The 72,089-nt window shown below is 39.9% G+C and overlaps 1 long non-coding RNA gene across 1 annotated transcript; it reads left to right on the top strand.

Moving 5' to 3' along the window:
* Positions 1–11,819: 11,819 nt before the first annotated feature.
* LOC123329295 lies at positions 11,820–52,277 on the top strand. Its single transcript, XR_006544712.2, has 2 exons — positions 11,820–12,130; positions 51,584–52,277. It is a non-coding gene; the product is annotated as an uncharacterized LOC123329295 (long non-coding RNA).
* Positions 52,278–72,089: the final 19,812 nt, after the last annotated feature.

Raw genomic sequence — 72,089 nt, 5'->3', positions numbered from 1 at the left:
CCACCTCCCTACCCATCCCATCCCTCAGGGTCGTTCCAGTGCACCAGCCCTGAGCACCCTGTCTCATGCATCAAACCTGGACTGGCGATATGTTTCACTTATGGTAATATACATGTTTCAATGTTATTCTCTCAAATCATCCTACCCTCACCTTCTCCCACAGAGTCCCATAGTCTGTTTTTAACATGTGTGTCTCTTTTGCTGCCTCGCATATAGGGTCATCATTACCATCTTTCTAAATTCCATATATATGCGTTAATATACTGTATCATGGAGAAGGCAATGGCACCCCACTCCAGTACTCTTGCCTGGAAAATCCCATGGATGGAGGACCCTGGTGGGCCACAGTCCATGGGGTTGCTAAGAGTTGGACACGACTGAGCGACTTCACTTTCTTTCACTTTCATGCATTGGAGAAGGAAATGGCAACCCACTCCAGTGTTCTTGCCTGGAGAATCCCAGGGACGGAGGAGCCTGGTGGGCTGCCGTCTATGGGGTCGCACAGAGTCGGACACGACTGAAGCAACTTAGCAGCAACAGCAGCAGCATACTGTATCATGTTTTCCTTTCTGACTTACTTCGCTCTGTATAATGGGCTCCAGTTTCATCAATCTCATTAGAACCGATTCAAATGCATTCTTTTTAATAGTTGAATAATATTCCATTGTGTATGTGTACCATAGCTTTCTTATTCATTCATCTGCCAGTGGGCATCTAGGTTGCTTCCATGTCCTGGCTATTGGAAACAGTGCTGTGATGAACATTGGGGTACATGTGTTTCTTTCAATTCTGATTTCCTCATTGTGTATGCCCAGCAGTGGGATTGCTGGGTCATATGGCAGCACTATTTCCAGTTTTTCAAGGAATCTCCACACTATTCTCCATAGTGGCTGTACTTGTTTGCATTAACATGTTGTCTAACATAAATTTCCTTCCAAGGAGCAAGCGTCTTTTAATTTCATGGCTGCAGTCACTATCTGCAGTAATTTTGGAGCTCCCCAAAATAAAAAAATCTGTCACTGTTTCCACTGTTTCCCTACCTATTTGCCATGAAATGATGGGACCAGATGCCATAATCTTAGTTTTCTGAATGTTGAGCTTTAAGCCAACTTTTCACTCTCCTCTTTCACTTTCATCAGGAGGCTCTTTAGTTCCTCTTCTCTTTCTGCCATAAGGGTTGGTGTCATCTCCATATCTGAGGTTATTGATATGTCTCCCTCAATCTTGATTCCAGCTTGTGCTTCTTCCAGCCCAGCGTTTCTCATGATGTACTCTGCATATAAGTTAAATAATCAGGGTGACAATATACAGCCTTGACGTACTTCTTTCCCGATTTGGAACCATTCTGTTGCTCCATGTCCAGTGCTAACTGTTGCTACTTGACCTGCATACAGATTTCTCAAGAGGTGGGTCAAATGCTTTAGTATTCCCATCTCTAAGAATTTTCCACAGTTTGTTGTGATCCACACAGTCAAAGGCTTTGGCATAGTCAATAAAGGAGAAATAGATGTTTTTCTGGAACTCTCTCACTTTTTTGATGATCCAGCAGATGTTGGCAATTTGATCTCTGGTTCCTCTGCCTTTTCTAAATCCAGCTTGAACATCTGGAAGTTCACAGTTCACGTACTGTTGAAGCCTGGCTTGGAGAATTTTGAGCATTACTTTGCTAGCGTGTGAGATGAGTGCAATTGTGTGGTAATTTGAACATTCTTTGGCGTTGCCTTTCTTTGGGATTGGAATGAAAACTGACCTTTTCCAGTCCTGTGGCCACTGCTGAGTTTTCCAAAATTTGCTGGCATATTGAGTGCAGCACTTTCACAACATCATCTTTTAGGATTTGAAACAGCTCAACTGGAATTCCATCACCTCCACTAGCTTTGTTCATAGTGATGCTTTCTAAGGCCCACTTGACTTCACATTACAGGATGTCTGGCTCTAGGTGAGTGATCAAACCATCATGATTATCTGGATCATGAAGATATCTTATGTATAGTTCTGTATATTCTTGCCTCTTCTTAATATCTTCTGCTTCTGTTAGGTCCATACTGTTTCTGTCCTTTATGGTACCCATGTTTGCATGAAAATTTCCCTGTGTATCTCTAATTTTCTTGAAGAGCTCTCTAGACTTTCCCATTCTCTTGTTTTCCTCTATTTCTTTCCACTGATCACTGAGGAAGACTTTCTTATCTCTCCTTGCTATTCTTTGAAACTCTGCATTCAAATGGGTGTATCTTTTCTTCTTTTCGTTTTGCTTTTCTTCTATTCAAAACTATTTTTAAGGCCTCCTTAGACAACCATTTTGCCTTTTTGTATTTATTTTTCTTGGGGATGGTCCTTATCCCTGCCTTCTGTCTCAAACCTCCATCCAAAGTTCTTCAGGCACTCTGTCTATCAGATCTAATCCCTTGAATCTATTTCTCACTTCCAGTGTATATAATCATAAGGGTTTTATTAAAGTCATACCTGAATGGTCTAGTGGTTTTCCCTATTTTCTTCAATGTAAGTCTGCATTTGGCAATAAGGAGTTCATCATCTGAACCATAGTCAGCTCCTGGTCTTGTTTTAATCTGATAGTTGAGCCCAAAATGCTTTCTGATACAAAACAGCACATGGCTTCACGTCTTTCATAGGACATATTTTTTTAGTTGTGCAATTTCTGCTAAACCTGCAGGTATACTCTTGTTGTTGAGATCATTTGAGAAGTGTTGCCTAATCTTCATATTCTCTAAGGCGTCCATGTGAACATGAGGACCACCCTAAGCAATATGAGATATCTGGCTACATTCTGATAACTCTATTTTCCACTGTAACTAATTCCAAGTTACTTGCCAACAACTTCAGACATCAGCTGAACACTTGCTGGAGGGGAAAGCAGTTTAGGGGGTGGAGATATATTTTAAAGTATATTGAAGAAGATTAGTTTTTGTAATTGGGAAATAAGAGGCATTGCTCTGGGGGTGGGGGGGGGGGTATGTCTGTCCTGCAGAACTGGTTCTGTTTTAAGGGGCAAGGTTTTAAATGACTTTCCTTTCTGTATCCATTCAATTCAAAGATTTCTGGGTAAATCTATGGAAGGAAATTCAAGCAGGAAAGAGGGTGGAGGTGGAAAAGAAAGTTCATGCTTCAGTCACCGTCTATGGATAAGGAGGAATTTGAATATTAATATACAACCTTGAGAATTAAATTCCCTGTCCAGCAACCTTAAGAGCTGGCAGCTGGCAGGAGGCTGATAAGGAATGCTGGGTGGAGGGGTAGGTCCTGGGAGGAACGCGTTCCCAGGGAAGGCTCTCATCCCTGGCTGGCATCAGAAAGAATTACAAAGCATGATTCAGAATCTAATTTTTTCAGCTGATGATTGGCTCCCACAGGCTCTGGCCTCACAATGTGTTCTATTAAGTAATGGGAATTGGGCTGTGCCCTTTTTCTCTGTTTCACGCCTCCCACCCCATTTTTCTTACAGGGCTTCTCATGTCTCCATCATGAACTTAGGTGTGCTTGTTCCCATATGCATTCCAAAAGGCATTTTAAAGTGTCTCTGCAATGCACGGATGTTAACACACACAGAAGGATGCCAACACGACAGTGTTTTTTTGTTTTTTGTTTTAATTTAATTTCAATTTTTGACTCTTGGGCTGCATTGGGAATAATACTGTGGCTGTGCCAGGATGAGCAAAAGTCAGATGGGAATGGGGCCAGTTTAGATGAAACACTCCCCCCCACCCCAATCCTAACCCTGCTTTAGTGACTTTACGTGAGAGAGGCTTTTATCACGGGCAAAGAGAAAACTTCCATGCAGAAATACCAAATACACATACTGTGTTAGAAATCATTTGGTTTATGTTAACTTCACAGAACAGGAAATGAATGGAAATTGACTCTGGAACTCGCTTTTTTTGCATCCAGATGCTAGGTACCTGTCAAAACATCTGTTTATCCTTTACAATATGATTTACATCATCAATGATTAACCTAAATTTAAAGGTAGTAATTTGCACATCTATTAATACAAAAAGGTGGCATTATACGTTCAGAGGACCTGCAATATGAGTTTTATTGCTCTCTTACATAATCTAACAGGAATTAGTTTCTCAAAGAGTTGTGTAACAGGACCATTTCCCCCTCCATTTTAAGATTTGAAAATTTTGTTATTCTTCCTGGTTTTCAGAACATACAAAAATATAATTAGTGAGTGAGGGTGAAGTGTTCATTGGATAGAAAATGTTAAACTCAATAAACATTTCTAGAATATTTTTTTCTTAAAATTAAATCACAAGGCCCATTCTTTCTCATTGAAATTATTACTATAAACCAAGATTGATAAATCCCCTCACAAAAAGTTCAACAATCTTAGTTCTCTACTGTCCTTTCTTATCTTCAACTTATGCCTGTTTCAGATTGAAAAAGCCAGCCATTTATTAAAGAAAAGATCCTGGTTAAAGACACTAGAAGACCAGGACTCTATTTTTGTTCTGGCATAAACGAACCATAATGATTTGACTAAGTCACTTTCTGGACCAATTTTCTTATTTGCAAGAGGGAAATGGCTAGTTCAGAAGGCAAACACTCTTGGCTGGCAGGCAGCTTCCAGATGGGTTTCCCATGGCAAGCACAGCTTTCTTTTTTTAAAAAAAAATTGTATTTGAATTTCTTTGGATAGATAGACATCACCGCAGTTCACTATTCCCCACAGTAGTCAGCACTCCTTATTACCGTGTCTGTATGTATGTGTATACCTGTATATCCATTAGCTTTTGTCATGTAACAAAAACCCCCAAATCTGAGAGCTTAAAAGTATAAGTATTTGCTGAGCTCAGTAGTCTAGCATCAGTCATTTAGTGGGCTCATTTGGGCAGTTAGTTCTGTTGGTGTTGCTTGGGCTCACTTACTCATCTGTAGTCAACTGCCATTTAGCAAGGTGACTCTGTCTCTGACTGGCTGTCACCTAGGGCAGTAAATATTTCTGAGACAACTCATCATCCAGCAAACTAACTTGAGCTTTTTCCCATGGCAGCCTCTGAGTTTCAAGGCCACAAAAACGGAAGCTACAAGGGCTATTGTGGCCTAAACTTGGAACTCTCACAACATCACTTCTATTGTATTCTCATATCTAAAGCAAGTCACAGACCAACTCGGATCCAAAAAGTGGAGAAATAGGCTTCATCTCCCCAAGGAAGGGGCTGCAAAGTCATTTTGGTCATTTTTGCAATCAAGGCAACCTTCCCGTCAACATTTAAACTTGCAAAATATGGGCTACATAGCCCTGAATTCATTCCCAGACTAAAAACAAAGCAAATAATAACCCAAGCAAACAAACTACCTCTCTAGCAGGAGCATACTCAATGCTCAACAAGATACTCAAATAAAAATTACTTTAGAGCAGTATTGGAAAGTACCTTACCCGTTGAACCACAAGTCTCCAGCTGGTTGGGGATTTCTGCCCTTGGTGACCAGACGTTTATGCCACAAGCTGCTGGCAGCTTCTGAACTTGGGTTATGTGCTCGTCATAATAGGGAGTAGCAGTTCAATGGTGGTCAGCCTCAGGGATGGGAATTCTGACTGGAACAAGGAAAGCCTCCAACTGTGTCCCTGCATGTCCCTATAGCAAAACAATCTGAATCACTTTAGGGGATTGGAACTCAATTTCCAGACACCCTGCTTTGACTTTTTCCCAGAATACACTTAGTTTGAAATGATGATTTAGGGAAATTTCCTTTAGAGTGGAGAGATGACTTGACTATATTTTAAGCACAGTGTGGAATGAAGGGAAAGGCAGGCCATTTCTGAAATGAAAAGATAGTAAACGTCATAAAGCACATACTTGACCTGCCTCAGGCTCATTTGTAAGCTCTATGTGTGAAAGTAAAGTTATAAATGTATAAAGTATATAAAGTTATAAATATCATATAAAGATATTATGATATATATTCATTAATTGCCCATGTCAGTTCAGTTCAGTTCAGTTGCTCAGTCATATCCGACTCCTTGCGACCCCATGAATTGCAGCACACCAGGCCTCCCTGCCCATCACCAACTCCCAGAGTTCACCCAAACCCATGTCCATCAAGTCGGTGATGCCATCCAGCAATCTCATCCCATGTACTAAGCTTAAAATATTGTCCTGGATACTGCAATGACAGAAAATACATATAATAAAAAGTTATTTTTCTTGAAAGGCCAGAAGTCAGTCTGTGATAGGAGCTTTCCAAACTCTGAGTCCTTATAAAATAATTTCTCTTGACATGACTCAGAACTTAAGTTCTGTCCTGTCGCAGTATTTTAACTGAACCTAGTAAACAGAGAAGTGTTTTATTTCATCACTTATTTTGGATCTAAGAGGGAAGATCAACAGATATATCTTAGCTTACTGTTTTCTTTTTTGGGAGGTGACAAAAATCATGGGGAAAAACACCTCATCCATAATATTTAATTAAGAATGCTATTAACTGGAAGATGGGGATTGACATATATACACTACTATGTATAAAGATAGGTAAATGATGAGAGCCTATTGTATAGCACAGGAAACTCTATTCGATCGTCTGTGGTGACCTAAATGGGAAGTTCAATGTTGTAAAGAACAATATTGCTTAGGATCCTGGAATGTAAGGTCCATGAATCAAGGTAAATTCAGTTCAATTCAGTTCCATCGCTCACTTGTGTCCGACTCTTTGCGACCCCATGAACTGCAGCACACCAGGCCTCCCTGTCCATCACCAACTCCCAGAGTTCACTCAGACTCAGGTCCATTGAGTCGGTGATGCCATCCAACCATCTCATCCTCTGTCATCCCCTTCCCCTCCTGCCCCCAATCCCTCCCAGAATCAGAGTCTTTTCCAATGAGTCAACTCTTCGCATGAGGTGGCCAAAGTACTGGAGTTTCAGCTTTAGCATCATTCCTTCCAAAGAAATCCCAGGACTGATCTCCTTCAGAATGGACTGGTTGGATCTCCTTGCAGTCCAAGGGACTCTCAACTCTCCAACACCACAGTTCAAAAGCATCAATTTTTCAGCACTCAGCTTTCTTCACAGTCCAACTCTCACATCCATACATGACTACTGGAAAAACCATCTTGACTAGACGGACCTTTGTTGGCAAAGTAATGTCTCTGCTTTTCAATATGCTATCTAGGTTGGTCATAACTTTCCTTCCAAGGAGTAAGCATCTTTTAATTTCATGGCTGCAATCACCATCTGCAATGATTTTGGAGCCCAGAAAAATAAAGTCTGACACTGTTTCCGCTGTTCCCCCATCTGTTTTCCATGAAGTAATGGGACCAGATGCCATGATCTTCGTTTTCTGAATGTTGAGCTTTAAGCCAACTTTTTCACTCTCCTCTTTCACTTTCATCAAGAGGCTTTTGAGTTCCTCTTCACTTTCTGCCATAAGGGTGGTGTCATCTGCATATCTGAGGTTATTGATATTTCTCCCAGAAATCTTGATTCCAGCTTGTGCTTCTTCCAACCCAGCGTTTCTCATGATGTACTCTGCATATAAGTTAAATAAGCAGGGTGACAATATACAGCCTTGATGTACTTCTTTTCCTATTTGGAACCAGTCTGTTGTTCCATGTCCAGTTCTAACTATTGTTTCCTGACCTGCATACAGGTTTCTCAAGAGGCAGGTCAGGTGGTCTGGTATTCCCATCTCTTTCAGAATTTTCGACAGTTTGTTGTGATCCACACAGTTAAAGGCTTTGGCATAGTCAGTAAAGCAGAAATAGATGTTTTTCTGGAGCTCAAGTGGTCAAACAGGAGATGGCAAGAGTGAACATTGACATTTTAGGAATCAGCGAACTAAAATGGACTGGAATGAGTGAATCTAACTCAGATGACCATTATATTTACTACTGTGGGCAAGAACTCTCAGAAGAAGAGGAGTAGCCCTCATAGTTAACAAGAGTATAAAATGCAGTACTTGGGTACAGTCTCAAAAACAACAAAATGATCTCTGTTCATTTCCAAGGCAAACATTCAATATCACATAATCCAAGTCTATGCCCAATTACTAATGATGAAGAAGCTGAAGTTGAAAGATTCTATGAAGACCTACAAGACCTTCTAGAACTAACACTAAAAAGAAGATGTCCTTTTCATCATAAGGGACTAAAATGAAAAAGTAGGAAATCAAGAGATACCTGGAGTAAAAGGAAAGTTTGGCCTTGGCGTACAGAATGAAGTAGGGCAAAGGCTAATAGAGTTTAGCCAAGGGAATGCACTGGTCATAGAAAACACCCACTTCCAACAGCACAAGAGACAATTCTACAGGTGGACATCACTGGATGGTCAATACTGAAATCAGATTGATTATATTATTTGCATTCAAAGATGGAGAAGCTCTATATAGTCAGCACAAAAACAACACTGGGAGCTCACAGTGGCTCAGACCATGAACTCATTTCAAAATTCAGACTTAAATTGAAGAAAGTAGGGAAAACCACTAGGCCATTAAGGTATGACCTAATCAAATCTCTTATGATTGTTCAGTGAAAGTGACAAATAGATTCAAGGGATTAGATCTGACATATAGAATGGCTGAAGAACTATGGACAGAGGTTCATGATACTGTACAGGAGGCCATGATCAAAACTATCCCCAAGAAAAAGAAATGCAAAAAGGCAAAATGGTTGTCTGAGGAGGCCTTACAAATAGCTGTGAAAATAAGAGAAGCAAAAGGCAATGGAGAAAAAGAAAGATATACTATCTGAATGCAGAGTTCTAAAGAATACCAAGGAGAGATAAGAAAGTCTTCCTAAGTGATCAATACAAAGAAATAGAGGAAAGCAATAGAATGGGAAAGACTAGAGATCTCCTCAAGAAAACGAGAGATACCAAAGGAACATTTCATGCAAAGATGGACACAATGAAGGACAGAAATGGTATGGCCTAGCAGAAGCAGAAGATATTAAGAAGTGACAAGAATACACAGAGAACTATACAAAAGAGACCTTAATGACCCAGATAATCACGATGGTGTGGTCGTTCACCTAGAGTCAGACATCCTGGAATGAGAAGTCAAGTGGGCCTTAGGAAGCATCACTACGAACAAAGCTAGTGGGGGGTGATGGAATTCCAGTTGAGCTATTTCAAATCCTAAAAGATGATGTTGTGAAAGTGCTGCACTCAATATGCCAGCAAATTTGGAAAACTCAGCAGTGTCCACAGAAATGGGAAAGGTCAGTTTTCATTCCAACCCCAAAGAAAGGTAATGCTGAAGAATGTTAAAACTATCGCACCCTATTGCACTCATCTCGCATGCTACCAAAGTGATGTTCAAAATTCTCCAAGTGAGGCTTCAACAGTACGTGAATTGAGAACTTCCAGATGTTCAAGCTGGATTTAGAAAAGGCAAGAGAACCAGAGAACAAATTACTAACATCGACTGGATCTTAGAGAAAGCAGGAGAATTCCAGAAAAACCTATACTTTTGCCTCATTGAATATGCTAAAGCCTTTGACTGTGTGGATCACAACAGATTGGAAAATTCTTAAAGAGATGGGAATATTAGACCACCTTACCTTCCTTCTGGGAAACCTGTGTGCAGGTCAAGAAGCAACAGTTTGAACTGGACATGGAACAATGGACTGGTTCCAAATGGGAAAGGAATACTTTTAGATTGTATATTGTCACTCTGCTTATTTAATGTATATGCAGAGTAAATCATGAGAAATGCTGGACTGTATGAAGCACAAGCTGGAATCAAGATTTACTTGGAGAAATATCAATAACCTTAGATAGGCAGATGACAACACCCTTATGGTAGAAAGCAAAGAGGAACATAGGCACCTCTTGATGAAAGTGAAAGAGGAAAGTGAAAATTTTGGCTTAAAACTCAACATTCAAAAAATGAAGATCGTGGCATCTGGTCCCATCACTTCATGGCAAATAGATGGGGAAACAATGGAAACAGTGACAGACTTTATTTTCTTGGTCTGCAAAATCTCTTTAAATGGTGACTTCAGTCATGAAATTCAAAGATGCTTGCTCCTTTGAAGAAAAGCTATGACAAACCTAGATAGCATATTAAAAAGATGAGACATTTCTTTGCCAACAAAGGTCCCTATAATCAAAGCTATGGTTTTTCCAGTAGTCAGTATGGATGTGAGAGTTGGATCATAAAAATGGCTGAGCACAGAAGAATTGATGCTTTTGAACTGTAGTTAAAGAACACTCTTGAGAGTCCCTTGGACTGCAAGGAGATCCAACCAGTCCATCCTAAAGGAAATCAGTCCTGAATATTCATTGGAAGGACTGATGCTGAAGCTGAAACTCCAATACTTTGGCCACCTGATGAGAAGAGCCAACTCATTAGAAAAAAAACTCTGATGCTGGGAAAGGTTGAAGGAAGGAGGGGAACTGGGTGATAGAGCACTAGATGGTTGGATGGCATCACCGACTCAGTGCACATGAGTTTGAGCAAGCTCCGGGAGATGGTGAAAGATAGAGAAACCTGGTGTGCTGCAGTCCATGGGGGTTGCAAAGAGTTGGACATGAATGAATGACTGAACAGCAAAAGCAACAGAAATCTCCATTCAAAATTTTAATTGTTTATTATAATTAGCTCTTTGCAGTGATAAACTTAAGTGTGTATTTTCACAGCACCTGGTCCATGCATAATACATAGGAGTGACTCATTGATTGTTTGATGAAAGTATGAAAGAATAAATGTTTCTCTCATCTTTAGTTGTACACTGAATGCTTCTCAATGTCCCATCTACTTTCTTCAGTTGGCAGTAGTTAGCATGGTTTTGTTTCAATGCATAATTTAATTTTTCAATTTACATTTGTCTCAGGGCAACATATGGATACAGAAAAAAGTACTTTTAAAATGGCCAATGAAGAAAAATACCTGTTCCCCACTCCTTATTTACCCATTTTCATCTCTTTTGACTTTTCCTTCTACTTTTAAGGTATATATTTCTAAATAATATGCTTCCCCTGAAATGTGTTTATTGATTGTAGGTATTATCTATTGATTTGCAGTTATACTTGGTAGGTTAATGGCTAGCTATGTCCAATACAGAAGACCATAATTGGACTTAAAGCAACAGAGTTTTGTCTACACAAAGCCAGTTGATTCTCAAAGAGATTGAGCCTGTGACTTGCCTTGTGTTGGTCCCTGACTCTCTAACACTCAAAAAACTGATTTCTTAGCTTAAGTAATATGACCATTGGCTTAAGTATTGGGGCCATCTGTAGAGTCCACTGTAATGCATGCTTCTCTACCAAGCTTTTGGTTGATGCCTGGGTTCAAACATTAGTTTAAGATTAATTTCTTATATTAGCACTTATTAAATGCAATAATATTGCATTAAAGTTTTGGCAAATACTATCTGTATATATCATCCATGTATCTCCAGGCATTCACTTGTATGACTTTTGGAAAGTGCCAGTGCCATTTCCCTTTTGCAAACACATATGAATACAAATTATGCAGAAATAACATCTGTAAAGCACAACTTTTCCTTTGAAACTTCTCAAGAAAACATTATATATGATAGTAGCCATATCAATATTAAGCAAAATTAAACATGAATTTCAGAACAATTCAGTACATTTCTAAGAGAAGACTTGTGCAGGTTGGTTTCTATTTTTTGTCCTCCAAATACAGCTTCATAACTTAAGGGAGATGGTGTCAAACATAAGCTGTGTTTGTCCTAGACATGTTCATTTAGTCAGAAGAGGTCAATCAAAGGCTAACATATGTCTTGAAGCTTTTCTTCTTATATCTTGGCTGAGAATGTACAACAAAGATAGAGATAAGGTAAAGAAAGCAAAAGCAAGTGTGGTCTAATCCTAGATGGTCTGTGTTTAGGAAGAATGTTTTAATTGTTCAAATGCAGAGCCAGGTAGTGCTTCCTATCACTGTGTGGTCAGATTGTTAACAGTGGTGCTGTCATCAGCACATCATTATTGTGTCTGAGCCGTGTGTGTGCAAGCCTCTTAGTGACTCAGACTGATCTCATCAGTGTAGGCCAGGGGGGATACTGCTAAAGACAAAGACTGCATCCAGTAGAGGAAGAGACAAAGAAAGCTAGCTTTTGAGTCAACATTAATGTCTACAGTCTCTCAGCCGGGGAAAGCCCAGAGTGTCTCCATGGCCAAAGCCAAGCAAATAGAATTTTTACGAAGGTAAAATCTTTATTAAATAAATCAGCTTCTATGTAAATTTTAAATGAAGGGAAACAAATTTAATGAAATAAAATAGTATTGCATTGTCCAACATGTTTTCAGAAGTCAATCTTTGGGTGAAGTGACTTCTAGGTTTCTTCACTAGATGTGGTTTCAGAGTGTGATGTTTTTCATCCAGTATGTTTTTATCTATTACTTTCTTTGTGTGGTTTTGAACAGGCTAAAGACAGACATTACTCAGAATGAGGACAGAAACTGTCTGCTTTCCAGTAACAAAGCTTTGTTTTAAATGTCTGTTTTGGTGCAAATCTTATTGTATTGTTTTGTTTTATTTGTGTGTATGTAAGTGTGCTTGTAAATGTATAATAAAGAAATCTTAGGATTCTTATCAGTAGATGATATGAACTAACAGATCTATAGGGAAATTCAGATTCCTCAAAGTTTGAACATACCTTTCCAAAGAATAAATTATAAGCAATTGAGTTGCTTCTTTGATGTCTGAAACAGCCATGGAAAGTGCATTTTTTTCAGAACTGGAGCATTTAAGCAACCTCAAATCATTGTTTTTCATTAAAAAAAATCACATTTTATAAACAAAACATTTGTTACATATATGTAAGTTGATTACATATAATAAAGAGCTCATGACTAGCTATTTTACCATTATTATTTTTATTTGTTTTTCTTTTTATAATACATATTTAAATAAGATGTTGTTCAGTCACTAAGTTGTGTCTGACTCTTTGCGACTCCGTGGTATGTAGCATGCCAGGCTCCTCTGTCCTCCACTCTCTTCTGAAATTTGCTCAAATTCATGTCTGTTGAGGCAGTGATGCTATTAACTGTCTCATCCTCTGCTTCCCCCTTCTCCTTTTGCCTTCAGTCTTGCCCAGTATCAGTCTTTTCCAATGAGTCTGCTCTTTGCATCAGGAGACCAAAGTATTGGAGCTTCAATATCAGTCCTTCCAATGAATATTTAGGACTGGTTTCCTTTAGGATTGACTGGGTTGATCTCCTTGCAAGTCTGTGATATATGAAAGGGTTATATATGATGACAATCCTGCATTTAGCCAGAAAAAAATTAATTTAGTTAATCTTATATATTACTTCCCACATGCTTAAATGGAAAAGAATGAAAATCCTCTTTCAAAATAAGAGGCAACTCATTTTTCTTGCACCTGAAGTCTTATATGAATCAAAGAAAAATTGTAATTTGACTTATGTGAGCAGTTCCTCTGTATTAAATGACTTATCTCTATATCTTTTCAGTACTATCTCTATATCAAATGATATTATTAATTTACCCAAATTTTTTTATCTATGTGTAGTTTTAAAAATTTATTGTAATACCCAGCAAGATGTAACACCAAGTGCTGAATTATAAATCAAGAGACCAGAAGTTACTGCGGAGAACCATATGGAGGTTTCTCAAAAAACTGAAAATAGAGTTACTGTATGATTCAGCAATCCCACTGTGGGCATATATTCAGAAAAGATAGAAATTCTAATTAGGAAGATGCAGTCACACCAAAATTCATAGCAACACTATTTATAATAGCCAAGGCAAAGAAGCAACTTAAATATCTATCAAAAGATGAATGGATAAAGATTATACACACACACACACACACACACACACACACACATACACATACATATATAAAATGGAATATTACTCATTCACAAAAAGAATCAGTTCAGTTGAGTTCAGTCCTCAGTCGTGTCTGACTCTTTGTGACCCCATGGACTGCAGCATGCCAGGCCTCCCTGTCCATCACCAACACTTGGAATTTACTCAGACTCATATCCATCAAGTTGGTGATGCCACCCAACCATCTCTTCTTCTGTCATCCCCTTCTTCTCCTGCCTTCAATCTTTCTGAGTATCAGGGTCTTTTCCAATGAGTCAGTTCTTTGTATCAGGTGGCCAAAGTATTGGAGTTTCAGCTTCAACATCAGTCCTTCCAATGAACACCCAGGACTGATTTCCTTCAGGATGGACTGGTTGGATCTCCTTGCAGTCTAAGGGACTCTCAAGAGTCTTCTCCAACACCACAGTTTAAAAACATCAATTCTTCAGCACTCAGCTTTCTTTATAGTCCAACTCTCACATCCATACATGACTACTGGAAAAAACAGCCTTGACTAGATGGACCGTTGTTGGCAAAGTAATGACTCTGCTATTTAATAGGCTGTCTAGGATGGTCATAGCTTTTTTTTCCAAGGAGCAAGCGTCTTTTAATTTCATGGCTGCACTCACCATCTGTAGTGATTTTGGAGCCCAAGAAAATAAAATCTGTCACTGTTTCCATTGTTTCCCCATGTATTTGCCATGAAGTGATGGGACTGGATGTCATGATCTTAGTTTTCTGAATGTTGAGTTTTAAGCCAACATTTTCATTCTCCTCTTTCACTTTCATCAAGAGGCTCTTTAATTCTTCTTCACTTTCTGCCATAAGGGTGGTGTCATCTGCATATCTGAGGTTATTGATATTTCTCCCAGAAATCTTGATTCCAGCTTGTGCTTCTTCCAGCCCAGTGTTTCTCATGATGTACTCTGCATATAAGTTAAATAAGCAGGGTGACAATATACAGCCTTAACGTACTCCTTTCTCAATTTGGAACCAGTCTGTTGCTCCATGTCCGATTCTAACTGTTGCTTCTTGGCCTGAATATAGATTTCTCAGGAGGCAGATCAGGTGGTCTGGTATTCCCATCTCTTAGAATTTTCCACAGTTTGTTATGATCCACACAGTCAAAGGCTTTTGCATAATCAATAAAGCAGAAGTAGAAGTTTTTCTAGAACTCTTTTTCTTTTTCAGTGATCCAATGGATGTTGGCAATTTGATCCCTGGTTCCTCTGCCTTTTCTAAATCCGGCTTGAACATCTGGAAGTTCACAGTTCATGTACTGTTGAAGCCTGGCTTGGAGATTTTTGAGCATTACTTTGCTAGCGTGTGAGATGAGTGCAATTGTGTGGTAGTTTGAGAATTCTTTGGCAATGCCTTTCTTTGGGATTGGAATGAAAACTGACCTTTTCCAGTCCTGTGGCCACTACTGAGTTTTCCAAATTTGCTGGCATATTGAGTGCAGCACTTTCACAGCATCTTCTTTTAGGATTTGAAATAGCTCAACTGGAATTTTATCACTTCCACTAGCTTTGTGTGTAGTAATGCTTCCTAAGGCCCACTTGACTTCGCATTCCATGATGTCTTGGTATAGGTGATTACACCATCATGATTATCTGGGTAATGAAGATCTTTTTTGTATAACTCGTCTGTGTATTCTTGCCACCTCTTCTTAATATCTTCTGCTTCTATTTAGGTCCATACCATTTCTGCCCTTTATGGTGCCCATCTTTGCATGAAAATTTCCTTTTGGTATGTCTAATTTTCTTGAAGAGATCTCTGGACTTTCCCATTCTATTGTTTTCCTCTATTTCTTTGCATCGATCACTGAGGAAGGCTTTCTTATCTCTCCTTGCTATTCTTTGGAACTCTGCATTCAAATGGGTATATCTGTCCTTTTCTCCTTTGCCTTTTGCATCTCTTCTTTTCATAGTTGTTTGTAAGGCCTCCTCAGACAGCCATTTTGCCTTTTTGCATTTCTTTTTCTTGGATGGTCTTGATCACTGCCTCCTGTACAATGTCACTAACCTCCAACTATAGTTCTTCAGGCACTCTGTCTATCAGATCTAATCCCTTGAATCTATTTGTCACTTTCACTGTATAATTGTAAGGGATTTGATTTAGGTCATGCCTGAATGTCCTAATGTTTTTCCCTACTTTCTTCAATTTAAGTCTGAATTTGTCAATAAGGAGTTCATAACCTGAGCCACAGTCAGCTCCCAGTCTTGTTTTTGCTGACTGTATAGAGCTTCACCATCTTTGGCTGCAAAAAACATAATCAATCTGATTTCAGTGTTGACCGCCTGGTGATGTCCATGTTTAATGTCTTCTCTTGTGTTGTTGGAAGAGGGTGTTTGCTATGACCAGTGCATTCTCTTGGCAAAACTCTATTAGCCTTTGCCCTGCTTCATTCTGTACTCCAAGGGCAAATTAGCCTATTACTACAGGTATTTCTTGACTTCCTACTTTTGCATTCCAGTCCCCTATAATGAAAAGGACATCTTTTTTTTGGTATTAGTTCTAGAAGTTTCTTGTAGGTCATCATTGAACCGTTCAGCTTCTTCAGTATTACTGGTCAGGACATAGACTTGGATTAGTGTAATATTGAATGGTTTGCCTTGGAAACGAACAGAGATCATTCTATCATTTTTGAGTTTGCATCCAATTACTGCATTTCAGACTCTTCTGTTGACTATGATGGATACTCCATTTTTCCTAAGGGATTCTTGCCCACAGTAGTAGATATAATGGTCATCTGAGTTAAATTCACCCTTTCCAATCCATTTTAGTTTTATGATTCCTAAAATGTCCATCTTCACTCTTGCCATTCTCCTGTTTGAGCACTTCCAATTTGACTTGATTCATGTACCTAACATTCCAGGTTCCTATGCAATATCGTTCTTTACAACATGAGACAAAAAGAGTGAAATCATGCAATTTGCAGCAACATAAATGGAACTAGAGATTGTCATACTAAGTGAAATATCAGACAAAGACAAATGATATCACTTGTGAAATCTAAAAAAAAAATGATACAAATGAAGTTATGTACTAAACAGAAATATAGTCACAGAGATAGAAAACAATTTTATGGTTACCAAAGGGGAAGGGTGGGAAGGGATAAATTAGGAGTTTCAGATTAATTGATAACACTACTAAATATAACATAGATAAACAACAAGGACCTATTGTATGGCACAAGAAAGTATATTGGAAAAAACCTGAAATTGAATATATATATACACACATGTATAAGTGAATCACTTTGCCTACACCTGAAGCTAACACAACACTGTAAAACAACTATACTTCAATTAAAAAGAAATCAGGAGATGAATGAATAAGAAAGTTGTGGTACATATACACAGTGGAATATTACTCAGCTATAAAAAAGAACACATTTGTGTCAGCTCTAATGAGGTGAATGCAACTGTAGCCTATTATACAGAGTGAAGTAAGTCAGAAATATAAACACTGGTACTGTATATTAATGCGTATATATGGAATTTAGAAAGATCTAAAAGAATTTAGATGATCTTATATGCAGGGCAGCAAAAGACACACAGATGTAAAGAATAGATGTTTGGACTCTGGGAGAAGGCGAGGGTGGGATGATTTGAGAGCAAAGCATCGAAACATGTATGTTACCATATGTGAAACAGATCACCAGTGCAAGTTCAACACATTAAGCTGGGCACTCAAAGCCAGTTCTCTGAGACAACCCAGAGGGGTGGGGTGGGGAGGGAGGTAGGAGGGGGCTTCAGGATATGGGGGACACATGTGCACCCATGGCTGATTCATGTCAGTGTATGGCAAAAATCCATCACAATATTGTAAAGTAATTATCCTCCAATTTAAATAATTAAAAAATCAAATCACATCAAGCCAGAAAGGGTAAGCAATTTTAAAAAGTCACAATATAGTGTTGGTTATTTAAAAAAATTATCAAGAGACCAGACCTGGGGCTGTAACTTGGCCAGAGATTTGCTCTGTTGGTTTAGGTCTAATCAGGTGTCAGTACCAGCACATGAAGGAATCTATCGGGGGCTGAATATAATAGTGCCCAAGCCTCCCCTTGGCTTCTGAATTAAGTAAAAGCCTTTGGTCAGAGTTGGTGTTCATTTTATCTTGGCCATGATAAGTTTGCCCTGGTGTTACCTCAGAACAGTACCATGTAAAGAAAGACACTACACAACATTCCCCTTCCCCAGAGTCAAACTGTTTTCAAGATCACTTGGAGCTGGGAATGAAGAGCTCACCCCACAGGGGCATATGTTTTCTATTTTGAAAACAGATCTGGGGAGGCCTTTCTAATCGGGATTGTGCACCTTTCTTTGAACTTGATGGCTCAGTAAACAAAACAATACCTCCAAACTATTCCAAACACCAGCATGAGCTGCCACCCTCGATAAGTTAGTGTGTGAATCTCTCTTTCCTCTTTGCTTTTATTGGAAGTGACATATAGTATTTCTGCATCAAATTAAATCTGGCCCACATGGAGCTCTTTTACACAGAAAATGCGAGAACATGGGTTGCTGGCAGATGTAAGGTAAATATAGAACCTCTGATGGTGTTTGGGTGCTATGAAGCTTATTCCCTGCCACAGACCAGCAGTGACTACATAGTTCACAAGTGGTGAGGCTGTAATAAAGTTGTGCAATTCTTCCAAAGTTGTGGTTTTAAAATTTATACTAATCACCCTCCTGCCAATTATATTCATGTCTACAGATATATCTAACTGTGCTAACTTGTATGGACTGTTTTGCTCCTTTCCATTCCTTTTCTTGGTTACCATGGAAAGGACTGGCTCATTACTTAGGGTGGAGGAAGAAACAAAGGCAGCCAGTCTTGAATCTAAAATGTATTCTGGCGTCTGGTAAAAGTGGGGTTTGAAAGAATTCTGAACTCAATTGAGTATTCAGTACTTTAAATGAAACTTTACTAAACTGACTCTCCTGAGCTGGCAGAACATGAACTGAAGACATGTTTGTTCTTTATGGGACAACAGACTTATTACCTTTGGCAGTGAAAATATGACTAGCTGTATTTTGTTCAAAACATAGTAAACAATGTTATGATAGTATAAGTTGAAGCATCACTTGATTTTGGATATACAGCTTTTGAGTACATATTGGCTGACTTCAAGACTTCTTAGCTTCCATTCCCAACTTAGACTGGTGTGTGATATTTAACCGACAGGCAATTAATGAGGGCCTATTGTGTGCCAGGCACTTTGCACATGTTAGACATATAAATATAGTTCAAAATTGACTGGAATTCTGGGAGTCATGTAGTTTAGATATTACTGACTTTCTTTTGGTTTTAGATAACAGTTAACCTCTGAGGTTATCTGTGAAAGCCATTCTGATGACTTCATTATTGTATTCAGAGAGAGAATTCTTGGCATACATAGATCCATCCCATATCTTGAAAATCAAGTGTGGTCCCCTGAAAGGTTCTAGAAACCCAGTATTGATATTTGCTAATGAATCTAGCATTCAATTCTTTTCAGGAATCTTAAGACCCATGGTCTCAAAGTCTTCTCACCTATGATTAAAGAAGAGGCAATTAACATTTTAAAATTGTTATTTTTTAGGTTTATTTTGGGCTGCACTGGGTCTTTGTTGCTGTGCAGGCTTTTCTCTAGTTGCAGCAAGAGTGGCCTACTCTCTAGTTCTGGTGAACTTTTCATGGCAGTGGCTTCTTTTGCTGCAGAGCGTGGGCTGGGTTCTAGGGCTTCAGTGGTTGTGACACAAAGGCTCCGTAGTTGCAACTTGTGGGCTTTAGTGCACAGGATCAACAGTTGTGGTGCATGGGCTTAGTTGCTCTGCAGCATGTGACATTTTCTTGGATCAGGGATCGAACCCATGTCTCCTGCATTGGCAGGCATATTCTTTACCACTGAGCCATCAGGGAAGTCCCAAGAAGAGGCAATTTTGAGGAAAACAGCAAGACGTTAGGTTTAGGTGGAATGGGAGTGAGAGTTTGCTGTCCATAGAAGGTTTTTGGATCCTGTTGGTAGGTGATCAGGTAACCAGGAACTTCAGGCTTTATGGGAAGCTAGATCAAAATTCTTATAAACCTAAATAATTCATTTATAAACATATTTTCTATTTTTTCATTCACTCATTTTAATGTTGTATACCTCTGCTTATATATTCACTTCCTGTCAATTTTAAAATTTGCTAGCATGAAATTATTTATATCCTTATCATTTATTAATATCTTAGGATCTTTAGTGAAGTTTCCTTTACATTACTGACATTCAGATCAGTCCAGTTCAGTGGCTCAGTCGTGTCCAACTCTTTGCGACCCCATGAATTGCAGCACAGCAGGCCTCCCTGTCCATCACCAACTCTCGGAGTTCGCTCAGACTCCTGTCCATCGAGTCAGTGATGCCATCCAGCCATCTCTTCCTCTGTTGTCCCCTTCTTCTCCTGCCCCAATCCCTCCCAGCATCAGAGTCTTTTCCAATGAGTCAACTCTTCGCATGAGGTGGCCAAAGTACTGGAGTTTCAGCTTTAGCATCATGCCTTCCAAAGAAATCCCAGGGCTGATCTCCTTCAGAATGGACTGGTTGGATCTCCTTGCAGTCCAAAGGACTCTCAAGAGTCTTCTCCAACATCACACTTCAAAAGCATCAATTCTTCAGCACTCAGCTTTCTTCACAGTCCAACTCTCACATCCATACATGACCACAGGAAAAACCATAGCCTTGACTAGATGGACCTTTGTTGGCAAAGTAATGTCTCTGCTTTTGAATATGCTATCTAGGTTGGTCATAACTTTTCTTCCAAGGAGTAAGCGTCTTTTGATTTCATGGCTGCAATCACCATCTGCAGTGATTTTGGAGCCCAAAAAAATAAAGTCTGACACTGTTTCCACTGTTCCCCCATCTATTTGCCATGAAGTGATGGGACCAGATGCCATGATCTTCATTTTCTGAATGTTGAGTTTAAGCCAACTTTTTCACTCTCCACTTTCACTTTCATCAAGAGGCTTTTTAGTTCCTCTTCACTTTCTGCCATGAGGGTGGAGTCATCTGCATATCTGAGGTTATTGATATTTCTCACAGCAATCTTGATTCTAGCTTCTGCTTCTTCCAGCCCAGTGTTTCTCATGAGGTACTCTGCATAGAAGTTAAATAAGCAGGGTGACAATATACAGCCTTGACGTACTCCTTTTCCTATTTGGAACCAGTCCGTTGTTCCATGTCCAGTTCTAACTGTTGCTTCCTGACTTGCATACAGGTTTCTCAAGAGGCAACTCAGGTGGTCTGGTATTCCCATCTCTTTCAGAATTTTCCACAGTTTACTGTGATCCACACGTCTAAGGCTTTGGCATAGTCAATAAAGCAGAAATAGATGTTTTTCTGGAACTCTCTTGCTTTTTTGATGATCCAGCGGATGTTGGCAATTTGATCTCTGGTTGCTCTGCCTTTTCTAAAACCAGCTTGAACATCAGGAACTTCACGGTTCACATATTGCTGAATCACCATCTGCAGTGATTTTGGAGCCCCCCAAAATAAAGTCAGCCATTGTTTCCCCATCTATTTGCCATGAAGTGATGGGACCAGACACCATGGTCTTAGTTTTCTGAATGTTGAGCTTTAAGCCAATGTTTTCACTCTCCTCTTTCACTTTCATCAAGAGGCTCTTTAGTTCTTCTTCACTTTCTGCCATACGGGTGGTGTCATCTGCATATCTGAGGTTATTGATATTTCTCCCAGCAATCTTGACTCCAGCTTGTGCTTATTCCAGCCCAGCATTTCTCATGATGTACTCTGCATAGAAGTTAAATAAGCAGTCTCTTCAGGGGATACTTTAAAGAGTCACCATTTATCTTTGTATTTCCACTGTTTCATTATTTTTTCATGCTTATTATTTCTTTTTTCTATTTTCTTTATATTCAGTATGCTGCTCTTTTTCTAAATTCTTGATATGGATACTTCAAGATTATTGACTTCTAATCATTCTTCTTTTCTAATATGTACACTTAAGGCTATAAATTTCCCTTTAAACACAATTTTAGTTACAGCTTGTAAGTTTTGGTATATAATATTTTTATTTTAATTCTGTTCAAAATATTTTCTAATTTTCATTGTTTCTTTTTGACTCATCTGTTTACTTAGAGATGTAATTCTTAATTTCAAAATAGAGATTTCCCAGTTAAATTTTTTCTTATGATCTCTAGCTAAATTCCACTGTGATTAGAGTATATACTTCATATTATTTCAGTTCTTTGAAATTTGGTGAGATTTTCTATATATTCCAACATATATCATTTTGGAAATACCTGCAAACATTTGAGAAAGCTTTGATTTCTGCAGTTTGGGAATGCTGTGTGCTAACAGAATGAGGTCAGTCATACTGATCATGTTGTGTATGTCTGCTCTCTATTTTCTAACTGTTTGGTCTGCTTGTCAACTAAGAGTTTTTTATTATAAACTTCTGCCACTTACATCAAGTATTATTTGTACATCTATTGAACTGTTATATTACTTTCTCATTTATTCCATTAATGTGATAAATTATATATATATATATATATATATTTAAATGTTAAGTGAGCTTTACATTTTAGTATTGATGAATTGTCTTTTTTTTATGGGTCTCTGAATTTGTTTACTAATATTTTGTTCCTCTTGAATTTATGCCTTGATGTCTTTTGTCACTTTAGAAAATTTCTAATTATTATCTTTCGAATATTGTTCTGTCACCTTTTTTGGTGGTGGCGGGTTAGTGGCGGGGGGGTGGGGGGGTGGGGCGGAATTCCAAAAACTTTTATGTTAGAACCTTTTAATAACTTTCATATGGTTTTCACCTTTTTCCCTGTACTTTTCATTAATTTTTCCTTTCAAGTGTCAGCGTGTATACTTCTTCCTGATACATGTTCAATTTCATTAATTCTCTCTTCAGCTCTTAACAATGTTACCACAATCATTCATTATTTTCTTAATATCTGTTATTGTATTTTTAAGTTCTATAGTTTTTATTTTAAAAACAAATTGTTTTTCTATTCCAAAAATTTTCTTCCTGTTTTTTAAATTTTTTTTTTAGTATTTCACTAATAATTAGTTTCATGTCTGACATTTTCAGATTCAAAATATCCTGTGGGTGTCTTTCTATTTTCCTTTAATTTTGGGGTCTTTTTTCAGCTATCTTACCTTTAATATGGAGAAGGAAATGGCAACCCACTCCAGTACTCTTGCCTGGAGAATTCCATGGACAGAGGAGCCTGGAGGGCTACAGCCCATGGGATCCCATTTTGTTTAGGCTTCCCTATCATTCACCATCTCCTGGAGTTTGCTCAAACTCATGTCCATTTAGCCTATGATGCCATCCAACCATCTCATCCTCTGTCATCCCCTTCTCCTCTTTTGAGGAGATGAGGAGAAAGAGAGCTAAATTAGTCACTAACAATTCAACGTCACTTTACTCCAGTTGGGATTTGAGATGGTTTGAACCTAGGTTCAGTCTCTATGAGGTCTGGGCTACTTCCAGTTCAACTTTCTTCCTTAGATGTGGTCTTCCAGTTACCAGCCAAAAGACAAAGTTTTTACCAAGTGTCTTCTTTTTTGGTATACAGTGTAGTCCCTATTTTTGTCTCTCCTAACATATAAATCTAGCAAAATCTCTGATCAGCTTTTTGGCTTCTCTTCATCCATTTTCAAAATGAGCAAAAAATCTTGAGGAGAAAAGTGGAAACCAAATGCCTGGATCATGTCTCTGGACTTCCCTTTGTTTTATGGATTATGTACCATTCAAATCTACACTGCCTCAGTAACTCTCCAGTGCCTTTAAATAGATTTGAAAATAGTTCTTTCTGTTGTTTTCAAGGATGTAGTGATGGGCCAAAACTACTTAATCCATTTTTCCTTGAAGCTAAATTTAAAACTGAAATCTCAATTCAGTGCACCTATTCTTTCACTCACAGTCTTCTCTATTTTAGGAAATATGCTTAATTCCTCAAGCATGAAATGTAGGAATCATCCTTTATTTGTCACTTTCTCATAAATCTCACATCTGGTTCCCAAGTGTATACTGCCAATTCTCCTTCTAGAATGTTCTCTGACTCCACTGTTACCACCAAGTCTAACATTTCTCTCTCATCTACTTTATTGAAATAATCCTTATACCAGTGTCAGTCCTACTATTCTTTCTCTTTTTTTAAATTTAAATTTATTTATTTTAATTGGAGGCTAATTATTTTATAATATTGTATTGGTTCTGCCACACATCAACATGAATCCACCACGGGTGTACACATGTTCCCCATCCTGAACCCCCCTCCCACCTCACTCCCCGTACCATCCCTCTGGGTCATCCCAGTGTACCAGCCCCAAGCACCCTGTATCAAACCTGAACTGGCGATTCATTTCTTATATGATATTATACATGTTTCAGTGCCATTCCCCCAAATCGTCCCACCCTCTCCCTGGTGGCTCAGAGGATAAAGCATCTGCCTGCAATGCAGGAGACCTGGGTTCGATCCCTGGGTTGGGAAGATCCCCTGGAGAAGGAATTGGCAACCCACTCCAGTATTCTTGCCTGGAGAATCCCATGGACAGAGGAGCCTGGTGGGCTACAGTCCATGGGGTCGCAAAGAGTCGGACACGACTGAGCAACTTCACACACATCACACACACTACCTCTCCCACAGAGTCCAAAAGACTGTTCTATACATCTGTGTCTCTTTTGCTGTCTTGCATACAGGGTTGTCATTACCATCTTTCTAAATTCCATATATATGCGTTAGTATACTGTATTGGTGTTTTTCTTTCTGGCTTACTTCACTCTGTATAATAGGATCCAGTTTCATCCACCTCATTAGAACTGATTCAAATGTATTTTTTAATGAATAATACTCCATTGTGTATATGTACCACAGCTTTCTTATCCATTCATCTGCTGATGGACATCTAGGTTGCTTCCATGTCCTGGCTATTATAAACAGTGCTGCGATGAACACTGGGGTACACGTGTCTCTTTCGATTCTTTCTTCACAAAGAAGCACAAGCTATCTTCTAGTAAAGAACCTCCTCCTCTTTAATGTAAATGACCTCAGAACAGACTGCATTTAGAACAAAATCCACTTTTTAGCATAGCTACCAAGATCTTCCATGACCTGGCTTCTGACTATTGTCCAATCTTTTCTCAACCCCATTTATTCATTTAAGCTACATGTCAACTACAGTGGCCTTTTACATTTTCTTAAATGAAATTCTTCACGACATAATTTCTTTTTTACAGAACACAAAGTTGTTCCTTCCCCTTTCCCTACCCCCAGGTTGTCACAGGATCTTTGCACAAGCTATTTCCTCTCTGCTCTCCGTGAGCTAAGCTCTTTTCATCCTTTGTGTAGGCACTTACATATCACATTAGAGATATGCCCACATTATTTATATATATATATATATCTCCCACATTATATAATTCCACAAAAATGTAGAGGTAAGGTAACTAAAAGTGAGGAAATAAGTAGGCAGGAAAAGACTTGGGGGAATGTAAACTGGAACATAAGATGAACATAAGCATATGGCTGATGCCAATCTTTGGGAGTAGCCAATAAGAGCAAGAATAGAAAACACACTTGGAGACACAGAGTATATCATGTTATGAAGAAACTTGAAAGGCAGCAGAAGAATTTTAATTTGACATATAGGACAAGCAAAAGAGGAAAAAGGGAAAGAGTGATGGGATGAAAGCGTGGGTTAAAGAAGATTAGGCTGCCGGTAGTGTGTAGGTGGCCTAGAGGTTGGGAGAAATCAGTAAGGTCAGCTTAAAGTCTGCTCTTGTAATCCAGGTGTGAGATGATGAGGGGCTGGATAAGGGTGATAGCAGTCGAGATGAAGAGAGTATGGATTTCAAAGACAATTTGGCAAGACTTGTTGATGGATGAGATATAAAGACTTAAGAAGACAGAGTTGTCAAAGATGTCCCCAAGATTTAGTGCCTGGAAGACTGGGAAGTGGGGAAGTGAGAGGGAGAGACAGTAAATTCATTGTATTTAAATGTCAATTTAAAAATAAAAATAAATTGTTTAGAGAAGAAATTTCCCTAGAAGAAGTGAACAATGAGGTTGTTTTGTGTTCAAAGCAGATGATAAACCTGAAGGCGTGGTCATAGACCCCAGTGTCTAAGAAATGAATCTCAAGGGCCACTCTTCCACTCACTCAGCAGCCAGACAGACTGAAACCACAGTGTCTGGCCTTAGAAAGTGGGCTGTCAGGCTGAGCAAAATCAGCGTACTCATCTTTTTTTAACTTCTTTTTTCTGAGAGAAGATAGTGAAGACTTCACTGACCATGACAAAGATAAGGGGAGGTCATATTTGGAATCCCCTTGTCATGATTTTGTAACATATTTGGCTTATAAAGCCCTATGTGTGTTTTTGCCCCAAGTCCTTTTCTTATTTTTTAAACCCATATGTATTTTTGAGTCAATTTAATCCATATGTTTCTGATTAATTTATGCTTAGCTCATCAAAATGTTGTTTTAAGAAGAAAGCTTATAAAAAAACAGTCATGCTTCACCAGCCACTGATGAAATCAACTCCAGAAGACTGTAGCTTAGTCAGAAAATCAGACAGGCTAGGGGTAGAGTGGGTTGTAAAATTTGGAAACTCATTACTATAGCCTCAGTGAAACAGAGTACGTTCAACACTTGGGGAAAAAAATAAATCTTACTTTTTTTTTTTTTTACATGTACTTGTTTTTGATTCCTGAATGTATTGATTTGGCCTCTGGATTAACTATGATTTCTTTACTTAGTTGTTTAATCAGCTTCCAGTTGCTATTCATATAGCCAAATGGTGAGGAAGCTGGAAGATGTTATAAAGTGATGAGTTTATTTTCATGGAGGGTATATGGGATATTTGTCAGTTTTTTTCAGTTGAAAGAAATCTCTGCAGTACAGGCCATAGAGGCTTAATAGAAAAATCTATATATTGCATCTAATTTGGTAATACAGGAAGTAGAATTATGAGTGTGATTCTATCAATGCATTCAAGGTTTAGAAACAAATAGTTTTAAAGCTAGTTCATCCTGAGATTACCTGTATCTCAGAAAAATCCTAAAAAAAAAAATTACAAACACTTTATTCCAGAGTTAAAATTTACATCATTTTCCTAAAATGACAACAATTGCATAGAAATCATAAGTAGACATCAATAAAATATGATCTTTTTTATTTGAACATTTGTGTACCATCACTAATAATTTAAAATTTACTCTCCATTTCCTTCTCTGTCCTCTTTGCAAATATAGCTTCATCTACTTTCTCCCTCAATGTTTGTTTTAGCCTTATCTTTCTTCCTATTTTACTCCTCACATATTTGGGTGATTTTAGTTACTCCAATCTCAGTCACTCTGGAATCAAGATTGCCAGGAGAAATATCAATAACCTCAGATATGTAGATGACACCACCCTTATGGCAGAAAGTGAAGAAGAACTAAAGAGCCTCTTGATGAAAGTGGAAGAGGAGAATTAAAAAGTTGACTTAAAGCTCAACATTAAAAAAACTAAGATCATGGCATCTGGTCCCATCACTTCAGTTCAGTTCAGCCACTCAGTCGTGTCCGACTGTTTGTGACCCATGAATCGCAGCACGCCAGGCCTCCCTGTCCATCACCGACTCCCGGAGTTCACCCAGACTCACGTCCATCGAGTCAGTGATGCCATCCAGCCATCTCATCCTCTGTCATCCCCTTCTCCTCCTGCCCCCAATCCCTCCCAGCATCAGTCTTTTCCAATGAGTCAACTCTTCATATGAGGTGGCCAAAGTACTGAAGTTTCAGCTTTAGCATCATTCCTTCCAAAGAAATCCCAGGGCTGATCTCCTTCAGAATGGACTGGTTGGATCTCCTTGCAGTCCAAGGGACTCTCAAGAGTCTTCTCCAAAACCACAGTTCAAAAGCATCAATTCTTCGGTGTTCAGCCTTCTTCACAGTCCAACTCTCACATCCATACATGACCACAGGAAAAACCATAACCTTGACTAGATGAACCTTTGTTGGCAAAGTAATGTCTCTGCTTTTCAATATGCTATCTAGGTTGGTCATAACTTTCCTTCCAAGGAGTAAGCATCTTTTAATTTCATGGCTGCAATCACCATCTGCAGTGATTTTGGAGCCCCCCAAAATAAATTCTGACACTGTTTCCACTGTTTCCCCATCTATTTCCCATGAAGTGATGGGACCGGATGCCATGATCTTTGTTTTCTGAATGCTGGTCCCATCACTTCACGGCAAATAGATGGGGAAACAGTGGAAACAGTGTCAGACTTTATTTTTTGTGCTCCAAAATCACTGCAGATGGTGACTGCAGCCATGAAATTAAACGACGTTTACTCCTTGGAAGAAAAGTTATGACCAACCTAGACAGCATATTAAAAAGCAAAGACATTACTTTGTCAACAAAGGTCCATCTAGTCAAGGCCATGGTTTTTCCAGTAGTCATGTATGGATGTGAGAGTTGGACTGTGAAGAAAGCTGAGCACTGAAGAATTGATGCTTTTGAACTGTGGTGTTAGAGAAGTCTCTTGAGAGTCCCTTGGACTGCAAGGAGGTCCAACCAGTCCATCCTAAAGGAAATCAGTGCTGAATATTCATTGGAAGGACTGATGTTGAAGCTGAAACTCCAATACTTTGGCCACCTGATGTGAAGAACTAATTTGAGAAGACCCTGATGCTGGGAAAGATTGAAGGTGGGAGGAGTAGGGGATGAGATGGTTGGATGGCATCACCAACTCAATGGACATGAGTTTGAGTAAACTCTAAGAGTTGGTGATGCCATCTAACCATCTCATCCCCTCACGCCTCCAAGGAGGCCTGGTGTGTTGCAGTCCATGGGGTCACAAAGAGTCAGACACGACTGCATGACTGAACTGAACTGAACTGAGTCACTCCAAGGTTTGATGCTTATCCATATATTTAAGACATTTGAACTCATATTCAGAGTTCAGCTCATTTCTCATGTTCTAGATTGATGTTTCCAAATGTTTCTATATAAATGTCCAATGGTGTGAAAGGATAGATACACCCAAAAGAGAACTCAACTTTATTTCTCAGCCTCCTTGTTCTTCTCCTCTTTGTCCTGTAATTTCTATTCTGGGTTTGGAACCAGTATCCACCTTATGACCTGCACTGAGAACACAGCTGTCAGCCAATATCCTTTCCTCTTATTCCCAACCCACACCTAATCAGGCACAAACCTTCCAATTCTACCTTTTACTTGACTTTCACATTTTCCTCTTTTCTCTATCTCCATTTCTAGGAGGCAAGAGTCTCTTGGTTACTATAATTTTTTCTCATCTGGGTCTTCTCCAATTAAATCTTTTTACTACCACTTCTGCCATTTCCAAATAGAAATATGATCTTTCTGCTCAAGTGCTTCAATTCTTTAATATTCCCTATTTTCTACATGATGGAATTCAGACCACCAATCATTGCTTCTAAGATACAACATGATCTTCTCCATTTACCCTTTCAAGCTCATTTGCTCTCACCTCAAATTCTGCCATATTGGATTTCAAGTTCAAGTTCTTCAAACTCACCATTTTCTTATTTAACTCTACGCTCTTACCCCATAAGGACCCTATTGCTTGAAATATTCATTCTATTCTGCCTGGATCATGCCTATTTATCTTTCAATTGTGGGTTTAAATATAACTTCTTCTAAAAAACCCTCTCTTACTTCCTCTATCCCCATATTCTGTAGGAGCCTCTCTTTTTCTATCATAATATCCAGAATACTTTATTTCATTTTAATTGCTTGTTTAATCAGAAGCCCCACAAGGATATACGCTCTCTGAGAGCAAGTTTATTATAATCCTTACTTATCTCTGACCCTCCAACTTTGAGCACAGTCAACACTCAGCACATAATATGTTTGCAATAAATATTTGTTGAGAAGATGAGTGAAAAGCTTTTTCATATCTCTGTACTTTCATACATATGATTTCTTCTGTCTTGAATGCCTTTTTTGTCTTGTGTGATCAGTGAATTCTTACCTTTGCTTTAACAATTCATTAATATCCTACAGAAATAGTCTCTCTAATACACACTCTGGGAAATGCTGATGTAGTGCATCCCTCTCCTTTGACACAAAAGGACACTGAAACCTGGAGAAGTAAAGTGACTTAATGAATGTCAGACAGCTGTCTATAAAGGGGAACCAGGATGCAAGTATATTCCCTCATACGCTATACATTTTAGCCAATGATAACTCAGTCTCATTTGTAAAATGAGTCCTGTCATTTTTCTAATGACATCAAATCACTTCTTCATTTGCCAACTGCCAACAAGGACACATTTCATTCATCCACTTCTGCTCCATCCAATAACAAAAGAAAACTCAGGAACGGATGAGTACTTGTGTGCCATTGACAAGGGGAGAATGAGAACATGAACAAAAGAATGAAGTGGGCTGCACTCTCTGAGTAAATTTTTCCACAGTAATAAAATGCTCAGTGCTGCATATCATCAGAATTTGGAGTCTCTCCTTGGGAATTTGGTGTTTATTTTAACCAATACTTAAATATATATATATATATATATATATATATATATATATATATATATATATATGTTGCTCCTCCCTAAAGATGTAAAATTTCACCATTTATTAAGTTTCCTTGGCTGAGTTGAGGATTGTTGCATTCACATTCTCACATGCAAAGCATTTCCTAATCACAGTAAATGTCTCACATCTGCTCTGAGTAACTGGCCAGAAACCAAGAAATACAGGCATTCTTAGAGGAGCTCTGTTGATCCCCAGCCAGTCTCCTTGACATTGGAGAAGAACTAGAGGGAAAGGGACGCCTCCTCCCCCCACCCTCTTTCTGCTCCCCAGCTATTTCTTCTTTTGGTTACTTGATGACACCTCCATATGGAAAGCACACTCCTCTATGCTAATATCTAGGAACAGGGCCAGAGTTTCAGTTGTGTTTTCAGTTCTGTCTACCCTTTCCACGCCCATTGGACAGCCAAGAACAGATCTATATGACTTCCAACTCCTTTTTGGCTACTCTGGTCTCACTTTACCACATGGAAATTCTTTACCCATGCTAATCAAACTTAACTCCAATGCTTACTCAACACTCAAGTGATGATTTACAAAGATCCAATTAATAGCATATTCATCTTCTTGTTCTGCTCTTATTTATTGGCAGTATTTTCTACAGTGGTCTTGACTTCCTTGTTTCATTCTGTTGTGTTTTTGGCTAACCTATCAGAGCAAATAAAAGGAGAGTTTCATGTCTATCTCCAGAGAAAAGAGGAATGGGGTTGTCCCAAAGATAATTCGCATTGGAAATGAGTGTGTGCTTTCATTTTGATCCAACTTCCTCTCTTTATGGGAAGCTGAAGTTCATAATAGATGTCATAGTTAGTGGGCCATTTTCATTACCATCACCTGCTTTCCATGCATAACTCTAAGTGGCAAAGTGAGACTATTGCTGAGAAAGTTTTAGATGGCGATGAAGCATTGATGCACAAATGAAGATTTCATACACAACATATTCGATGGCAATAACAGAAAACCTAACATGGATTGGATGAAAACCTCTCAGAATGAAGCCAAAAAGAAGATACACTGGCTCAGAACTGAAAAGATTAGAGGTAGTTTGGCTTCAGGCATGGCTAAGGCCCGACAATGTCATCAGTGTTAGGTCTCCCACCATTATTGCTGTTTCTTCTATGTTGGTTCCACTCTCCAACAGACTCTCTCTCCATAGTAGTAAATTGGCTTCCAGCATCTCCACAGGTACATTTCATCATTTCAGTTACCTCAGTAGAAAAGAGAGTGCTTCTTAACAGTTTGTTTTGTGTTTTTGTTTTTTTTTTTAAAGTAGTAAAAGTAACTATGAGTGCAGTGATTTGAGTCACATGCTTTCCCTGGACCAGTAACAGTGGCTACATGTGGAAGATGCTGACTGGTCAGAACTAGGTCTCAGATCATGGCATCTGGTCCCATCACTTCATGGCAAATAGATGGGGAGACAATGGAAACAGTGAGACACTTTATTTCCTTGGGCTCTAAAATCACTGCAGGTGGTGACTGAAGCCATGAAATTAAAAGACACTTGCTCCTCGGAAGAAACGCTGTGACCAACCTAGATAGCTTATTAAAAAGCAAAGACATTACTTTGCCAACAAAGGTCTGTCTAGTCAAAGCTATGGTTTTTTCAGTAGTCATGTATGGATGTGAGAGTTGGGACCATAAAGAAAGTTGAGAGCTGGAGAACTGATGCTTTCGAACTGTGGTGTTGGATAAGACTCTTGAGAGTCTCTTAGACTGCAAGGAGATCCAACCAGTCCATCCTAAAGGAAATCAGTCCTAAATATTAATTGGAAGGGCTGATATTGAAGCTGAAACTCCAATACTTTGGCCACCTGATGCGAAGAACTGACTCATTGGAAAAGACTCTGATGCTTGGAAAGATTGAAGGCAGGAGGAGAAGAGGATGACAGAGGAAGAGATGGTTGGATGGCATCACCAACTCGATGGACATGAGTTTGAGTAAGCTCTGGGAGTTGGTGATAGACAGGGAAGCTTGGCGTGCTGCAGTCCATAGGGTCACAAAGAGTCAGACACGACTGAGTGACTGAACTGAACTGAGGTCATATGCCTTCTCCAATTCACATGGAATAAGAGTAAGATTGAGATGGTCTCACACAGAATTATCAGGTTCATATTACCATAATAAAGGGGGCAAATATACTTAGCAGAATAAGATAAATTATTTCCACTAAGGTATTATATTGATACATGATCCTACTGATCTCAGTAGTAGATTTCATCTATATGCCCAATTTTTTTTCCAAATGAATAACCTGTATAGAAAAAAAAAAAAAGAATAAAAATATCCAGAGGGAAAGACTTAAAATCCTTTCAAATGACTGTCCTCATTGAAGACAAATCTGATCCCTGATGATTCAACTGCAGACTCAGAGACCCTTGAAAGAGATACTTACCAGAAGCTGATCACTGCTTGACAATGAGATGACTGTATTCACAGGTGGGTTTTGGAGGAGCAGAGTCATGTCTGTGGACAGAGATATAGTTCTCACCTGTGAGAACAAAGCAGAATAATGCCTAGACTATTTCAAAGGAAAACCACCTTTATTTCCTCTATTTATTTTAGTTGTTCAAAAGGCACACCTGGGGATTTCCAAGGGGATATGGTGAGAGCCAAGTGACTATTAATGTGTTTCCTGAGACTATGTGGAAGTAAGACCCACTGCCTGCCTCTGCCTAGATCATCAGGAAATCGCATCCTCTCTCCCTGGGGTTAGGGGAGGCTGGGTTAGGGTGAGGGCCAGGGTCTGGGAGTAGGATAGCTTTGGAGTGTGTTTCAACTCTTTTCCAGCTTCTAGTCTTTGTGTAAGAGGACAATGCCAATACAAGGGATGAAAAGCAAAGAATGAGGGGTCCCAGGAAGGCACCCCCAGCGTGAGTGAGCATGGGAGTGTGTCTGCAGATCACGCTGGTTGGGTCTGCAGTTGTTGCCCAACTCAGGCTCACGTGGAGAACTGATGCCCTGCCTGTGAATCGTGGGAATTTTAGGCACAGTTAGCAATGCAGCCTTTTCTCTGCTCCATTGTTCCCTCCCAGACTCCCCACTCCTGGAACTTTGGGCTTTTTTTTTTTTTTCTTTTCTTTGCCGTCTTTGGACTGAAGGGCAAACTCCCTCCCAGGCAGCTAGGAGACATTTTTTCCCTTGAGTAATAACTGTGTTGGACATGACTAAATTTGTTCAAGTCTGTAATGGAAGCAACGTCCCCAGATGGCCTCAAGGCTGTGAAGGGATGAAGGGAAGCATGCACCCACATGTGTTAAAATGGTCTGTGTCTTTATCACGGGAAACTTCCACCATAGAGAGGAACCCTGCACATAGGCAGCCCTTCAGCCCAGAGTCAGCGTGTCGAGGTGGTTCACAGTGTCCTTGGATGGAATGAGGAACCGCTGGGCCTCTGCCAACATACCTTTCCCTTTCCTCTGCTCCTTCCTTTGGCTGAGCCTGGGCTTGTCCCTGACTGCTTCCTTTGTTCCATTTCTTCTTTCTCATCTTCCCTCAGGCCTCTGTGTCTGGAACAAGCTCTTCCTTGCAGTCTGCCAATCTGGCAGGCTCCTTTGCTGACCTGCTCTCAGGGCTTTATCTCTGAAAACACTGTGTTAGCTGCTTCTCTCCACTAAGGTCAGGGATGTGGAGAAAGAAGGAGGTTCAGGGCAAGCTTCAAATTAGGAGACAATGAAAATAATAATGTCTTTGTCTTTGGATCCACTCACTTCCATATCATTTTACTGTTATTTACGTGAGTTTTTCTTTTAAACTAATACCAAGACTGTTGTTGCCGACTAAAATCTAGAAAGGTTACATAAAATAATCTTTTTTTTTTTCTCTTTTTATGTTTTAAAAATACACCAGGACTTCCCAGGTGGTCCAGTGGTTAAGAATGCCTACCAGTGCTGGGGGCATTGATTCAACTCCTGGTCGGGAAGGTTCCCCATGCCATGGGGCAACTAAACCCATGTGCCACAACTGCTAATGCCCTCTCACTCTAGAGCTCCTCAACAAGAGAAGCCAATGCAATAAGACATCTGCACACTGCAGCTAGAGAGTAGCCCCTGCTCACAGCAAGTAGAGAGAGCCCACACACAGCGGTGAAGATCCAGCTCAGCCAAAAATACAATTAATTAATTAGTTCAGTTTTAAAAATGCACCAGATCTTAAGTCCTCAAATTCCTGGCCTGCCATTTCATGTTCTGTATTCCCCATCAGGGCTGTGAGTATAAATGACAACTCTCATATGCTTTCCAGAACAGAGTATGCCTGCTAACCTATCCATTCTGCTTTCAGTGGCTCCTGGTTTTACTTAAGATACTCTTAGTTTGTGCCAAACACTCAACTTGTCCTTGCTTATTTGAGGTGAAAAAGCTGATTCCCAACTGATATAGCAAATAGCTAAAATTGCTTATGTATATGCTTTCTACATGGGCATCAGTACTGCCTTTCAATGTTTGCTCATTTTGGCATTCATTTCGAGGACTGGCAACTAAGGATTTTACTTTGATTTTCATTCTATTTAGTCCTCATGGCAGGAAATGGTATTCAATAACACTGTGAAGGCTTTTTAAACTTCCATTTGGAAATTTTTTTCTTATGTAGTGGACAAGTAATTTCTGCTAAACCTTAAGTAAACACTTTATTTCATTTACCCCCTCTAAGTAGCCCTATGTAGACATATAGGGAGAAATGTGAGTAATGACATGTGAAAGAAACATTTTACATGTGTTATTTAAAATGCACAGGCTGGTGAAAAAATTGCTGAAACTTTGCAAAATTCACTGTATTTTCCCCTAGGTCAAAAGCACAATTATGTGCTTCCTGAGTTTTCAAATTGGAAAGTATATGGAGTTTCATGCTTTACCCAATACTTAGAAACAAACAAGTGATTATCAAGTAAGGCTGAAGGCTTAGTTTAACAGGTAAACTCACGGAAATGACTCTCATGTTCTTAGCAATGTATATGTACCTACATGGAATCCGTGGGGCAGTCCGACCAGAACTAGAATAGTTAAATCCTTTGCTTCTGTTATTTCACAGCTTTTTCTAGCCTTTGCCAAGGTTAAAAACGGAGAAAACTCTTGCTATATCAAGATGAAGATTGGAAGAGACCTGGAGGTAGATGTATTTTAAAGATAGAGATAAGTTATGCAATGTGGATTGACTGAATGTCAAAGAAAGGCTGTCTACACCTCAAAATGAAGTGTAAATTGTCAGGAATAGTTAATTCTTTGTTTCACTGATGCTGGACAAAATTTAAGAATTGTTTGTGAAATGGTGTAAATGAAAACCTAAGCTACACAGCAAGCGGTAAATAAACATTCCTTGGGGTAGAGATTATTCAAAATGAAATATATAGTAGAAACACTATGGTTTGACTCATTTAAAACTTGTCTGGACAAAGAAGTATGAGGAATAACATAAGGAACACTATTTCTTCGGTGATGAGTAAAGAGCTATGTGGTTTTACATTGTCCATAAATAGTGTTTGGGAAACAAGGCTGAAAAAAAAAAAAAAGATTCACTAATTCAGATGCTTGGAGAATGGGCTAACTCTTGGGAGGCTGATGCAAAAGAAACAACACCACCCATCAACCCTTGTGTGGAAGTAGAATGATCCCAAGAATGGCTAGAGCATCTTGGGAGTTGTCCTTGTTCCCCTAAATCAGATTGTCCTTTCTGCAGTCCCACTTCTAGAGAAAAATTCAAAATTTTTTTGAATTCAAAAAAATTCAAAAATTTCAAAGAAAAATGAAACAGTCATCTTAAAGAGATATCTATGCTTCCGTGTTCATTACTGCATTACTCCCAAAAGTCAGGGAATGGAAATGGCACGATGTTTAGCTAAAGAAGATGTGAAATACACACACATACACAGAGGAATACTATTCAGCCTTAAGAAAAAAGGAAAACCTGTTATTTGTGACAACATGGATGAACCTGAAGGGCATTATGCTAAGTTACATAAGTCAGACCCAGAAAGACCAGTGCTGTATGATCTCATTTATATGTGGAGTCTATAAGGCAGAACTCAGAGAAACAGAGCAGAATGTTGGTTACCAGGAGCTCAGGGAGTGGGGGCAACAGAGTGAGGCTGGTCATGGGTACAGACTTCCAGCTCTAAGATGAATAAGGTTTGTGGATCTAATACAAAACATTGTGTGACTACAGTTGCTAACACTGTATTATATAATTGAAATCTGCTAAGAGAGTAGAATTGAAATGTTCTTACTGACGGGAGGAAAAAGGGTAACTATGTGAAGTGACAGATGTTAATTAACTAGATGGGGGCAATCCTTTCACAATGTACACACACGTCAAATCATCATGCTATGCCGCTGTGGATATATCTGCTAATATTTCCATGCCTTAATTTTCTATCTTTATTTCACCTTCCTGGCAAAGTTTTTGGGAGGCTTAATGGTGCAGCTTTAAATGGCTTACAATTTTATTTGTCAGTTATACCTTTTTTTTTTTTTTTGATCCATATAACTGTATTTTTTATTTTCAAATCAGAAATTATCACGAGTATTCAGATATTTTCACTGTAGTATAATAATTATTACAAGTAAAAGATCACGTGTAAAACTCATTGGAAAAGACCCTGATCCTCGGAAAGACAGACGGTAAAGGAGAAGAGGGCAGCAGAAGATGAGATGGCTAGATAGCATCACTGACTCAATGGTCATGAATTTAAGCAAACTCAGGGAGATAGTGAAGGACAGGTGAGCCTGGAGTGCTGCAGTCCATGGGGTCACAAAGAGTCAGACAAGACTTAGCAACTGAACAACAATAACAAATGTATATACATTATAATATACAACATTATCAATATATTGCATAAACAGTCATGTATACAGTAGTCAGTTCAAGAATCACATGGTACCAGTAACTTCCCTATAGGTGCTCTCTACCACATCACTTCTTCCCAAATGAAAGCTCTTTCTTGAATTTTGTGTTTATAATTCCACCGTTTATAAAAAATAATCTCACTATACCTTTACATAATCGACATATTGTTTTATTTTGCTTTATTGAGCTTTATACAAATATTAGACTGTATATAATATTCTGGGGTTTGCTTTTTTTCACTCCACATTATGTTTCTAAATGCCACATGTTACTCTGTTTGGCTGTAGTGTTTTTTTTTTTTTTTTTTTTTTTTTGCTGTATAATATTCTTTTGTGAGAATAAGCTTAGTGGGATTGTTTCAGTTTTTCTGTTGCAAACAGTGCTCTTTTGAATTTTCTTCTACTTGTCTCCAGTTGTCATGTTGAGGAACTATGAGTTGTCATATATTTTAAAGTGAAATTGCTGAGCCATAAGATCTTCAAAGATTTACCTTTACAAAATCATGCCAAATTCTTTCCCATCCCTTAATAAAGTTGGGAGAAGGATCCTCTTTATCCTCAAATAAGCCAATTGAACCTGGGAGGAAAGAAGGCAGTTGTTAACTTGTGTGTCAGAAAAGCATGTAGTTTCAAAAAAAAAAAAAAAAAAGGAGAAGAAGAAAGAAATGAAAGGAGAAAGAAAGGAAGAGAAGGAAAAAAGAGCAACTAGTTATCATTATTTTATTTTTCAACGCTTGCACTTTCATCTTCAGAACACTTATTTTGATTACAATTTGATTTGTTCCTTCTCATCAGGATTGAAACTTTATAAACAGTAACAGGTATGGGAATATTAGAAAATTATCCCCACAGGCTTCTCTGAAAATTATGCTACTTTTATGTAAATAGATGATTGAATGAATAAATGTCAAATTTCCAAGGGAATGGTACACTACGTTCATCCCTGCTTTTTCTGACAACACTCAGTTTTCCCAGAGGAAAATTAGAAACTCTCATTATAGAAACCCTACATCCAGGCTCCAGCTCCAATATCATCAGAGTTATGTTTCTTCCCTTAGCATCTATGTGTCAGCCTAGAGCTGGCAACCTTGTGTTTGTCCTTCTGTTGCCATGAAAACCACATGGGAGTTGACTTTAGCAGTCCCTGCCCCATGAATGTTAATGCCAGTGAGGGTCCAGTGTAGAAGAATTCCCTCTCGCCTCAGTTGATGCAAGCGAGATCTGGACTAAGGGCTGCTGCTGCTGCTGCTGCTGCTAAGTCACTTCAGTCGTGTCCGACTCTGTGCGACCTCATAGACAGCAGCCCACCAGGCTCCCCTGTCCCTGGGATTCTCCAGGCAAGAACACTGGAGTGGGTTGCTATTTCCGTCTCCAATGCATGCAAGTGAAAAGTGAAAGTGAAGTCGCTCAGTCGTATCTGACTCTTAGCAACCCCATGGACTGCAGCCTACTAGGCTCCTCCGTCCATAGGATTTTCCAGGCAAGAGTACTGGAGTGGGGTGCTATTGCCTTCTCCAGGACTAAGGGCTAGAAAAATGCTTTTTAGGACATGTTGGTCATTATAATTTAATGGAAAGGTACAAGTAGACATGTCTTTGAGAGGAGTTGTCAGAATGTTTCTTTGATTGCTGGGAGAATACGAAGGTGCTTCCCTATGTATTTTTCTCAGTTCAGTTCAGCTCAGTTCAGTCGCTCAGTCATGTCCAACTCTTTGCAACCCCATGGACTCACCATGCCAGGTCTTCCTGTCCATTACCAACTCTCGGAGTTAACCCAAACTCATGTCCATTGCATAGCTGATGCTATCCAACCACCTCATCCTCTGTCATCCCCCTCTCCTCCCACTTTCAATCTTTCCCAGCATCAGGGTCTTTTCAAATGAGTCAATTCTTCGCATCAGGTGGCCAAAGTATTGGAGTTTCAGCTTCAACCTCTGTCCTTTCAGTGAATATTCAGGACTGATTTCCTCTAGGATGGACTGGTTGGATCTCCTTGCAGTTCAAGGGACTCTCAAGAGTCTTCAACACCACAGTTCAAAACCATCAATATTTCAGCACTCAGCTTTCTTTATAGTCCAACTCTCACATCCATACATGACTACTAGAAAAACCATAGCTTTGACTAGACAGACCTTTGTTGGCAAAGTAATGTCCCTGCTTTTTAATATGCTGTCTAGGTTGGTCATAACTTTTCTTCCAAAGAGCAAGTGTCTTTTAATTTCATGACTGCAGTCACTATCTGCAGTGATTTTGGAGCCCAAGAAAATAAAATCTGCCACTGTTTCCATTGTTTCCCCATTTATTTTTCATGAAGTGATGGCAGCAGATGCCATGATCTTAGTTTTCTGAATGTTGAGCTTTAAACCAACTTTTCCACTCTCCTCTTTCACTTTTATCAAGAGGCTCTTTAGTTCTTCTCTTTCTGTCATAAGGATTGTGTCCTCTGCGTATCTGAGGTTATTGTTATTTCTCCCGGCATTCTTGATTCCAGCTTGTGCTTCATCCAGCCCAACATTTTGCATGATGCACTCTGCATATAAGTTAAATAAGCAGGATGACAATATACAGCCTTGACATACTCCTTTTCCTATTTGGAACCAGTCTGTTGTTCCATGTCCAGTTCTAACTGTTGCTTACTGACCTGCATATAGGTTTCTCAAGAGGCAGGTCAGGTTGTCTGTTTTTCCCATCTCTTTCAGAGTTTTCCACAGTTTATTGTGATCCACACAGTCAAAGGCTTTGGCATGGTCAATAAAGCAGAAGTAGATATTTTTCTGGAACTCTCTTGCTTTTTTGATGATCCAGCGGATGTTGGCAATTTGATCTCTGGTTCCTCTGCCTTTTCTAAATCCAGCTTGAACACAGTTCTCATACTGCTGAAGCCTGGTTTGGAGAATTTTGAGCATTACTTTACTAACATGTGATATGAGTGCAATTGTGTGGTAGTTTGAGCATTCTTTGGCATTGCCTTTCTTTGGGATTGGAATGAAAACTGACCTTTTCCAGTCCTGTGGCCACTGCTGAGTTTTCCACATTTGCTGGCATATTGAGTGCAGCACTTTCACAGCATCATCTTTCAGGATTTGAAAGAGCTCAACTGGAATTCCATCACCTCCACTAGCTTTGTTCATAGTGATGCTTTCTAAGGCCCACTTGACTTCACATTCCAGGATGTCTGGCTCTAGGTGAGTGATTGCACCATTGTGATTATCTGAGTCATGAAGATCTTTTTTGTATAGTTCATCTGTGTATTCTTCTTCTTAACATCTTCTGCATCTTAATATGTTAAGATTCTTCTTTTTAAATCTTAGCATATTGTTCTAAAGAGATATGAAGCACCGTCAAGGCATTTCTCTTCTTCCTGAAATGAGTTTTTTTCTAATGTTCCCCAAAATAGCCTCATATTCCTCTTTGGCTGCTGATTACATTTTCTGCTCACTTTGCCCTGGATGCAGTCCTGTAATCCTAAAGGCATCTTCTTGTTATAGGTGACAGTGCATGTGTCTACTCTGGTGCACAGATCCTATGCTTTGATGAGGAGATAGTCCGCCCCCTGGTTTTCCATTTAAGTTTTGCCCCGTATCTTGAGGTCTATAGATTCTAAGCAGTGATGGGAAGTGATTAAGAGTGTGGACCATGGAGTCAGACTGACTAGTTACAATCCTCGTCCCACCATTTCCTTGCATACAGATTTCTCAATCTGTATGAGATTGAGATAAATCTGTGGATATTTCTCTTAATCTTTCTATGCCTTAACTTCATATCTGTAAATTAAAGTAAACAGCTTTATTTTACCTCCTTGGCAATGAGAGTTTCTAATTTTCCTCTGGGAAAATTGAGCATTGTCAGAGAAATCTAGAATGAGTGTAGTGTACCTTTCCCTTGGAAGTATGATGTTCATTCATTCATTCATGTACCTATACAAACAATGGAGAAGGCAATGGCACCCCACTCCAGTACTCTTGCCTGGAGAGTCCCATGGACAGAGGAGCCTGGTGGGCTGCAGTCCATGGGGTCACTAAGAGTCGGACATGACTGAACGACTTCACTTTCAATTTTCACTTTAATGCATTGGAGAAGGAAATGGCAACCCACTCCAGTGTTCTTGCCTGGAGAATCCCAGGGACGGGGGAGCCTCGTGGGCTGCCGTCTGTGGGGTCACACAGAGTTGGACACGACTGAAGTGACTTAGCAGCAGCATACAAACAAAGTTGTTTCCTAGTGCAGACTGACTGTGACTATGAACTCTTAACTGTGGAAGCCCAGTATTCATGAAGTGTGTCTAGGATATTCCAAGAATAAAGCCAGGGAAACACTTCTTAGCATTTCTCTGAAATATGCCTTTTATTGTCCTGGTCCTTCCTCATTAGAAAAAACCTTATTTCTGTACCACAGATGTGCTCACAGATGTGGTCATCATCTCATATTGGCCTCCTAGATAAAGCCAAGAGGTTCTGCTGAGTGTTCATGGATAGCAGTCATTCAACTGAACTAGAGAGCTCTCAAGGGCTGTGATGACTCAGTGTTGTCATGCACATTATCTTTGTTGATGGACAGAAGATTCCAGCAATTTCAAATATCCTGGTCCTTTTCTAACACTTATTTAAAATTAGATTCAGAATGAGGAGGCAAAGGAATAACACATGTTTCAATTGCACATAATTATTTTTATTTAAAAAGCATATAGATGTCCTGATAACAAAACCATGTGTTTCTAGAATATGCTGGAACATACTTTATAAGCATAATCTACCTGCACCAGTAATTATAAACAGTGGAAGCTTTTTAACAACTATCTACTGAAATGACTATTATCTTTGCAACAATGCCTGTGCTGATTTTAAATGGCTTTGCAAAGTTTATTTACTCATTTTTTTTTCCATTAATTTATTAACTAAGGCATGTGAATCATATCACTTATTTTTGGAACTAAAAAAAAGAAAGTCATGCTATAATTTATATCAAAGAATGTAAAATAATTTCTGTTCAAAAATAACATAAGTAGCATTTGCCAATATTTTAAGTTCAGAAGGCTGTTGAGATTCTTGGCAAATGTTTATAACTTCATAATTTTGCCATATTGCCACCCATCAGGTACATTTTCTAGATAACATATCTTAAAATTCTAAAATATCATTGGAAGAAAATTTGGAAATCATTTTGTCCTGCCCCTCTTTGATGATTAAATTTCAAACCAGACACTTTTTTAGGTGACTGATTGACAGGCTTTCTGCTCTTCTTTAAAAATAAAGTTTGGTGTTTTTTTTCAAGCTCCTTTAAATTATCTTCTTCCCATATTTACTAAAAGCAGGGATGAAGTCAAAGGTCACTGAGCAGGTTGTTCTGAGCTGATGCCTGTAGATATCAGATTCCTAGGAACACCAAACTACAGCTTTGGGGCTCAGATTCCTTAAGAGTGACCACACTTATTTCCAATTTCTTCAGCCCCATGAGCTCAAATAAAAATCTTCTACTGACAATCTTTCTCTTTTCCTCATAGTCATCTTGAGTAATCCTTGTAATAGCTGTCCAGTTGCATACATTCTTTTCTTCTAACCTTATCTACTCTGTCTTGTGCTTTAGAAATATCCTATGTGACGTAGTGATTTTTTTCATATTCTTTGGAGGGTGGTGGCTCAGATGGTAAAGCATCTGCCTACAATGTGGGAGACCTGGGTTCAACCCCTTGGTCGGGAAGATCCCCTGAAGAAGGAAATGGCAACCCACTCCAGAACTCTTGCCTGGAAAATTTCATGGATGGAGGAGCCTGGTAGGCTACAGTCCATGGAGTTGCAAAAAGTCGGACACAACTGAGCAACTTCACCTTTGGAGGGTGGTAGATGGCTACAGACTTTGGGAGATTGGGCAGAGCAGATATTTCAAAGGTAAAAAACCATTGCAAATATCACTTCTTCCAGGTAAAAAGGTGTCCCGTTAATTAGATGGTGGTGGTCACCTGAGAAGTCCCCTCCCCTGCTGCTGATAAGCAGACCTTGGACTCAGAAATCCTTCCAGCCTGGTTTTGAAGCTGAGTTTCTTCATTTCCTAGTTTCCTGACTTTGGGCTGTTTTGACCCTCTGGGAAATGAGAACCAGGGTGCCAAGTTCAATGGGTGTTATGATAGTCCCCTGAGATGATATAAAATATTATGGGTTGTTGTTGAATCTGACACATGGGAGGCATTCTGCATCCTCAGTGCCTTGGGAATGGGCTCATACTAGAAGTTCTAAAAAATTTCTAAATGAATCCTACACTATTTGACCCTGCTTGGACACCAAATGAAAAACAGAAAAGCCTCCTTCTTACCCTATGGGTGGGCTATCACCCATCTATATACTGATTCTTTTTCATAGGAAAAGGACGTCTTGAATGTGGTAGGAAACCAAGCCCACATGGCAGAAAGTCACAGAACACAAGATCCTCTTTATTACATAGCATGTTTCTGTACCACAGATGTGCTCACAGATGTGGTCATCAGCAGAGATAACTAGTTTACAAGCCCTCCCTGGAAACTCCTCACAGTTCTTAGTAGAAAAGCAATTCTCAGCCAAGTTCTGCACTGAAGCTCAGCCTGTGATGAAAGCATTTCCAACTTTTCCACATCACAAAGAATCAGAGAGGAAAACTGGCCCATGGTGCCTTTCCAACCATGACGAGAGACCAGGGATTACCTAAGAAGCTAAAGGGCTTCCCATGTGGCTTAGCGGTGAGGAACCCTCCTGCCAATGCAGGAGACTTCCAGGAGGCACAGATTCAATCCCTGGGTCAGAAAGATCCTCTGGAGGAGGAAATGGCAACCTGCTCTATATTCCTGTCTGAGAAAGTCCATGGACAAGAGGAGCCTGGCGGGCTACAGTTCATGGGTCACAAAGAATCAGATGTGACTGAGTTAGAGCATAAAAAGGTTAAAAGCCAATAAAATAGGTGTCTATCATGGCCTCTTCTTTCCATTATGTCTGTCTGTCTTTCCCTTCTTCCTTTTCTTCCCCTCTCGCTTCTCTCCCCCTGTCATTTTCCTCTTTTCTTTTATTATTTTCTCTTAATTTCTTTTCCTTCTCCCTTCTTCATCTCCTTTTTTCCTAATGGAAAAGACACCACTTTACGTCAGGGAAATATTGGACATCACCTGTTCACTGTTGCATACATTTCTGTGGGGGAGGCACATTCGTTCAAATGTGAATACTGTAATTATTTCATTAATGTTATTGGTGATCTGTGATGACATTGTGACCACAGATGTCTAAGAAAGCTTCCTATAATAGCATGGTCCTGAAAAGTTTAAAAGCAGAGACATTACTTTGCCAACAAAGGTTCGTCTAGTCAAGGCTATGGTTTTTCCTGTGGTCATGTATGGATGTGAGAGTTGGACTGTGAAGAAGGCTGAGCACCAAAGAATTGATGCTTTTGAACTGTGGTATTGGAGAAGACTCTTGAGAGTCCCTTGGACTGCAAGGAGATCCAACCAGTCCATTCTGAAGGAGATCAGCCCTGGGATTTCTTTGGAAGGAATGATGCTAAAGCTGAAACTCCAGTACTTTGGCCACCTCATGGGACGAGTTGACTCATTGGAAAAGACTGTGATGCTGGGAGGGATTGGGGGCAGGAGGAGAAGGGGATGACAGAGGATGAGATGGCTGGATGGCATCACCGACTTGATAGACATGAGTCTGAGTGAACTCTGGGAGTTGGTGATGGACAGGGAGGCCTGGCGTGCTGCGATTCATGGGGTCGCAAAGAGTCGGACACAACTGAGCGACTGAACTGAACTGAAACATTGCTTATTTTTCATATTTTGCAATCTGGACATCTGTAAGGGAGATCTATGAAATCCAGTAACCTTATAGAAAATGAAATTGATCCTATGGTCTATTAATATCTTTTGTTATCATATGTGTACCATTCCAAAAATTTCAGATGTGCCTCCTTCCTATATAAGCTTCCCCATTGGCTCAGTGATAAAGAATCTGCTTGCAATGCAAGAGACATGGGATCCCTGAGTTAGGAAATAATCCATTTCCCTTTGTGTTCTTATTAAAATGTTGTCCAAAAGACTGTCTAATTTAGCATGCTGCATAATACAATTTACAGAATAAATAAATTACATTGTCCTGTGATTTAGAATTCTCCCATGTCAAAATGGCCATTGTCTTCTGCAAACTGGACAATAGCAATGCTGCAATTCTTTGGTTTTTTTTTTTTTTTTTTTTTTTTTTGGTTCCAGAATAATCAGAGGTACTCCTTAACTATCTCTGGTTTATTCTCTTTACATAAGTGAAATGAGTTAATGATAAAGCAATGTTCAAAAAATTAAAATGATGACAAAGGCAAAAGCCAAGAATATGCAATGACTAAGCTTTGTTTCTGTGGCTTGAGGGGGTGGGAGGCACCACCCTCTGAAGTGTCCGAGTGGGTCACCCAACAGATGTGCCAAGGACTGGGAAGGAAAAATAAGTTGAACAACTTTTCTCTTGGGACAAGACCCAGAGTTCCATTATTTGTAGTGATAAAAATAAGGGTGGGGATTAGTCTAAGTAATGAAAGGAAAAGGAAGAAAAAAGAACAGATTGGCATGAAAGAGAAGACAATATGAGGGTATTTTCAATGTGATGACTCTTTGGTTTCCACTCCAGTTCATATTTCTTACCTATATGTCAGTTTTCATTCCAATCCCAAAGAAAGGCAATGCCAAAGAATGCTCAACTGCTATTGCTAAGTCGCTTCAGTCATGTCCGACTCTGTGCAACCCCATAGACAGCAGCCCACCAGGCTCCCCCATCCCTGGGATTCTCCAGGCAAGAAACACTGGAGTGGGTTGCCATGTCCTTCTCCAATGCATGAAAGTTAAAAAGCGAAAGTGAAGTTGCTCAGTCATGTCTGACTCTTAGCAACCCCATGGACTGCAGCCTACCAGGCTCATTCACCCATGGGATTTTCCAGGCAAGAGTACTGGAGTGGGTTGCCATTGCCTTCTTCTAAGAATGCTCAAACTACCACACAATTGCACTCATCTCACATGCTAGTAAAGTAATGTTCAAAATTCTCCAAGCCAGGCTTCAGCAGTATGTGAACCATGAACTTCCAGATGTTCAAGCTGGTTTTAGAAAAGTCAGAGGAACCAGAGATCAAACTACCAACATCTGCTGGATCATCGAAAAAGCAAGAGAGTTCCAGAAAAACATCTATTTTTGCTTTATTGACTATGCTAAAGCCTTTAACTGTGTGGATCACAATAAACTGTGGAAAATTCTGAAAGAGATGGGAATACCAGACCACCTGACCTACCTCTTGAGAAATATCAATAACTTCAGATATGCAGATGACACCACCCTTATGGCAGAAGGTGAAGAGGAACTAAAAAACCTCTTGATGAAAGTGAAAGAGGAGAGTGAAAAAGTTGGCTTAAAGCTCAACATTCAGAAAACTAAGGTCATGGCATCTGGTCCCATCACTTCATGAGAAATAGATGGGAAAACAGTGGAAACAGTGTCAGACTTTATTTTTTTGAGCTCCAAAATCACTGCAGATGGTGATTGCAGCTATGAAATTAAAAGACGCTTACTCCTTGGAAGGAAAGTTATGACCAACCTAGATAGCATATTGAAAAGCAGAGATATTACTTTTCCAACAAAGGTACATCTAGTCAAGGCTATGGTTTTTCCAATGGTCATGTATGGATATGAGAGTTGGACTATGAAGAAAGCTGAGTGCCGAAGAATTGATGCTTTTGAACTGTGGTGTTGGAGAAGACTCTTGAGAGTCCCTTGGACTGCATGGAGATCCAACCAGTCCATTCTAGAGGAGATCAGTCCTGGGTGTTCATTGGAAGGACCTGATGCTGAAGCTGAAACTCCAATACTTTGGCCACCTCATGGGAAGAGTTGACTCATTGGAAAAGACTCTGATGCTGGGAGGGATTGGGGGCAGGAGGAAAAGGGGACAACAGAGGATGAGATGGATGGATGGCATCACTGACTCGATGTATGTGAGTTTGAGTGAACTCCGGGAGTTGGTGATGGACAGGGAGGCCTGGCGTGCTGCGATTCATGGGGTCGCAAAGAGTCGGACATGACTGAGCGACTGAACTGAACTGACTGAACTGATATGAAGATCCAAGATCCACTTTTCTATTGGATAGTCCTGCAAGATATCTGCATAATACAGAAAACTGAAATGTTTGAAAAATGCCTAGTCTTTTCTTCTTTGGCACAAAATATTAAATATGTTCATATAAACATCATTATGTTACAAGCCGTTTTAATGGCTGATTTGGTCTTAAAAAATTGAACTTTTTTTTTCTTTTTTGAGTGTTATGATGATATATTAAAGGAAAATAGAAATTAATATGTCAGATCCCAGATTAATCTAGTTTGGGGTCTTTCCTCCAGCATTATGAAATTATGTGATGCTAAAACTATGGCCCTTTTATGGATAAGAAAACTGACCCTAGGGCCATGATTCTTATGCTGCAGGCATGCAGTAAGGCTGAGCTTTGATCCTGGACAATGCCAATAGAGAAACCACACTCATGGACGTTGCTTCAAGCATGATAGTAGGCCCCCAGCTTCCACCAGGCCTGTCTTGCTCCATCCAATATTTTCTTCAACCTAAAGCCATGATCTATTGACAATGTGAATCTAGTCATTTATCAACCCTGCTGCTGAAATGCTTGGATATTGTCATTGGTTGAATTGTATACTCCCTCTCAAATTCAGATGTTGAAATCCTAACCACCAGTACCTGGAAATTTGACCATGTTTGGAAATAAGATCATTGCAGATGTAATTTTTTAACATCATGAGGGTGGATCCTAAACCAGTATGACTGATACTTTTATAAAAAGAATACATTTGGACACTAATATACATATATAGTAAGAACACCCTGTGAATATGAACATAGCCATCAAAAAGCCAGAGAGAGAGGCCCAGAACAGACCTTTCCCTTGTGGGCCTTAAAGGAAACTGACCTCACTGACACCTTGATTTCAGGCTTCTAGCCTCAGAATCTGTGAAGCCATACATTTATGTTTTTTAAGCCACCCTACTTGTGTACTTTGTTATAGCAGCCCCAGAAAACTTACTGCGTTTCCAGTATTTTTAGGATGATAAACATCCTATGAACAGAAGCAGAGGAGTAGCTAATAAAACTAAGAACAAATATAGCTCAAACTTGGCATAGTTAATTTTTCTGAATTGTCAATGGGCTTACAAAAACATTCATTGAGTAATTACCATTGTTTAAGGTGCTGGATATTTGACTGTGAATTTAGGTGACACAATTACCTGTTCTTAGGGAGCTAACACTAGATAAGTAACTATTACACAAATAACTAATTATAATTACAATATGAGTCAAGGGTTTTGGTGAATTGTTCTAAAGGATGGAATAATGGGGGTAAACCAATCCTTTTCTTAAAAGAATCAGGAAAAGCAAGAAAGGCTTCTTTAAGGCAGTCATGGTTAAGCTTATATCTGAAGGATGTGGAGATGTTGGTTCATGGAAAGAGATGCTGGGAGAAGTGGCGTTAGGACAAGGGGATAGCAGTTATGAAGATCCCCAGGTCAGAGGCAGTATGGCACTTCCCAGAATCAAAATGTTGTACAGGAAAGTTTAGGTAGAAAGTAGTGCTGGATGGAACAGGAGAAGCAGAAAAGAGTCAAATCAAAGGGCAGGAACACTATCAGAGCTGACTGTTAACTGCTTGCTCAGACTGCAGCATGGGGAATGGATCTGAGGAAGCTAGGTGATGGAAGGATTTAAGAAATAATCCATTGATGTAAAGATGTGGTACATATACACAGTGGGATACTACATAGTCATAAAAAAGGAATTCCCCAGTGGCTCAGCAGTAAAGAATCTGCCTGCAGTGCAGAAGATGCAGGTTCAATCCCTGGATTGGGAATATCCCCTGGAGAAGGAAATGGCAACCTCTTCCAGTATTCTTACCTCAGAAATCTCATGGACAGAGGAGCCTGGTGGACTACAGTCCATGGGGGTGCAAAAGAGTCAGATATGACTTAGCACCTAGCAGCAACAACAACAAAAAGGAATGAGATAATGCCATGTGCAACATGAATGCAACTAGAGATTATCATACGAAGCAAAGTTAAGTCAGAAAGAGAAAGACAAATATTATGCGATACCAGTTACATTTGGAATCTAAAATATGACACAAACGAACTTCTCTACAAAACAGAAACAGACTCACAGACACAGAGAGCAGGGAGGAAGGTGGGGGATGGATGGAGTGGGAGTTTGGGATTAGCAAATGCAAACTACTGCATACAGCATGGATAAGGTCCATGTCCATGCTGTATATAATAGCAACAAGGTCCTACTGTACAGCATAGGGAACTGTATCCAATATCCTGTGATAAACCCTAATGGAAAAGAATATGAAAAAGAGTGTATATATGTGTAACTGAATCATTTTTCAGTACAGCAGAAATGAACATAATGTAAATCAACTATACTTCAATAAAATACATTTTTTAAAAAGGAAATAATCCGTTGATGGAATCCAATGGATGAGGTCCGGTAATTGAATGGATGCTGTGGAGGCCGGAGACAGGGAGGTATGTGTCATGACTGCTGATTTTCCAGTTTTTCCCATTGAGTGGAATGTGGTCTTATCCACCAAGATAGGAAATATTAGATGAAGGCCATTTTTTTTTTTTTTTCTAACAAGGGGAGCAAGGGACAGAATATGACTTTTGTGCCTAATCATAGCATTTGAAGTGACTCAGGATGTCCGATGTTGCCTGGACCATCAGCCTCATTGTTAGGGGAGGTCTGCGCTACCAAAATATAATTTTGACAATCAAATTTGTAGGTGGTAACTGAAACTATAGGAGCAGATGTGCTCACTCAGCAAGCCAGGGTAGGAGAAGAGGAACAGTCTTAGCACAATTGAGTGACCTGACACTTCCAGTTTGGGTAGAGGAAGAGGAGTCAGCAAGGATGATAGGGTGATGAGAGAGAATGGAGAACATCCAGAAACATGTGATGTCATGGAGCTTCAGGAAGGAAGCAGTGGCTGTGAGTCTTTAAACTATGAACCAATACATCAAGCAGTGCAATTTCTGGAAAAAGTCTAAGCTTAGCAAGAGTTCCTGCAGGAACTGAGTGGAGAAATGAACAGATGGTGAAACAGATGTTGTGTGTGTATTGTCCATATTCCTTTGGCAGTCACTTCTGTATTCCCAAGGCTGTTTTGCTTGAGGTACATATGTATGTGTGGGTATATATGTGTGTGTGTGTGTGTGTGTGTGTGTGTGTGTGTGTGTGTGTGCTTATGCTGGAGAGCGCCCTTAGCCTAAGCACAGAGCAAGCCAAAATGACAGAACTATTGTCCCCAAAACAGCCTTCCAACATGACAGACAGGGATTTGATAACTAAATATCCCAGTCCCTTGCTCTTCAGTTGTAGTAACTCTAAAGAATATTCTACACTGTTTCTCTGAACACTAATTGCCACAGTGGTAACTAGTTTAATAATAGTTTGATAATAGTGATAACTAGTTTCATTTACTTTCTGCCCTTTCCTGGCATATTCTTCTACTCCCTCTACTGATATTTCTGGGATCATATTCTTAAATCCCCATTTCAGAGGCTGGGGTTGTTGTTTAATAGCTAAGTTGTGCCTGACTCTTCAGAACTCCATGGACTGTAGCCCGCCAGGCTGCTCTGTCCACAGGATTTCCCAGGCAAGAATATTGGAGTGGGTTGCCATTTCCATCTCCAGGGGATCTTCCCCACCCAGGGATCAAACCTGAGGCTTCTGCATTGCAAGCAGATTCTTTTACCACTGAGTCGCTGGAGAATCCCAGAGGCTGGGGTGCCAGGAGCATATAGTGGAAGAGGAGATGGAGGTATAAATGAAACAATGAGTTAGCTTAAGAGGGAGAAGAAACAGAGTCGAGAAGCTTTATTATAATTGCAAAAGAATCCTGAATTTATCTGGATGTTAGTGGAAAGGATATAGGAAAGAGGGTTTAGAGGAATCAAAGACAAACCCTTTATTTTCCCTCATGCTGTTGGTTAAATTATGAAAGAAAAAACAACAACAACAAAAGGAAAGAAAAGCATAATAAGGTTTGCATCATAAAACTTAGGAGACCTCTTTGTAGGTGTGACTGAGGCAGCAGTTTCCTGTTCAGAAGAATAAAACCAGCTCTGATGTTCATGGAGTTTTGTGTGTTTAGGAATTCCCAGCATCTTTAGAATCCACTGTAACCACCCATGACACATTTTTCCCTCCAGATGTGAACATTAAAGATGAAAGACTCAGTTGTAAGTTGAATACTTTTGTATTATTTTCTCAGCAATTATTTTAAGGAATGCATTTGAATAAAATGCACTTTTGGCATCATTTTTAAGAATGGATGATGATTTATGCTTTTCTTGCAGGGACAAGATGGCTCTGGGCATGAGTCATGGCTGTACGCTGGGAAGATTCCGATGGGAACCTTGCTCTTGCTGGTTGATCCATACCTTACATGGACTTGAGGCCGTGCATGGCTTTTATTAACATGTGCATTTTGCTTGTTAAGGCTCAAGCTTCATCTTTTCCTTCCCAACTGGAGCACTGTTTGTATTTCACATGCACCTGATTCAAAATCTATCCTTGGAACTCAGAGTGGCTTGGGAATAGTCATTTGGAAAAGCTCTGATTATTTGTCAGCTAAAACAGGATGATGTGTTCTCAGTTGAGGTTGGGAAATAGGCTCTCTGCAGGGGAGCAGATTCAAATGCAAGCCAAGTTCTAATTCTTTTCACATCTCTATCTCCATGGGGCAGCTTTGGTGCAAATCAAAATTGTCCCCAGGTCAAGAAACCTATAAACCACAACACAGCCCTGTACTTTTCTCAACTGCAGAAGGAGTTGTTTTACATGTAGCCTTCAGATGTCATTTTCCCAGTGAAAAATCTGTGTGCCAAAGCAGATGTTCCTGGAAGCAATACCAGAATCTTTCAGGAGCCAAGGTGAACGAACTGTAAGATTGATTATTGAAGTTTTCTAGGTTAAAACCATTTCTGTCATTGTCCTTGGCACTGATTCTCAAAATGTGTTCTATAGCCTTGCTTCTCAGACTTGACATGTGTACAAATCTCCTGGAGACTTGGGTAAACCTTACACTCCGTTTCAGTAGTTCTGGGGTGGGGGCTTGAGCTTGTGCATTTCTGACAAGCCCCCAGAGGAGGCCAATGTGGATCCATGTTGATTTCAGAATCCTACTCCAAGAAGTAAGGGAGATACAGAAAAAGTGGGTCTTGCAAGATGCAACACAAAGATTCTCTGGTCTGATAAGTTCAAGAAAAAAATAAGCTGCATTTTTACCTTTCTCTTCAAAATTCCGCAAATGAATATGCTAAAAACTGAGAAGATCTGTCCTGAGAAATCTGATACAAAACTAACAGACCATAGAACCATATATTTGTATGCTATGCTATCTCTTTTGAACCCAGGGAAACTTGATTTTTTTGTGAAAGGAAAGAACTGTCTGATGTGTGGTCTCCATTCAAATATTTGTCCAGGCACTTAAACAGATTGAAAGGGGATTTAGCGAATGTTTGACTTTCTTTGTAGTAACCCTAGTTACACTTCTCAGGTGAGTGCCACCGGTCCTCCAAATGAGCGAGGCCACAAGTCAGGCTCATGATATCCACAGCAGAACAGAAAACTTCCCACCTAGAGTTCTGGTATTTGAAGTGTATTGTGTTCCCTTCAACTAGCTCAAAAATAGGGATTTAGCTGCCACCATGCTCTTGTCAAAAGACTAACCGAGAAAAGTGATGTACAGAAAAACTAAACAAAGGAAATTTAAATCCTTTCAAGCATCTTAAATTGTTTGCAAGCTTCTACATGTCTATATATCCATCCTCTAATAAACTCCAAAACTTTGGCCACCTGATATGAAGAACCAACAAAAGACCCTGATGCTAGGAAAGATTGAAGGCAAAAAGAAAAGAGAGTCACAGAGGATAAAATTGTTGGACAGAATCACTGATTCAATGGACATGAGTTTGAGCAAACTCTGGGAGGTAGTGAAGGGCAGGGAAGCCTGGAGTTCATGGGGTCACAAAGAGTCAGACACAACTTAGTGACTGAACAATGACAACAAATAAGTTTCGAGGAAGATTCCTGCACCTTTGCTCCAAAAATGATCATCCTTTGGGGTATAGGTATGTAAATATTCCCAGAGTTTTCTGATGCAGGTGCTGTCAGGACCTCATTTTAGATTAAGTTCTGTTTCCTTAGAGGTAGAGCACAAGGAAACTGGCTCAAAACAAACTTCTGTGTTTTGGTTTTTTGAACATGAATCTTTGTAGTCATGTTTTAATGCACTGCCCTGGATTTTGTGGAGGATATGTATAACTGCATAGGAAAGCATTAGCATTTTCTCTAAAACTGTTTTTGAAGATATTATCATTATGTCAGAACATCAGAAAATTCTGCAAAAAGTCTCCAGTGGCAGAAAAGTTCAAACTTGCGTCTGCAGTTTGTGGTGTAAGCTCACCAGAACAGCACATTTCTAGAAGTGTTTCATTGTAAAAGCAAGTGAAAATTTGCCTCTAGGTATGACATGTATTTGCATTAATATAAAATGTGTAAACATGAGAATTTTACCCCAAATATTTAAGCTGGTGTCCTAAGTAATCTATGCTGTTCTGTTTACCTTTGACATGTCACTATTATCCGGGAATATTTATTACACTGTGGAAAATTCTTAAAGATATGGGAATGCTACACCACCTACCTGCCTCATGAGAAACCAGTATGTAGGTCAAGAAGCAACAGTTAGAACCGGACATGGAACAACGGACTTGTTTAACATCGGGAAAGGAGAACATCAAAGTTGTATATAGTCACTCTGCTTATTTAACTTATATGTGGAGTATATCATGCAAAATGCCAGGCTGGATGAAGCACAAGCTGGAAATAAGATTGCTGGGAAAAATATCAATAACCTCATATATGCAGATGACACCACCCTTGTGGCACAAGGTGAAGAGGAACTAAAAAGCCTCTTGATGAAGGTGAAAGAGGAGAGTGAAAAAGCTGGCTTAAAATTCAACATTCAAAAAACGAAGATCATGGCATCTGGTCCCATCACTTCATGGCCATTAGACAGGGAAACAATGGAAATAGAGACAGGCTTTATTTTCTTGAGCCCCAAAATCACTGCAGATGGTGATTGAAGCCATGAAACTGAAAGCAACTTGCTCCTTGGAGAAAAGCTATGACAAACCTAAACAGTGTATTAAAAAAGCAGAGACATTACTTTGTGACAAAGGTCCGTCTAGTCAAAGCTATGGTTTTTCCAGTAGTCATGTAATGATGTTTCTCTAGAGTGGTTGGAGGGGAAGAGTGACTCATGCTTCCTTCCCAGGCTCATGATACCCCAGAGCCTGGAAATTACCCCAAAGCAGCCAACCAGGCTCTGGCAACCCACTCCAGTATCTACCACCAACTATGGCATTGTAGAAGGAAGTGCACTCATCTTCTCCTGTGAGAACAACAAAATTGCAACTCGCTGATGAACAACCATCAACAGGCGAATTTGGAGCCCACCAAGAAAAGATACCTAACATCCAAGAGCAAAGGATAAGCCCCCAAAAGGACAATGATAGAGGCAAAATCATGTTTAGAATCAAACCTCATACTGGCCAGAGACCCTTGGAGGGCTAAAACAAAACCTTGTGCCCACCAAGACCCAGAGATGCCACAAGAGACTGAGCCAGACATGCTGTTGAGTGTTTGAGTGTCTCCTATGGAGGTATGGACCAGCAGTGATCACCACGGGGACAGGGGCTCTGGTTGCAACAAACCTGGGAGGTGCTGTGTATGTCATAAATCCTCTTGGAGGAGGTCACCATTAGCACCACCATAGAGCCATGGAACAGATGACCCACAAACTGGAGAACAATTATATCAAAGAAGTTCTTACATGGTTGCAAAAGTCCTAGGACCCGCAACAGATTCCCCAACCTGGGGATCTGGCAAATGGATTGAGAACCCCCAAGGAATTTGACTTTGAAGGCCAGTAGGATTTGATTACAGAACTTTCACATGACTGGTGAAACAGACTCTTGGAGGGCACAAACAAAACCTTGTGCACACCAGGACCCAGGTGAAAGGAGCAGTGACCCCACAAGAGATTCAGCCAGATTTGCTTGTGAGTGTCCAGGAGTCTCTGGCGGGGGTGTGGGTTCAGGGGCCTGATGAGGGTTCAGGGGCACTAAACACACAGTCCTGGGAGCAGCAGGCTATGCTGGCATAAGTCAGGCCAAACTAAAGGGAAGGAACACAGCCCCACCCATCAAGAGAAAATTGGATTAAAGATTTACTGAACATGGCCCCGCCCATCAAAGCAAGACCCAGTTTCCCCCAAAGTCAGTCTCTCCCATCAGGAAGCTTCCTAAGCATCTTATCCTTATTCATCAGAGGGCAGACAAAATAAAACCGCAATCACAGAAAACTAATTAAACTGATCACATGGATCACAGCCTTGTCGAACTCAATGACACTATGGGTTATGCCTTGTAGGACACCCAAGACGGCTGGGTCATGGTGGAGAGTTCTGACAAAACGTGGTCCACTGGAGAAGGGTATGGCAAACAACTTCAGTAGTCTTGCAGATGTGATTGGTGATGGAAGTAAAGTCCAATGCTATAAAGAACAATATTGCATAGGAACCTGGAATGTTAGGTCCATGAATCAAGATACATTGGAAGTGGTCAAACAAGAGATGGCAAGGGTAAACATCATCATTTTAGAAATCAGTGAACTAAAATGGACTGGAATGGGTGAACTTAATACAAGTAACCATTACATCTACTACTGTGGGCAAGAATCCCTTAGAAGAAATGGAGTAGCCCTCATAGTCAACAAGAGTCTGAAATGCAGTACTTGGCTGCAATCTCAAAAATGACAGAATGATCTCTGTTGGTTTCCAAGGCAAAACACTCAATATCACAGTAATCCAAGTCTATATCCCAACCACTAATATCAAAGAAGCTGAAGTTGAATAGTTTTTTGATGACCTTCTAGAACTAACACCAAAAAAAGGTATTATTTTCATCATAGGGAATTGGAATGCAAAAGTAGGAAGTCAAGAGATACCTGGAGTAAAAAAAAGTTTGGCCTTAGAATACAAAATGAAGCAAGACAAAAGTAAACAGAGTTTTTGCAAGAGAATGCATTGGTCATAGCAAACACCCTCTTCCAACAACACAAGAGACAACTCTACACATGGACATCATCAGGTGGTCAATAGCAAAATCAGATTGATTATATTATTTGCAGCTGAAGATACAGAAGCTTTAAGCATTCATCAAAACAAGACTAGAAGTTGACTGTGGCTCAGATCATGAACTCCTTATTGCAAAACACATATTTAAATTGAATAAAGTAGGGAAAACCACTAGACCATTCATTCATGACTTAAATCAAATCCCTTAAGACTGTACAGTGGAAGTGACAAATAGATTCAAGGAGTTAGATCTGATAGAGTGCCTGAAGAACTATGGATGGAGGTTCATACCATTGTACAGAAGTCTGTGATCAAAACCATCCCCAATAAAAAGGAAGGCAAAAAGGCAAAATCATTGTCTGAGGAGGCCTTACAAATAGCTGAGAAAAGAAGAGAAGCAAAAAAGGAAAAGTATACCCAACTGAATCAGATCAGATCAGTTGCTCAGTCATGTCCAACTCTTTGCGACCCCATGAATCGCAGCATGCCAGGCCTCCCTGTCCATCACCAACTCCCGGAGTTCACTCAGACTCACATCCATCGAGTCAGTGATGCCATCCAGCCAACTCATCCTCTGTCATCCTCTTCTCCTCTTGCCCCCAATCCCTCCCAGCATCAGAGTCTTTTCCAATGAGTCAACTCTTTGCATGAGGTGGCCAAAGTATTGGAGTTTCAGCTTTAGCATCATTCCTTCCAAAGAACTCCCAGGGCTGATCTTCAGAATGGACTGGTTGAATCGCCTTGCAGTCCAAGGGACTCTCAAGAGTCTTCTCCAACACCACAGTTCAAAAGCATCAATTCTTCGGTGCTCAGCCTTCTTCACAGTCCAACTCTCACATCCATACATGACCACAGGAAAAACCATAGCCTTGACTAGACGGACCTTTGTTGGCAAAGTACTGAATACAGAGTTCCAAAGAAGAGCAAGGAGAGACAAAAAAGCCTTCCTCAGTGATTTATGTAAGGAAATAGAGGAAAACAATAGAATGGGAAAGACTAGAGATCTCATTAAGAAAATTAGACATACGAAAGGAGAATGAAGCCCTTGAAACATTATGGGCACTTGAAATATAGGCACAATAAAAGCCAGAAATGCTATGGACCTAACAGAAACAAGATATTAAGAGGAGGTGGCAAGAATACACAGAAGAACTATACAAAAGGTATCTTCATGATCCAGATAACCACAATGGTTTGTCCACTCACCTAGGGCCAGATCCTAGAGTGCAAAGTCAAGTGGACCTTAGGAAGCATCACTACGAACAAAGCTAGTGGAGGTGATGGAATTCGAGTTGAGCTATTCCAAGTCCTAAAAGATGATGCTGTGAAAGTGATGCACTCAATATGCCAGCAAATTTGGAAAACTCAACAGTGCCCACAGGACTGGAAAATGTCAGTTTTCACTCCAATACCAAAGAAAGGCAATGCCAAAGAATGTTAAAACTACGGCACAATTGCACTCATCTCACATGCAACCAAAGTAATGCTCAAAATTCTCCAAGCCAGTCTTCAACAGTACATGAACCGAGAACTTTCAGATATTCAAGCTGGATTAAGAAAAGGCAGAGGAACCATAGATCAAGATGCCAGCATCTGCTGGATCATAGAAACAGCAAGAGAATTCCAGAAAAAACATTTACTTCTGCTTCACTGACTATGCCAAAGCCTTTGACTGTGTGGATCACAACAAACTGTGGAAAATTCTTCAAGAGATGTGCATACCAGAACACATTACCTCCCTCTGCAAAACCTTTATGCAGGTCAAGAAGCAACAGTTAGAACTGGGCATGGAACAATGGACTGGTTCCAAACTGGGAAAGGAGTACATCAAGGCTGTATATTGTCACCCTGCTTATTTAACTTACATGCGAGTACATCATATGAAACGCCAGGCTGGATGAAGCACAAGCTGGAATCAAGATTTCTGGGAGAAATATCAATAACCTCAGATATGCAGATGACACCACCCTTACGGCAGAAAGTGAAGAGGAACTAAAGAGCCTCTTGATGAAGGTGAAAGAGGAGAGTGAAAAAGCTGGCTTAAAACTCAACATTCAAAAAACTAAGATCATGGCATCTCGTTCCATAACTGCATGGCAAATAGATGGGGGAACAATGGAAACAGTGACAGAGGCACCTAGCAGGCTACAGTCCATAGGGTTGCAAGAGTGGGACAACACTAAGCTGACTAAACCACCAAAATCATTGCAGATGGTGACTGCAGCCACAAAATTAAAAGCTTCTTGCTCCTTGGAAGAAAAGTTATGAAAAATCTAGACAGCATATTAAAAAGCAGAGACATTACTTTGCCAACAAAAGTCCATATAGTGAAATCTATGGTTTTCCAGTAGTCAGGTATGGATGTGAGAGTTGGACCATAAAGAAGGCTGAATGCCAAAGAATTGATGATTTTGAACTGTGGTTTGGATAGTGCCTTGGACTGCAAGAAGATCAAACCAGTCAATCCTAAAGGGAATCCTGAATATTCATTGGAAGGACTGATGCTGAAGCTGAAGCTCCAATACGTGGGCCTCCTGAAGTGAGGAGTCGACTCATTAGAAAAGACCCTGATCCTGGGAAAGACTGAAGGCAGGAGGAGAAGGGGATGACAGAGGATGAGATTGTTGGATGGCATCACTGACTCAAAGCACATGAGTTAGAGCAAGCGCCATAAGATGGTGAAGGAGAGGGAAGACTGGCATGCTGCAGTCCATGGGCTCACAAAGAGTTGGACAGACTGAGCTACTAAACAACAACAGCTCAAGTTCAAACAAATACTGATGGGACGTGGTGGATACCTGATAAATAATTCTTGAAAATAGATGGATGGGGTTGCCCTGTATCTGAGTGGTTCTCACCACAGTCACCAGATGGATTCCACCGTTACTATTGGCCACTTGATGGCCTGTAGAAGGAAGTTTTTATACAAATGGCAAAAACTCCAGGGCAGAGCCATTGTGGGGATATTATAAATGGACCATAAGCTGCTGGAGATTAGGGACATTTCCAACATTTGGTCTCTGTCCTCCACAGTCTCTAGCACAGTGCACAGCACCTAGAAGATACCCAGGAAAAATTTTCTGGCTGGTGGAGTGAAGAAAAACATCTGCCGCTCTCCTTGGGAGATAAGCTGTGTGGTAGATATTTATGGACTGAATAGAAGTCAGGAAAAGAGAATGAATATTTTCTTGCTTACATTTCCATTCAACATTTTTATTTAGCATATATTATTAATTATGACAATCAATATTTGTAATAGAATATATATAACTTATACTACTGATTCTATTTACCACTATATTTATAATTACCTTGTATATAATCGTGACACACATTACAAGTAATATCCAACAACATATCCATAAGACACAGTGTTTCTATAAGTTGTCCATCAGATCAGATCAGATCAGTTGCTCAGTCATGTCCGACTCTTTGCGACCCCATGAATCGCAGCACGCCAGGCCTCCCTGTCCATCACCAACTCCTGGAGTTCACTCACACTCACGTCCATCGAGTCAGTGATGCCATCCCACCATCTCATCCTCTATCATCCCCTTCTCCTCTTGCCCCCAATCCCTCCCAGCATCAGAGTCTTTTCCAATGAGTCAACTCTTCGCATGAGGTGGCCAAAGTATTGGAGTTTCAGCTTTAGCATCATTCCTTCCAAAGAAATCCCAGGGCTGATCTCCTTCAGAATGGACTGGTTGGATCTCCTTGCAGTCCAAGGGACTCTCAAGAGTCTTCTCCAACACCACAGTTCAAAAGATTCAATTCTTCGGTGCTCAGCCTTCTTCACAGTCCAACTCTCACATCCATACATGACCACAGGAAAAACCATAGCCGAACCTTTGTTGGCAAAGTAATGTTTCTGCTTTTGAATATGCTATCTAGGTTGGTCATAACTTTCCTTCCAAGGAGTAAGTGTCTTTTAATTTCATGGCTGCAGTCACCATCTGCAGTGATTTTGGAGCCCAGAAAAATAAAGTCTGACACTGTTTCCACTGTTTCCCCATCTATTTCCCATGAAGTGATGAGACCAGATGCCATGATCTTCGTTTTCTGAATGTTGAGCTTTAAGCCAACTTTTTCACTCTCCACTTTCACTTTCATCAAGAGGTTTTTTAGTTCCTCTTCACTTTCTGCCATAAGGGTGGTGTCATCTGCATACCTGAGGTTATTGAGATTTCTCCCGGCAATCTTGATTCCAACTTGTGTTTCTTCCAGTCCAGCGTTTCTCATGATGTGCTCTGCATATAAGTTAAATAAACAGGGTGACAATATACAGCCTTGACGAACTCCTTTTCCTATTTGGAACCAGTCTGTTGTTCCATGTCCAGTTCTAACTGTTGCTTCCTGATCTGCATACAGATTTCTCAAGAGGCAGATCAGGTGGTCTGGTATTCCCATCTCTTTCAGAATTTTCCACAGTTTATTGTGATCCACACAGTCAAAGGCTTTGGCATAGTCAATAAAGCAGAAATAGATGCTTTTCTGGAACTCTCTTGCTTTTTCGATGATCCAGCAGATGTTGGCAATTTGATCTCTGGTTCCTCTGCCTTTTCTAAAACCAGCTTGAACATCAGGAAGTTCACAGTTCACGTATTGCTGAAGCGTGGCTTGGAGAATTTTGAGCATTACTTTACTAGCGTGTGAGATGAGTGCAATTGTGCGGTAGTTTGAGCATTCTTTGGCATTGCCTTTCTTTGGGATTGGAATGAAAACTGACCTTTTCCAGTCCTGTGGCCACTGCTGAGTTTTCCAAATTTACTGGCATATTGAGTGCAGCACTTTCACAGCATCATCTTTCAGGATTTGGAATAGCTCAACTGTAATTCCATCACCTCCACTAGCTTTGTTTGTAGTGATGCTTTCTAAGGCCCACTTGACTTCACATTCCAGGATGTCTGGCTCTAAGTCAGTGATCACACCATCATGATTATCTGGGTTGTGAAGATCTTTTTTGTACAGTTCTTCTGTGTATTCTTGCCATCTCTTCTTAATATCTTCTGCTTCTGTTAGGTCCATACTATTTCTATCCTTTATCGAGCCCATCTTTGCATGAAATGTTCCTTTGGTATCTCTGATTTTCTTAAAGAGATCCCTAGTCTTTCCCATTCTGTTGTTTTCCTCTATTTCTTTGCATTGATCACTGAAGAAGGCTTTCTTATCTCTTCTTGCTATTCTTTGGAACTCTGCATTCAGATGTTGGCCTTGGAATATGGAATGAAGCAGGGCAAAGACTTATAGAGTTTTGCCAAGAAAATGCACTGGTCATAACAAACACCCTCTTCCAACAACACAGGAGAAGACTCCAAAGTTGTCCATACTTAATATTTAACTTAGAAACAAGATTCCTGTAATAGAAATTTTCTTAGATATAACATTCAGTCCAATAACCATGAACCATATAACAGGATTGATTCTCCTTAGTGACAACTTCCTCTCACCCAGTGGAAGTGAAAACTTTGACCTAATGAATGTGGTGAAACAAACTCTGCTCACATTGACTTGCCAACAAGAAGGCCTGGAGTGTAAATACAGAAACTAGACACAGAAAGTTCAGTATTTATTTTGTATTATAAGGATATTGAAACCATGGAGGGTTTAAAAATGTTTGATTATTAGAGATTCAAACAATGTTTACATACAAGATACCAGTCTGTATGACACTATATCCTGGCAGAGAGCCAGCCTGTACATATACAATGCCTATTGTGAGCAGCAGAGAGCCACCATCAGCTTTTGGTTTTTATAAATTAAATTAACAAACATTTAATGGAAACCAGCTTTAACAGATAACTTGGCCAGATTTAATCAGGAGAACATTTATTTGTTCTTATTTTTTTTCAGTTCCTTCCCACTGACAGCTGTTGATTGAACCAGACTGTTACTAATGCTTCATCTTGTCTATCAATTTATACTGACACAAAATTTTTACATCTCTTTTATGTTAATTTTTTACTTTACTTAAAAAAATGTTTTGAATTCTCCCAGCTACTTAGTTACTTCTTCCATTCAAACAGCAGGCTCTCATACAGAGTCACACCATTGTGGTTGGAGTCCCTGGAAAGAGGGTGCCCAGAAGAAGTCCACTGGGGTTGTCACCTTGCCAACAGAGCACTGAAATTTCTGAGAAGAAATCACTCCATATCCTCTTATCATATATACTCTGTAGGGAAATTTATTCCATGCTGGTTTCTGGAATCCAAGGAGTTCTTACTCTTTTTTTTTTTTTTCACTTTTCTAGCCATCAAAGGTACATTAAAGTTTCTAGAACCTTAATGAATTCATTCTGTCCAGTTCACTTCAGTCACTCAGTCGTGTCTGACTCTTCACAACCCCATGGACTGCAGCACTCCAGACCTCCCTGTCCATCACCAATTCCCGGAGTTTACTGAGACTCATGTCCATTGAGTCACTGATACCATTGAACTGTCTCATTCTCTGTTGTCCCCTTTTCCCCCCACCTTCAATCTTGCCCAACATCAGAGTCTTTTCAAATGAGTCAGTTCTTCGCATCAGGTGGCTAAAGTATTGGAGTTTCAGCTTCAACATCAGTCCTTCCAATGAATATTCAGGATTGATTTCCTTTAGGATGGACTGGCTGGATCTCCTTGCAGTCCAAGGGACTCTCAAGAGTCTTCTCCAACACCACAATTCAAAAACATCAATTCTTCAGCAGTCAGCTTTCTTCACAGTCCAACTCTCATATCCATACATGACTACTGGAAAAACCATAGCCTGGACTAGATGGACCTTTGTTGACAAAGTAATGTCTCTGCTTTTTAATATGCTGTCTAGGCTGGTCAAAACTTTCCTTTCAAGGAGCAAGTATCTTTTAATTTCATGGCTGCAGTCACCATCTGCATTGATTTTGGAGCACAAAAATTAAAGTCTGCCACTGTTTCCACTGTTTCCCCATCTATTTCCCATGAAGTGATAGGACTGGATGCCATGATCTTAGTTTTCTGAATGTTGAGCTTTAAGCCAACATTTCCACTCTCCTCTTTCAATTTCATCAAGAGTCTCTTTAGTTCTTCTTCTCTTTCTGTCATAAGAGTGGTGTCATCTGCATATCTGAGATTATTGATATTTCTCCCAGAAATCTTGCTTCCAGTTTGTGCTTCTTCCAGCCCTGAATTTCTCATTTTGTACTCTGCATATAAGTTAAATAAGCAGGGTGACAATATACAGCCTTGACGTACTCCTTTTCCTATTTGGAACCAGTCTGTTGTTCCATGTCCAGTTCTAACTGTTTCTTCCTGACCTGCACACAGATTTCTCAAGAGGCAGGTCAGATGTTCTGGTATTCCCATCTCTTTCAGAATTTTCCACAGTTTATTGTGATCCACATAGTCAAAGGCTTTGGCATAGTCAATAAAGCAGAAATAGATGTTTTTCTGGAACTCTCTTTGCTTTTTTGATGATCCAGCAGATATTGGCAGTTTGATCTCTGGTTCCTCTGTCTTTTCTAAAACCAGCTTGAGCATCTGGAGTTTCCCAGTTCATGTATTGTTCAAGCCTGACTTGGAGAATTTTGAGCATTACTTTACCAGCTTGTAGACGAGTGCAATTGTGCAGTAGTTTGAACATTCTTTGGCATTGCCTTTCTTTGGGATTGGAATGAAAACTGACCTTTTCCAGTCTTGTGGCCACTGCTGAGTTTTCCAAATTTGATGGCATAATGAGTGCAGCACTTTCACAGCATCATCTTTCAGGATTTGAAATAGCTCAACTGTAATTCCATCACCTCCACTAGCTTTGTTCGTAGTGATGCTTTCTAAGGCCCACTTGACTTCACATTCCAGAATGTCTGGCTCTAGGTGAGTGATTACACCATTGTGATTATCTGGGTCATGTACAGTTCTTCTGTGTATTCTTGCCACCTCTTCTTAATATTTTCTGCTTCCGTTAGGTCCATACCATTTCTGTCCTTTATTGAGCCCATCTTTGCATTAAATGTTCCCTTGGTATCTCTAATTTCTTGAAGAGATATCTAATCTTTCCCATTCTATTATTTTCCTCTATTTCTTTGCACTGATCACTAAGGAAGGCTTTTTTTCTCTCCTTGCTATTCTTTGGAACTCTGCATTCAAATGGGTATATCTTTCATTTTCTCCTTTTCTTTTCACTTCTCTTGTTTTCACAGTTATTTGTAAGTCCTCCTCAGACAGCTGTTTTGCCTTTTTGCATTTCTTTTTCTTGGGGATGATCTTGATCCCTGCCTCCTGTACAATGTCACTAACCTCCATCCATAGTTCATCAGGCACTCTATCAGATCTAGTCCCTTAAATCTATCTCTCATTTCCACTGTATAGTCACAAGGGATTTGATTTAGGTCATACCTGAATGGTCTAGTGGTTTTCCCTATTTTCTTCAATTTAAGTCTGAATTTGGCAATAAGGAAAGTTCATGATCTGAGCCACAGTCAGCTCCTGGTCTTGATTTTACTGACTGTATAGAGCTTCTCCATCTTTGGCTACAAAGAATATAGTCAGTCTGAATTTGGTGTTGACCATTTGGTGATGTCCATGTGTAGAGTCTTCTCTTGTGTTGTTGGAAGAGGGTGTCTGCTACGACCAATGTGTTTTCTTGGCAAAACTCTATTATCTTCTGCCCGCTTCATTCTGTACTCCAAGGTCAAATTTGCCTGTTATTCCAGGTGTTTTTTGATTTCCGCTTTTGAATTCTAGACCCCTATAATGAAAAGGACATCTTTTTTGGGTGTTAGTTCTAAAAGGTCCGGTAAGTGTTCAAAGAACCATTCAACTTCAGCTTCTTTACATAGTTATTAAGTTCAATTGCTATGCACTAAAACCCTATCATGGAATTAATTGCCATATATGCATATGAAATCCTATAATACTTTCTTATTTCATTTTATGAAAAAGTTTGTTTTGGACAATGCTAATTAATTTGCCAGTATGACAATACTTCTCATTATAAAACATTTATTTTGAATACTTATAGTAATTCTCCTCTGAAAAAATATTTAGAAGTGAATTATTATGAATATTACATGTAGGCATGTTTATCACATATTGTTAGTTATGATTTGTATGTATCTTAAATCTCCTACTATATTTGAGCTTGCCAGATAAAATAGAGGAAACTCAGTTAAATGTGAATTTCATGTAAATCATGAGTAGTTTTCAGTATAAGTGTATTCCAAAACATGTGCAAGACACACGGAAACATTAGTCATTGTGTATGAAATTCTGATTTAACCTGGCATCTTATATTTTTATTTGGTAAATCTTCCAATCTAACCAGTTGTAAGTGTCTCCTGCCTTCACAACTTAGGCTTCTCCTTCTCTAATACTGACTGGCATCATGCTCTCTAACAACATATAATCTTAACTGCTGAAACATCACATGGGGAATAGTTTTCCATGTTTGGGTCAAAACTGTTCACATATGTTTTATAGATAGGATATTAGGCACTATTTTTAAGGAGTATGGATTACAAATAATAATACTGAAACTGTTATGGAATACCTTTATCAGTCATGTCATTTGCTCTTTAGAAAATTAAAGGCAGCAGGTACATTAAAAAGAGGAGGAAATCATAAGTCTAGAGACCCAGGTTCTCTATATAAAAATAAAAATGAAATGCGAGTACTGAAGGCTGGTTGGTCCACATGGTAAGTTTCCTGGGCAAGTTAAGTTGAACGTGTCAAGGTAAAGTTTGGGTGCTCATTTGTGTGGACATAGCTCTGGGGAAGGATGCGAGTGGATACTGCATGGAACTGAATTCATCTACTTGCTTGCATGAGTTTCTTTGACTTTGTGATTTGTTTGTTCTTATGTATTATTTTTTTGTTTATTGTATTTTGGCCACTCAGCATGTAGGATCTTAGTTCCCTGACCAGAGATCAAACCCCTGCCCCTTGCATTAGGAGCATGGAATACTATCCACTGGGCCACCAGAGAAGTCCCCTGACTTGTTCTCTGTGGCTGTTGCTGGATGAAGAAAGGAGATATGAGGCTTTTCTGTGTATGCCTTGCTTGGCAGAGTGTTGAATTGTCTCATTTCCATGTGTTATTGAACTAAACTTTTTTTGAACTTTTAAAATTTGCTTTCGATTTTTAATGGATGAAGCAGGAAGGATCACCCAGATCAGCCAGAGCTGAATGTCTGACAGCTTCATGGTCTCAAATGACAAAGTATTATGATTTCATAATGAGTTTGATGCTCTTTACTTAAGGGAAAATAATCCATGGATTGTGGGACAACAGCGCTTCACGAAACATGGGGCTCTCTTCACAGAGGATTTTGGGGAAGAACATTAGAAGCAGTAACTCGAAAACAGGCATGATTGGCTAGGAGGTCAGGGAGGTCCTGATAGGGACTGCTGTTCAGACACTTGGCTGTGTCTGACTCTTTGAGGCCCTATGGACTGCAGCACATCAGACTTCCGTTTCTTTCACTGTCTCCTGGAGTTTTGCTCAAACTCACGTCCATTGAGTTGGTGATGCCTTCCAACCATCTCGTCCTCATCCTGGTAGGGATAGCAGGTCCTGTTTTCCAGGTGAACTAGCCAAAGCTGAGGTGGAGAGCTGTCACTGGTGTTTGTTGGGTTTCCTAGACAGTGAGGCGTTTCCTGTAAGTTTGGGTTGACTCCGGTTGAGATTTGTGACATGCGCCATGCTGCTGGAGCAGCCTCTCTTTTGAAATTTCCAATATATACGAATGTCCTTTATCAGACAGTAGGCTCTTGCATTTCAGAAAGCTTTGTGACTTAGCCCAGAACTCAGCCTTTATCATGTTTCTATATACTCCTTTCCTACTAAGTAAATTGAATCCTTAAGGATGGTTGGCTATGTTTGCTGTTGTAGTTTATTCATTAAGTCATGTCGAACTCTTTGCGACCCCATGAACTGTACTCCGCCAGGCTCCTCTGTCCATGGGATTTCCCAGGCAAGAATACCGGGGTGGGTTGCCATTTCCTTCTCCAGGGCATCTTCCCCACCCAAGAATTGAATCTATGTCTCCTGTGTTGGCAGGCAGATATTTAAGCAGATTCTTTACCACTGAGCCACCTGGGAAACTGGGCTTAAATAAAATACAGAAAGTACCATGGGTCAATATTCTCACCAGACTGTGACAAGGGCATCCCAGGGTCCACTCACAAACTTGTATGAATATCGCAGTTAATCTTCCTCCTCCTAGTAATTTCACATTGCAAAGCAACCCTAGTAGAACACAGAAAAATGAAAGTAAATGAAAGCAGTGGGCATTTTCTTCAGTTTCTAACTTTGGAATTCCTAGATATAAAGGTATATGGGGGAAAACTCTTCTTGACAGCACAACAATTCATTTACTTCCTACCTTGACTAGTCATGTACTGTACTTCAGGGCAAGCAATAGGATACTGTTCCAATGGGAAAACAAGCAATTTGTTGAAAGGCAAAAAGGTTAAAATATTCTCTAAGCTGGTTCCATCTGGGAGGCTGTATGTCATTTTCCAGGTAGTCTTAGAAAGTGTATGAAATTGACGAGTGTTTGAAGACTTGCCCACCCACTGGTGAAAGTAACGATTTCTTACAGTTTTATTACTGCTTTAGGGGGAAAGGGTTCTTTTTGTTTTTATGTATTTAGATACAGTTGCCCAACATGCTCATTAAATAGGGCTGTAAGGTCCCAGATCACATCGTTCTGTTTCTCTCTTGCATGCAAGTGCTGGGGGCTTGTGCTTGGGAATCCTTCAAACGTAATGAGTTAGTATGATTCCACACTGTGATGAACAAAACTGCTGGTGGGCTGTGTGTTTAGTCACTCTGTCGTGTTTGACTCTTTGCGACCCCGTAGACCGTAACCCACCAGACTCCTCTGTCCACGGGGATTCTCCAGGCAAGAATACTGGAGTGGGTTGCCATGCCCTCCTACTGGGGATTTTTCCAACCCAGGGATTTAACCCAGTTCTCCTGCATTGCAGGAGGATTCTTTACCATCTGAGCCTCAAGGGAAGCCCAAGAATATAGGAGTGGTTAGCCTATTCCTTCTCTAGGTGATCTTCCTGACTCAGAAATCGAACTGGGGTCTCCTGCATTGCAGGCAGATTCTTTACCAGCTGAGCTGCCAGGGAAGCCCAAAAATGCTGGTAAGTTCAGTTTATGCTCCAATTACAGGATTTTTCCAAGGCAGCCTCCTGATTTGGGGGTTCCCTCTTCTCCTTAGTTTGCATCAGTTTCTTAGCTAATGGTGGTCCATTTAGGATGAATTGGAGAGGAAAGGGGAAAAGTCTGATGATCTGGGGAAAAAGAAATTTTGAAGGCCCTGTGTTACATCTAGTACCACATTTTTGAATTTTATAGAATCAGAGAGTTTTGTTGTTGTGAACGGCATTTAGATATTTGCAAGCTAGGTTTGGGGTTAGTTATTGATAGTCAAAAAGGTTTCGTTCATGTAATTCTTAGAATATATTTTAATCATTTTCTTTTCTTAATGAAAACACACCTTAACTTGGCCTGATACTTTTCTGTAAGTTTCTATAAATGGGGACCTCTTTTTGTTCGACTTACTTTTATTTAATAAATAAATAAATATAGCCCAAATTATATTTTCTCTGTAAGCACAACTTGGCAGGCATCCAGTTGTCCTCAGCGTTCATGGCCCCAAAAGGAAATCTTTGAAATCACACACACACACACACACACACACACTGAATAAGCTGTTCCCAAGCTGCTCTTCTGAACTTCCATCCTTCCATTCCTGGGAAGTAGCATAGTCGCTAAGAAAGATTTAGGCAAGTTTTCAAGTCATAGGTGTTGGGAATCTGGCCCTTTATATTCTGTCTACAGAAACTTCTGTGGGCGCCATGGTCAGACTGGATGCTTCTTTCTACATTTGTTTATGGATTCCTCCCAAGTATTTGGATCTCTCTGGTTTCCATTTGAATGTCTGCGGCTGAGAGCAACCATGTGAGCAAAAATAGTCCAGGGGCAAAACAACCTCAAACAGACTGCAGTGAGTAGGGAACTGCAGCCTGAAATATCTGCATCGTCATCAGCCGGTGCTAAAAGGGGGTCAGTGGATGTTTCTGGATTGGAGGCACAGGCAGGATATGGAATCTTGGAAGGGTTTTCCTCTATTGATATCCATGTGATTTGGGGGTTTTTGCTAATAGTTCTTGCCGCTCACTATGAGTGCCAGAGTAAATAATAGTGGCCAGGGAAATAAAGCCCTCTGGAACTCATTTAAAGAAAACTAAAAGGAGATTTCTCCTGCCAACCTGAGCTTCATCTTTCAACCCACAACTGAGAGAGATGGAGACAGAGACAGATACTTTGGAGTCTGGTGGACAGTTGGTAAAGAAAAAAAAAGTCATCATTAAAGTCTGTGTATTGATTTGACTACTGATCTGATGATTGTCATATTATCTGTGTTTACCATGTGTTCCTCATGAATTGTTATTTTGTTCCTTCAAGTGATACTTTGAAGTAAGTATAATCATTGTCCCCAGTCTGCAAACAGAGAAACTGATGCACAGACAGTGATTTGCACGTGGTATGGCTGGGCAGTAGGGAGAAAGAAGATGGATCTGAATTCAGGAAGCTTGGCCCCATGTCTTGGAATTGCCCAGTATTTTTATTATCCAGGCTTTTATTTCCCCTCCCCACTTTGTTTTCCCTTTTGCATACAGACTACCTTTGAAAATATCTGGGATCTAGATTAGAGGGTCATAAACGATCAATCATGGACCTGTCTGATCAGAGTAAAGTTTGTGGGACTTGGGAGGATTTCCTTGCCCCTGAGAGCACTCTCCTAATTAACACACCTCATCAGGAATTGATTCTCTTTCAATTTGTGCAGCTGTCTTATTTATAAGAAATATTACCTTTTAATGTTTTTCATTTCATAAAAATAATTCCTGGAACTTAGAAGAAATGAAAAATCTCACCTATCACTTTTTGGAGAGCATGGCAAATAAAAACTGGATGCCCGTTTGAACTTGGACATGTCTTGCAGATTAGAACATAAGATAAAGGTCTGTGGGAGAAGGAGTGTAGCCCAGAACTGATGATGATTTTAAGCTGTGACATCACAAACCAGGTACAAATCTTGGCTCTGACACTGACTTTTTGCCTTGGGCAAGTTAAATACCATTACATGCCTCAGTTTTCTCATCTGTAAAATGGAAATAACAATACAGCCTAATTCATGGGGTTGTTATGAGGTTCATCATGGGCATTTAAAGAATTGAAGATCATATTTTGTATCAGAAAGTGATCAATAAACACTAGATATTTTCACTCATTCTTAAGGGCTCCCACATAAAGTTACCTGGTGCAAATGCTGTGCACTTTCCAAAAAAGACATTCTGGAGGTTGATTTATCAATGATGTAAGATTGTAGAAATTCCAGGCTTTTCATGTCACCTTCCTGCAACCTAGCAGATTGAAAACAGAAGTGCCATCTTTAGCAACTCTGGCTCACTTCATACGTAAAATTTTTCACTCAGTCTTATAGATCATCCTTCCAATAGGACTCTGAAATTGTCTTTTTTTCCCCCAAATTAGAACTATTTGGCACCCTGTGAATACAATTCCCTGCAATCCCCCACGAACCCACCCCTCACTCACAGCTTCCCATGCACAGGAGGATCCTTTCCTGACCAGTTGCTTTTGGAATCTCTCCAGATATCAGAACTCCAGCTATAACCTACTCTTTTTAAAAATTATTTTTATGGACTTATAATTGCTTTGCAATGATGTTTTGGTTTCTGCTCTACAATGAAGTGAATCAGCTATATCCATACCTATACCCCTTCCTTCTTGGACCTGCCTCCCACCCCAAGCCTCCTCATCCCACCCCTCTAGATCATTATAGAGTACCAAGCTGAGCTGCCTGTGCTATACAGCAGCTTCCCACTAGCTATCTATTTTACACACAGAGAAGGTAATGGCACCCCACTCCAGTACTCTTGCCTGGAAAATCCCATGGATGGAGGAGCCTGGTGGGCTGCAGTCCATGGGGTCGCTAAGAGTAGGACACGACTGAGCGACTTCACTTTCACTTTTCACTTTCATGCATTGGAGAAGGAAATGGCAACCCACTCCAGTGTTCTTGCCTGGAGAATCCCAGGGACGGGGGAGCCTGGTGGGCTGCCATCTATGGGGTCGCACAGAGTCGGACACGACTGAAGTGACTTAGCAGCAGCAGCAGTGTATATATATGTGTGTGTGTGTGTGTGTGTGTATATATATATATATATATAGAGAGAGAGAGAGAGAGAGAGAGAGTGTGTGTGGTGGTTTAGTTGCTAAGTTGAGTCTGATTCTTGCAACCCCATGAACTGTAGCCCATCAGGTTCCTCTGTCCATGGGATTTCCCAGGAAAGAATACTGGAGTGGGTTGCCGTTTCCTTCTCCAGAGGATCTTCCCCACCCAGGGATTGAACCTGCATCTCCTGCATTGTGGGCAGATTCTTTACAGCTGATCCACCAGGGAACCCCTTTTTCACACTGGGGATATCACTAAAACATCAGATTCGAGGTTATTGGGTCTGAGATGGAGCCAGAAACTCTTATTTCTAACAAACTCCTGGGCAACAGAGGTGCTGCTCTGAGTAACAAGGCTGTAGATTTCCTAAAGGATCTCGTAACTTTTCCCTCTGCTTTCCATACGGGCTTCTCCCATTGTCCCTTCTGCTAGA

Source organism: Bubalus bubalis, chromosome 14, assembly GCF_019923935.1.
Source record: "Bubalus bubalis isolate 160015118507 breed Murrah chromosome 14, NDDB_SH_1, whole genome shotgun sequence".
In the NCBI taxonomy this organism is placed as follows: domain Eukaryota; kingdom Metazoa; phylum Chordata; class Mammalia; order Artiodactyla; family Bovidae; genus Bubalus; species Bubalus bubalis.
This window is presented reverse-complemented; position numbering and strand designations above follow the sequence as displayed.